The 60948-nt window shown below is 40.6% G+C and overlaps 2 protein-coding genes across 6 annotated transcripts; both read left to right on the forward strand.

Annotated features, from left to right (window-relative positions):
• The first annotated feature begins 16078 nt into the window (after nt 1-16078).
• LOC108700252 (zinc finger CCCH domain-containing protein 4) lies at nt 16079-39276 on the forward strand. 5 transcript variants are annotated; one of them, XM_018233283.2, is made up of 16 exons: nt 16079-16920; nt 17027-17077; nt 24185-24398; nt 25888-25998; nt 27120-27345; nt 27737-27885; nt 28450-28543; nt 28812-28933; nt 29373-29474; nt 31176-31287; nt 31637-31746; nt 32621-33471; nt 33556-33788; nt 34053-34112; nt 36956-37195; nt 37705-39276. In XM_018233283.2, exons 1-16 carry the CDS (start codon nt 16829-16831, stop codon nt 39102-39104), a joined length of 4167 nt encoding a protein of 1388 aa, XP_018088772.1. In that variant the 5' UTR covers nt 16079-16828; the 3' UTR covers nt 39105-39276. The 5 variants fall into 5 exon arrangements, with proteins under 5 accessions (XP_018088772.1, XP_018088777.1, XP_018088775.1 ...); XM_018233288.2 differs by lacking the exon at nt 34053-34112 and having other exon boundaries at nt 16081-16920; XM_018233286.2 differs by lacking the exon at nt 17027-17077 and having other exon boundaries at nt 16081-16920.
• A 9832-nt stretch (nt 39277-49108) lies between these two features.
• XB5822256.S (provisional ortholog of CDC42 effector protein 2 S homeolog) lies at nt 49109-59653 on the forward strand. Its single transcript, NM_001092066.1, is given in 2 exon segments — nt 49109-49196; nt 58728-59653. A coding segment is annotated over 1 exon segment (705 nt). The 5' UTR covers nt 49109-49196; nt 58728-58857; the 3' UTR covers nt 59563-59653.
• Nucleotides 59654-60948: the final 1295 nt, after the last annotated feature.

Below are 60948 nucleotides of genomic sequence, written 5' to 3' on the forward strand. Positions count from 1 at the left end.
TATCCTTTTAATGGGGAAGAACATACATTTCCTTGTAGAATATCTGTAAAATAGCAATCTCTTTATAGGACCTAATTAGAGCGATAGCATAGCCAGATTTTTTTTTTATTATAAGAAAATGATTATATGGCCAATTTTAGTGGGTGCCTACTTTTCCTTCTACTGCTTTCTTGGATAAAGACCCCTTACGGGTCAGAGCATGTATTATGGGTGCCCTTTAATGCTCTTCATTCCTGCAGTATTTCACTTTTTAGCATCTCCCCTCTTCTGAAAGGGGCTGGATCATTTAACGCACACGTTCTCAGGCCTCTGAGTGGAAGAAGCGAGGGGAGGGCTGCAATGCTGTGCACTTTTACTACGTGGTAAAATATTCCCAATAATAAATGTCATTTAAAGCTTGATGTCCCTTCTGGCACTAAAGTGAACAAAATGTTTCCTAGCCGTTTTTTTTTTTTTTTTTTTTTTTTTATGAATCCTTGGAAGAAGAAAAGATTTCTCTATCTATTGGATATCTATCGTATCCAAAATCCGCAAAACTGTCATTTTTGTTAATACAGGTATGGGATCCGTTATCCAGAAAGCTCCGAATTACGGAAAGCCCGTCTCCCATTTTATCCAAATAATCAATTTTTCAAATTGAATTCCTTTTTCTCTGTAATAATAAAACAGTAGCTTGTACTTGATCCCAACCAAGATATAATTAATCCTTATTGGAAGCAGAACCAGCCTATTGGGTTTATTTAATGTTTACATGATTCTCTAGTAGGCATGAAGATCCAAATTACAGAAAGATCCATTATCCGGAAAACCTCAGGTCCCGAGCATTCTGGATAACAGGTCCCATACCTGTAAAAGAAAATAAATGTTTTGATACAGCAATTCTGGTTTAAACCATTTGGCCCCAAATTACCCTCAATAAAGGTTTAAATGATATAAGGTGCTTATATCATCTGATTGGTTGCCATGGGTTACTGCCCAGGAGCAAATTTGCCCAGTGCATATAAATGAGCTGCACTGGCTTTCAAAGGATTGTTACATTTGTGGATCAGCAACTGCTTCATGAGCCATAACCGGTCTACCTGGCACCCTCCAATGTTGTGGGCACAAGCAGGTATTTTCTACTACAGAGATGTAGGCAAGGGTTCAATATTAGTATAATATTAATAATTAATAATGCTTCTCACTTGAAGGTCATTTATACCTCTGCAGAGAAGTTTCGAGAAGAGAAGCGGGCTCTCTGAGATTCAGTGTGTAAATACTGTACATCTGTGTAATGTAGGCATCTGAATTTTTTTCTGTACATTTGTGATCACGTTCTTTTTGTACATGGATTTTGTATTTCTTTTCAATAAAAAATTGGATTCAAGCTTATCTTTGCGTTGCTCTTCTGTTTTTCACTTTCAGTTTGTTTTTTTTCCTGAAGATATGTCGTGGTACGCTCTACCGGTAAGGGATTTCTTATCCAGAAACCCATTATCCAGAAAGTTTTGAATCCTGGAACGGCTATCTCCAATAAAACCTTGGGTCCCAAGCATTCTATATAATGTACTTAAAGGGATTCTATCATGATTTTATGATGTCGTTTTTATTTCTAAATTACACTGTTTACACTGCAAATAATTCACTCTACAATATAAAATTTCATTCCTGAACCAGCAAGTGTATTTTTTAGTTATATATTTGGTGTGTAGGCGCCACCTCAGATCATTTTGCCTAGTCATGTGCTTTCAGAAAGAGCCAGCACTTTAGGATGGAACTGCTTTCTGGCAGGCTGTTGTTTCTCCTACTCAATGTAACTGATTGTGTCTCCGTGGGACCTGGATTTTACTATTGAGTGCTGTTCTTAGATCTACCAGGCAGCTGTTATCTTGTGTTAGGGAGCTGCTTGTTGTGTTGTTAGGCTGCTGGGGGGGGGGGTGATATCACTCCAACTTGCAGTACAGCAGTAAAGAGTGACTGAAGTTTATCAGAGCACAAGTCACATGACTGGCGACAGCTGGGAAATTGACAATATGTCTAGCCCCATGTCAGATGTCGGATTTCAAAATTAAATATAAAAAAATTTGTTCTTTTGAAAAATGGATTCAGTGCAGAATTCTGCTGGAGCAGCACTATTAACTGATGCATTTTGAAAAAACTTTTTCCCATGACAGTATCCCTTTAAAAAAATAAATAAATAAAATCATTCATTTATAAAAATGTTCCTATCGGTGACTTGGGTACCAGAGGTGATAACTGATGCTTTTTGACGCTGTGGACCATTTGATCCTAACGTGGGCACTATCTGGAAAAGATTGTTTATGTGGATTTCCTCCAGATACTCCAGTTTTCTCCCACACCCTAAAACTCTGATACATGCTAATATTCTCTATACATGCAGGAGATTACGAATGTTTTGTGTCAGCAAATGACACTGCCTTGCAAAGCACAGCCAGTGCAAGTAATCATGTGCCAAATGGTTCAGATGCCATATTTGATGATTGGAAAGTAGTGATGGGCGAATCTGTGGCATTTCGCGAATTTACAGTGAAACGGAGAAAAATTAGCGAAGTACATTGGTCAATGAGTGTCAAAATAATTTTGATGCATGTCCATTTTGACATGTGCGTCAATTTTGACGCGTTCAATTTTTTTTTGGACCCGGTTGATTTTTTGCCGGTGATTTGTCACCTCAGTTTCGCGCATTAATATACTTGCGGCAAAATATGTAAATTCGCTGCAAATTCATGTCTGGTGAATTTGTTCGCCCATCACTATTGGAAAGGTGGTTCAGGGCTCATATAATCCACCAAATAATGATGCAGCTAAAAAGCTATTGCTATCTGACAGACAGGCATGGGCCTTAAGGTGGCCATAGACACAAAGATCCTATCGTACGAATCAAGGATTCATACGATTTTCTGATCGTGTGTGGAGCGTGCCGACATTTTTAGTCCGGCGGAGATCGGTCGTTTGGTCGATCGGACAGGTTTGATTTTGACCCGACCGATGCTCGTTAATGGCATAGTGGCGATGTCGCCAAACGAGCGGATCTTTGCGTCTATGGCCACCTTAAAGGGAAGGTTGGATGTCCCCATCAGACCCTATTCTGTAACATGTAAAACAGACAAGATCCTGTACTGTAGAGCGTGTGGGGGTAATGAGGTTCTGTAATGTAAGGTATAGGGAGAGATCAGACTATGGGGCAGATTCACTAAGCGCCAAATTTGCGCTAGCGTCCACTTCGCAACACTTCGCCAGGCGTAGATTTGCCAGGACAACTCTAATTCACTAAAATCCGAAAGCTTTTTCACTTTGCCGAAAAATTTGTGAAACCCATTGAAGCCAATGAAAGTCAAGATAATCTTGACGCGAGCGAGCATTTTTATACATGTGACTATTTTTTCCAAATGCATTAAAGTCAATGGGGTCCGAATCATTTTTCACGCAACAATTTTTATGCTCCCAACAATTTTGACGCGCGAAAAAATTTGCCCATCACTAAACAATGCCTCTGATTCATAGTGCAACTGAAAAAATACACTGATTGGAGTAGCAGATTCCCTACTTTTTAGTCTGCACTGGTTTGGTGATTGTGGTGCAACACTGCAGGTTATTTTCTAGCCTGGACATAGCCCCATAGTGGGACCTTTACTCACGTCAGTAAAATGCACTCAGCACTGTGTTTATCATAATTAAGTTGGTGCAGCTGTCCTGTGAATCCCACTGGATATATATGTACTGAGATGCCCTCTTCTTTCCAACTCCCTATTGTTTCTTTCATTACTGCACATTATATAACATAACGCCTTATTCCCACACTCCGGTCAGACTTCTGATGTCCTCACTGACCCAGGAAGTCACATTTAGATGTGCTGTGACCTAGTTGAATGTTCTCCAATTCTTAAAGGGGCTGTATGGTCAAAATTTTTAATCCCCCTTTGGTTTTGGGGAGTGTATATAAGGATTTTTCAAATTGCAAATAATTTTTTTTTTGCCGTTTTTTAGTTTCTCGCATTGCAATCATATCCCCCACATACCTGCTCATGCTTCGGCAGCGCGCAAAACCTTCACAGTCTGTGATGTCTCTTCTTCTTGGACCCCTGCCTCTTCTGCTAGTCCCGCCTGCCTATCAATGAAAAACGAGTAGGCAGTCTTGTTTGCAGATGCCTGCTAGATGTGCCTCGCCGTCACAGCCTACTCGTTTTTCATTGGTAGGTGGGACTAGCAGAAGAGGCAGGCCCGGATTTGTGGCAAGGCCACAAAGGCCAGGGCCTAGGGTGGCAGAAAATTAGGGGCGGCATGACGCCCAACCTCTTTTTGGGAAGCTGTGCGTCCCCATTCTGCCGGCTCTTACATGCATGTGATAGTGCGCACCTGCACGCGCGGGCCTAGTGGCGCCCGCCCCAAAAGTCCGGCCCTGAGAAGAGGCAGGCAGCCAAGAAGAAGAAACAGCCACGGGTTGTAAAGGTTTTGCACGCTGCCGAAGCATGAGCAGGTATGTGGGGGATATGATTGCAAAGCGAGAAACTAAAAAACAGCAAAAAAGAAAATAATTGTTTGCAATTTGAAAAATCCTTTTATACACTCCCTAAAGCCAAAGGGGTATTAAACGATACAAGATTAAAAAAAATATATACAATTTATATATCTGTGACCTAAAACATCATCTGATGTCCTAAAATTAGGAAACCAGGTTAAACAAATTATCTTAATTGGACATGTACTGTATTTATGGTTGCAATTACATTGGATTTATGGGGGAAATGCCAAATTCTAACTAAAAACAGAGCAACTTGCATCCAAAATATGTCCAAGGAGCTGCTTCTTGTGGTGGAGAAGCTTTTGTGTTCGTGAGATCCCAAAAGTGAAGCCATCTGCATCTTAGGTTTTGGTAAGGCTGCCCAGGATGGTAAAACAAGAGTAAACTTCCAGACAAAGAATGATCCAGCATCCTCGGCAGTGGCACAGGTGAAAGGTAAGGAAGGCCGCAGGAGAGTAGGGTCTCCAGTAATCTTGGTTCTAGTTTCTAGATCAGTGACTGGTTGTGCACCAGCCTCCACACGTTAAGCAGAGATATTGCCCCTACGCTCAAGGGATGGGGTGAATCTAATAAATGAGCAAAAGGCAATCAACGAGCAATGGACAGATCAATTTCATAAACAATGAAGGCACCACTAAACCAGAAGTTAATGGTTACCATCATGGTATTGTGGAAACTGGAATTTTGGCCGGAGGACAGGTACATGGTAATTTTTGAGTTGAAAAAGGACAAATGTCCATCACGTTCAACCCCTCCAAATGACCCCAGGCAGACATATTGTACACACACTCACACCAACCCTCCTGCTTCTATAAAATTGAAAATACGGCACCTCCTCTCCTTTACTATGTTATTCCTGGTGGTGCAGAACTCCCTAAACGGTCGGCACACGTCATACACAGAGAACGTTGGAAGAGAGTCACACGAACACCATGTTATTTTGCAGGTGGGGAGCTTACCCCTTTTATTTTTCACCACCCGTGCACCCTCCTGCTCAGTGTCGGACTGGGACACCAGGGGCCCACCAAAAACCCTTAGACTAGGGGCCCACCCAAAAGCCTTTAAACCAGGGGCCCACTCAAAGTATTATTTTCTTGCTTTCCTTACTCAACCTCTATTCTCCTAGTTTGTTTTCTTTACATACTATAATCTATTATTCCATCTATTTAGCCTCTTCTCATAGAAATAGGGAATGACCATGAAATAGGCCAAATGTTTAGAAGCAGGAGGTTCCACTGACACCTGGGCCCACCGGGAGTTTTCCTGGTATCCTGGTGGGCCAGTCCGACACTGCTCCTGCTTCTAAACATTTGACCTATTTAATGGCCATTCCCTATTTCTATGAGAACAAAGAGGCTAAATAGATGGAATAATAGATTATAGTATGTAAAGAAAAAAGGACTAGGAGAATAGAGGTTAAGTGAGAAGAGGTGGTCCTAGGGTTGCCACCTTCTCTGGAAAAAAATACCGGCCTTCCTATATATTTATCTTTTTTCCCTATTAATAACATTGGGATCGACCATCATTTTTACCGGCCAGGCCAGGAAAATGCTGGCCAGGTGGAAACCCCAGGTGGTCCCCTGGTGTCCCAGTCCGACACTAGGTACATGTACAGGTTTGAGGAACCAGATCCAAACCGTAACAAAGCCTCTTCTGTTTGGAATTCGGTTACTAACAATTGTAGTCTTTATATAAGAGTCATTTGGTAGTAAGATGGACACGTTTATAAGCTTAATGTGGCTGTGCAACATTTACCTGTGGGGGTTCCCCATGCAAGTTTTTTTTTTAGTTTACATTTTTTTCTTTAAAGGGATACTGTCATGGGAAAACATTTTTTTTTTTAAATAAATCAGTTAATAGTGCTGCTCCAGCAGAATTCTGCACTGAAATCCATTTTTCAAAAGATCAAACAGATTTTTTTTATTTAATCTTAAAATCTCACATGGGGCTATACATATTGTCAGTTTCCCAGCTGCCCCCAGTCATGTGACTTGTGCTCTGATAAACCTCAATCACTTTTTAGTGCTGTACTGCAAGTTGGAGTGATATAACCTCCTCCCTGCTCCCTAACACAAGATAACAGCTGCTTGGTAGATCTAAGAACAGCACTCAATTGTAAACATTAATGTCCCACAGAGACACATTCATTTACATTGAGTAGGAGAAACAACAGCCTGCCAGAAAGCAGTTCCATCCTAAAGTGCTGGCTCTTTCTGAAAGCACATGACCAGGCAAAATTACCTGAGATGGCGCCTACACACCAATATTAAAACTAAAAAAAAATACACTAGCTGGATCAGAAATTACATTTTATATTGTAGAGTGAATTAACTGCAGTCTAAACAGTGTAATTTAGAAATAAAAACTATACCATATATACTTTCATCCTACAGGAATAAGTAAATAGAATCTTTCTGAATATGTTAACACACATGACTTTGTAAGTAACATTGTTTGTTTCTTTATTGTTTTTTTGTGAAAACAAAGTTTCTTTTTTCTTTGAAAATGGTTACCGGTATATATCTGTAATGGAACACAACACTGACACCCAGTGGCACAAAAAAGGAAAAACACTTGTTGCTTTAATGGAAGAAAACACTTTTTTACATTAACAGAAGGGTGGATAACAAGTATCTCATTATTTTTAGATTGACCAGTTGAAGGGAGTTATTTAAAACAGGTTTTATATATGCACACAGAAAAAAAAAGTAATTTAAAGGGATTCTGTCATGATTACTTGCGCCAATCTTAATGTTATTCTATGGAAAGCCATTTTCAAGGAGCTGATTGAATGATAAATCTCCATGTTTGCCATTACTGTAATGCAATTGCCTATTATATCTGCTGCACCAGATGTTTTCAGCGTGTTTTCCCATAGGCTATAATGAAAAGTCACCTGCGCTAAAGCACACAATGCGTTTTCCATAGTCGCCCGAAGTTGCCGGGCGAATATGTAAAACATATTGCCGCGTGTGCTTTAACGCTATGTCTTTTAAAGGAAAACTATACCCCTATAATGAATACTTAAGCAACAGATAATTTACATCAATGTAAGTGGCATATTAATAAATCTTACCAAACTGATACTATATATATATATATATATAGTTAGGTTAGCTGGACTTGGATTTTTTCTATTGAGTGCTGTTATCTACCACTAGGTGGGGCATGGGAGCATTTTTCATATGTCTGGCAGCTCTTACCTTTCCATTGTTCTGTTGGCTGCTGGGGGGATGAAGGGAGGGAGAAGATTTCATTCCACCTTGCAGTGTAGCAGTAACAAGTGACTGAAGTTCATCAGTGCACAGGTCACATGGCTGAGGGAACCTCAGACATATGACAGAATCCATGTAAAGGAAAAGTAACACCAAAGAATACAAATATTTAATAAAGTAGTTGCAATATAATGTACGTTGCCCTGCACTAGTAAATGTTCTGTATGTCCTTCAAAAAAGAATTTGATTTTCAATATCATACTCTGTGCCTATAATAACTCAAATTTGACTATTTGCCACCTAAAACCTGACCAATTGCTGTTTTAGTCAATGGGAGATGTCCAGGGATCAATTTGGAGTTGTTTGCACCCTTCCTGACATTCGAGTTTTTAAAATTTAAAACGAATTCGATTTGAGTTCTCGGGTTCTTCCTATTCACCCGAGTTTTACAAATTCTATTTTTTTAATAAATTTTGATTGGTTGAATTTCGAGTTTCGAGTTTTTAAAATCTCGCATGAATTCGAAATTCGACCTTTGATAAATGTGCCTCTGAAATTTTAGGGAAAAAATGCTGCATTATGAGAAAAACACGGCAAATGCACTCAAAATGACACTAGGGGTAGTTCATCTTTAAGTTAATTTGTAATAATGTATAGTAAAATTTCATAGTTTTAGTCACCTTTTGTTTGGTCTTTATCGTCTATAGTTATAAAGTGCCTTCATCTTCTGCTTCTTTCCAGCTTTTAATTTGGAATCATTAACCCTGGCAGCCTAGAAACGATTGCAAAGCTAAAATGTTATTATTGTTGTTACTTGTATTACTTATACAGTTTATCTACAGTTTATGGTAATCTAGACCCTAGCAAGCAGATAGCTGATCAAATTCCAAACGAGTACAGAAATTGCTGAAGAAGATTTGAAGTGTGCACAACGTCGGACTGGGCCAGCGGGATACCGGGAAAAAACCCAGTGGGCCCCAGCCCTCACGGGCCCCGCCAGCCCAGACAGCATGGCAAGACATAGCCGGCGCTCCTGACCTCCCCCACCCGATCGCGTAAGGAAGGTGCGATATGCGAATCAGGTTCACGCTCCGGGGAGGGGGAAAGAGGGAGCCCAGCGACTGGGAGAGGGGATCGACGTGGGCCCCACTACGGGGACGGCGGTGGCCCTGATGTGTCAGTCCCGGTGGGCCAAGTGTTTGGTATCAGTATTATTCCTTGAGAAAAATGTTATAAAATATCTGCTAAATATCATATCAATCTTGAAAATAGATGATACAGATGATTCTTAAGAAATGCATATTACCATAAACTGATGGGTACATCTGTTTGAATTTTTGCGATGTTATACAGCGTTGTGTATTATTTTCTTTTGATGTACACAATCTGCAAAACAAATTTTTTATGTTTAGGGAAAACTCAATAAAAATTATTGAAACAAAAAAAATATAATAATAATAAAGAGCTATGGAGGAAATAGATTTCCAGATGCTGTTTAAAGCACAGGCAATTTTACAGTCGACACCAGAAGCATCACCGAGTGATAAAGACTTATAATGTTCTCTCTAGAGAGGTAATTGGGAAAGGCAGTACTGCCTGGGGTAATAAAGTAGAGGCTCTTGGGAATAAGCTAATTGTGTTAGCAATTAACTGTAAAGTGAACTGAGTAACTTAGGTAATATGGTGCAGGACCTGTTCTAATAGAAGTCTGGGTCTACATCCACCAGAGAGAACATTCAAGGAAAAGGAAACATAGATTACAAGCTCCACTTATAATAAGATGTTATATTGATAGCCTCTAAGGTGCCCATAAGATTTTTAAAAGACATTTTCGCTGTCGTAAGACCAAGCTTATCCTGAAACTTTTTAAATCATGTACATGGTAATTAGGGGTTGTGGCCATAAAACCAAAAAATCGTTACATGAGCGACTCTTTCGGTGCCAACCAGGCACGTTTCAGGGGCTTCTGCCTGAGGCAGCAGCCCCAATGCCGTGGGTGGAGGAGGGGCCGCATCGCTAGTGCAGGGAGTGCTATTGCGATCCCTGCACTAGAAGAGCCAAATTTCTGTTTTAAAAAACGGAAATTCATCTCTTAAAGTTACCAGAGGCGGCTCTTTGCTGCCCTTGGTAACCGGACGTTCCGTGCCGCCTGCGGCAAGATTCCCTGGTGCCCACTAACCTCATGATAATTTGATGGATTTGTCGGATAACACTAAACTTGGTCGTTAGGGAGAGACATATTTTATTTATGGTCACCTTAAGAACCTAATTAACATCCCTCTAAACATATAATTGCCATTTGCAATTTAGACAGGACTTCCAGTTAAAGGAAAACTATACCCCCCAAACAATGTAGGTCTCTATTAAAAGACACTGAGTAAAACAGCTCATGTGTAAAACCCTGCTTCATGTAAATGAACCATTATCATAATAATATACTTTTTTAGTAGTATGTGCCATTGGTTAATCATAAATAGAAAATTGCCATTTTAAAAAATAAGGGCAGCCCCCTGAGATCGTAAGATTCACTGTGTACACATACAAACCACATGTAAGGTCACATGAGCCAATTAACAGACAGAGTTCTGCCTTTTGCTTCCTCACTTCTTCCTGTTACAGTTATTGTTGTAGTATTTCTGGTCAGGTGATCTCTGAGGCAGCACAGATAGAGTCACGAAATGGTGGTTCAAGGCAAGAGATGTAAAAGGGCAATATTTATGTAAATATATATTCCAGTTTGGTAAGATTGTTTAATATGTCATTCAATTTTATATAAACTATCTGTTGCTTAAGTATTCATTTTGGGGGTATAGTTTTCCTTTAAGAAGGTTCGCACATGGAAACTTTGGGTGAATTCGAAAAGCAAAAGCACCAGCAAGTCACATTATTAAAGAGGTGGTTCACCTTTAAAGGAGAAGTAAACCCTGTAGAAAGAAACCCCATACCCCCCACCCCACTTAGACCCCCCAGGCTAACTGCCCCCCCCCGGGGAATGCAACATACTTTATACTTACCCTCGTCGCAGATTCTGGTAGCGGACTTCACGGCATCCATCTTCAGGGTCCTCGGTAAGCTGACTGGGAGATGGGCAATCTCCATCAATTTCGGCTCATGCACAGTTGTCGAAAACCGACATACCGATCTCCCAGTCAGCTTACCGAGGACCTGTGAAGTCCGCTGCCAGAATCTGCGATGAGGGGTAAGTATAACGTATTTTGCATTTCCATGGGGGGGGGGAGTTAGACCTGGGGGAGGGGGGTCAACGTGGGGTGGGGGTTACAGGTTTTTTTTCTACAGGGTTTCCTTTAAGGTAACTGTTAGTATGTTATAGAATGGCCAATTCTAAGCAACTTTCCAGTTGTTTTCATTATTTTTTTTCAAGTTATTTGCCTTTTACTTTGGACTCTGCAGCTTTCAAAGGGGCATCACTGACCCTTCTGCAAGGCTACAAATGTATTGTTATTGCTTACTTGGTATTCCTCATCTTTCTATTCAGGTCCTCTCCTATTTATATTCCAATCATTTATTCAAATCAAGGCATGGTTGCACCCTGCTTAAAATGCAAATTGAAGAGCTGCTGAATAAAAAGTTAAATAACTCACAAACCTTAAGTAATAAAAAATGAAAACCAACTGCACATTGTCTCTCTAGATCATACTAAATGTTATCTCAAAGGTGAACAACCCCTTTATTAGTTAGAAAGCATTTGGAGGAATTTAGTTGCCACAGAAGAGGTGATTTATTAAGGGTCACTATTTGCTGCGTTGTCTGCCGGTGACATAACTACTCTGCGTATTGACCATCAGTCCGGGTACATTTTGTATGTAAATTGCTTTTTCCGCTTGGCTTTTTTCACAAAAGTTTAACAAAACACCTCCGAGTGGAATTGTGGGGAACAAGAAAAAAACAGAAATGCATATTGGGAAAAGAAAACTATAGGCTGAAAAACGCACATTATCATGCACATGTGGTTTCATTGGCGTATTTATGCTTGACTGTGCATTTTTAAAAACGCCCTGTGTGACCTCGCCCTAAGGGGTCTATTTATCATGCTGTGTAAAAATTACCAGTGATATTTATCTAGTATAGGTCAATCTAAAAACAACTGGACTTGCTGAGTAATCAATGAAGACGTTTCACTACTCATCCGAGCAGCTTCTTCAGTTGGACTGAAGAAGCTGCTCGGATGAGTAGTGAAACGTCTTCATTGATTACTTAGCAAGTCCAGTTGTTTTTAGATTTACCTATACTAGACATACCATGACCTGGATGAATGAAAATCTTCATAGTCATACCAGTGATATTGCTCATAGCAACCAATGATATCTTTGCTTTTTTTTCTAACTGTTTTTATAATATATTTTTAATTCAGCCCTGCCAAGTGTCCCCTTGAGACATGTCAACCTAGCACATCCATAATTCTGGTGCAACTTAGCCATGTAATAATGATGTGCAGGTCGGGATTTCCCCGACCCGCACCCGCTGCCACCCGAGCTCACACCACCAGAGCCAGACTTCCGGGTTCCTTTTATGGACCCTCCAATGACGTCACAAAAGGTGTGGGGCAAGCAGGTGCAGCGTCTATGAATGAAGAACCCGGAATTTGATGGTGGTGGGTGAGGAGAGCAGGAGAAGAGCTCAACCCGCACCCGCCTGCCATCTGCAGAGAAGAGTGCGAGGTAGGCCCCGGGTATCGGGCCAACCTGCACATCACTACCACGTAACTCACCACGCTCCGGTTCTGCCCAACGCTGCATGTCTTCTGAGGTAATCGAGGTTAATCGTCCTTCTGATGCAACTGACGAGGACCAAGTGACTGGGCTGTTGTTGTGGGTGAACAGGTGAAGGAATAAGACAATGTGACAAAGAGCTGACATGCTCTCATATATGGCAGTCACACATAAGCAAGTAGTTTCCTGATCAATATTTCCTTTATCCTCTACTCCACCCCCACACTTCCCAACTGTCCCGTTTTCTGTAGGACAGTCCCGATTTTGACAGCTCAGCCCGCAGTCCTGGGTTTCTTACGGAAATGTCTGGAGTTTTTCTTTGATCTCCTGCACTGATGCCAGAAAAAGATACACAATTTCTGAAACTTAATTAAATTAAGAGGCTTTTTGGCAGAGAACCCAGAACACGGAGCTACTGAACTTTAAAACATTTGTAACAATTTAAGATAAGCAGAGAAACAGTTGTTTCTATTTAAAATAAGCAGGTCTCTTGGGGAAACTGCGACTTACAGCTTAAAGGTCAATTTCAGCTTCATTAGCAAAACTATTATAAAACAAAAAAAAAACATGTGTTGAAACTAATTAGGGGTTGTGGCCATTAAATGCTGGGAAGTATGCGCTACGTGAGCCTGATGTTTTGGTCCCTCTTTAGTTTTCAAATGTTGGGAGGTATGTAACACCTAAAACATTGCCCTAAAATCCCTAGCAATGTGTTCAACTTTCATAACCTGACAAATTTTGTAAAATGTACATGGTAATTAGGGGGTGTGGCCATAAAATGCACTACACACAGCAGATGTTTTTGTCCCTCTTTACATTTTTCAAATGCTGGGAAGTATGCAACTAGTTCCTGTACTTTTTTGGCATGCTCAGCTAAAGTGGTAGGGGTATAATCAGCCTGAGAACACAACCATCCCGTGGCATGAGGGAGATAATGATCAATTCTGGGCCTTTTTGAGACTTTATTTCATATTAGCATTTATTAACCATGTGTATGGTTGCTCCATAGCCAGTTTTTAGGCGGCCTGACCGGTAAAATAACTTAAGTTTTTCAAAAAAGACAAAGCATTTTATGGTTCAGGCCTCCTAAAAATTGTTTAGGTGGCAACCATACACATGGTTAGTGCGGGGCTAACTACATCGGCCCCACCGGTTGCGCATGTACAGAAGTGCGCAAGCGGCGAGATCGTGAGTGTGCATGTACGAAAAAGCGGCGAGGCTGCGCCAGTGCACATGGGCGAAACAGTGCAAGTGATGAGGAAGTGCGAGTGTGCCGAAGAACACACACTCGCATGAACTGCTGCCACTGCTTCTGGACAAAACGATCCAAACTAGGGTAAGGCCTTAGAAGAGGTACGTGCCTGGCGCCCCTCTGCCTTAGCACCCTAGGCATGTGCCTCTTCTGCCTAACCCTAATTCCTACTATAAATACTCATTTAAAGCCCAGGCGGGTTTTGAAAGTACAAACTAGACAAGTTACGGATTTGGGCTACTTTTTGGGACTTTGGCTTGTTTGTACATTGGAAACCAGCCAAAGTTTTTTCTTGCCCTAATATGCCAAGCCTGCATCTCCCAATGCATGTTGGCTAATGTCGTTTTTGTTTAGCAACTTGGCAAGTTTAGTGTAAGATTACAATACCCAGCATGCAATGGGACTAGGGTTGGCCTTTCTATATATTTATCTTTTTCCCCAATTAATAACATTGGGATCAACCATAATTTTTACCGGCCAGGTGGCAACCCTACATGGGACTTACCAGATTTTGGGCTCTGTACCCCAGTCTCCCATCACTCTTAAGCATTCTCACATTTCCCAGTGATGTTCTTCAATTTCAGACAATTTTGGGTCAGAAATCTGTTGGCCTCCAAAATGGCTAGAGGTTGAGCTGTTTTACCAATATTTATTGAGATTGTATATGTATTAGGGTCTTATGGGGCCTCTATACCTTCTGTGCCCCTTTCTGTACTTACACTTCTGGTGACGGGTGAAACGGTTCCATTTTGCTTCATGGAAAAAATTTCGAAACAGTGAAAAGTTGAAAAAGGAATCATTTCACATATATTTAAGACTTTTTTCACTCCACATATTGTGTTATTTGTGCACTACTTTTAAAGTGCCTCTTGGCTAGTTTTGGACTGGTTTTGTAGCCAACTTGGGCTGGTTTTGAAAATTAGACCTGGCAACCCTGGCCCTAGGGTTGCCATCTGGCCGGTATTTTACCAGCCTGGCCGGTAAAAATGACGGTTGACCCCAATGTTATTAATAGGGGGAAAAAAAGAAAAATATATAGGAAGGCCAGATTTTTTTTCCAGAAAAGGTGGTACCCTTACATGGACCTATCATTTCAAGTGCACAGTCAGGTGAAACAGCCCCCCATGTCCCATTAAATTAGAGCTGAAGCCTTTTCTGGAAAAAAATACTGGCCTTCCTATATATTTATTTGTTTTCCCTATTAATAACATTGGAATCAACTATGATTGCCACCTTTCCTGGAAAAAAATACCGGCCTTTCTTTATATTTATCTTTTTTCCCTATTAATAACATTGGGATCAACCATCATTTTTAAAAGCCAGGCTGGTAAAATACCGGCCAGGTGGCAACCCTAGGATCAACCATAATTTTTACCAGCCAGATGGCAACCCTAGTTGCCACCTTTTCTGGAAAAAAATACCGGCCTTCCTATTAGGGTTGCCACCCGGCCGGTAAAACACCTGCCAAGGCCCGGGGCCGGTATTACAAATTTACCTGGAATGCAGTTGCCGGTAATTTGTAATACCCTTTAAAAAAAAGCCCTCGGTTTGCCCCCAATTCATGAAGAATTTACCTTTTTTGCAGTGTTCTTGACATCGCTGCGATGTTGTTCCATCCCCTTTTGCGGCACACTGTGCAGCCCGCCCCTTTTTGCGTCATGGACCTCCCAGCGGCCGGTAATTTTTTTCAGTAAAGGTGGCAACCCTACTTGCTATACAGGGTCGGACTGGGGGGCCTAGGGCCGACAGGGACTAATGCCCAGGGCCCCCTCCGATTCCGTATATGAGGCGCCGAGCGTGCATGGATGAAGGCGCCGCAGCGCTCCAAAATCAATAGGTGCTTCGCGCATGACTAGATGGCGCTACGCGGCACCTGAAAAAACTTTCCCCCCCAAAATCTGATTGGGAGAGGGGACTGACCCTGCGGGGGCCCATTAAGGGTCGGCGCCCACAGGGTTTTTTCCTGGTGTCCCGACGGCCAGTCCGACATTTAAGAAGGCCCTTATAGACACTGTTCCTATAAATTTATCTAAATTCCATATCAACAACATTGGGATCAACCATAATTTTTCCAGACCAGGTGGCAACCCTATTAAATGGCTACTGTTGCATTTGGCAAAATCTAATTTCCAGACCATCCCAATCCAAATGCGTCTTTAGAGCGACCACCTCAACTATTTTTAGGGACAACAAATCCTCCCCGCCCCCACTCCGACAAGCAAAGATTCCTCCGCACATAACAATTCTAATACAAATAATAAATGATCAAACTACAATAACATACTTTAACGTTTAACCTTCCATTACGGATTTATTTTGTCCTCATTCAGAACACGAGGATTAAGGAACTCAAAATGGCGCCAATAGCGTTGCCGTGGAAGGAGACACGTGCTCGCAAAACTACCCTGAACTACAAGATCCAGAATGCAATGCGGTCCAAGCTGTACACGTGTCGCACAAGTTGCTCCTATTGACTGAAAGCTTCGGCTTGGCCTTCCTCCTATCCTGTCCTTCCCGAAGGCGTGGTCGGCCTAATTCAAAAGTTTTCTAATCCGCCGCCCACGCTTTCCGTAAATTGCCGAAGATTGCATCATCTTCGGGGGAGAAAAAAAAAAGCAATTAAATTGGCTGGTTTCGTGACGTCGAAGTGAATGGCACCTCCCTCTAGTCCTGCGCGGTCGCCATTTTGAGTTTGTATCCAGTATCTGCGCCACGATAAACGGAATCACCTTCTCCCAGGGACTAGCACCCCCAAATCCCCTCTTCTTATACCCCAAGCCCTCCTGGCTCCATATCAACAACACTCCCTTCCTACCCACTACCCCCCAACCACCTCCTGTTCGTTCTATCCAGCTTTAGCACAAAACCCCAAAAAGGGGCTTTTTTTTCAGAGCACCCCCCAAATCCCCTTCTCTCATGCAACCTGCCTGAAGTTGTACTGTGAAAACAACACGTGGATTGGTAAAGGAGCGCAAAACAACAAAACATTCCCCCTTTCATTTTGTAGATGGGCTTCAGATGGCGGAGGGCGCTTCATGTTTAAAGGGACCACCACTAAAAGCATCAAAACTCACATTGTCACCCCCAAGTACAGATAATTAATGATAGTATGGCCGTCGAAGGCACCAGTGTCCATGAATCCTCCTCCCCAACATCAAACCATGAAAATGAACACAACCTCCTCTTCCTCCCCGCCGAAAGGTCGAGTAACCCGAATGATCTCTTCTCTATCTCTTCTTTATTTCATGTTCACTGCTGAGGAATGAACCATTCCATAACCCTTTATTCCTTTCTGTCCTGCCAACAGGTCTGCAGGGGGCTGGGAGCAAAACTTCATTTGTCTGGGGGTACAGGGCAGGTAAATGGGGGGAGTCATTATTGTTATTTAGTAAAATGTTCTTTTTTTTTAAGATTATCTACAGATAATGGCAGAATATATGTAAAGCATTACCATACATTTATTATTTCCCTCCATAAAAGGGGCATTCGACTTTAGTCCTAATGTTCTGTCTTCGATAAGGTTAAGAAACCAGAGTAATTGTATTTTTTCATTAACATGCAATAAGGAAAGTGTTTTTTTTTTATTCTGCCATCCCTTTTAAATGCTAAATTAATCTGACAACACTAAACTGTGGTCTTCCAGTACTTGTTCAACTATTGTCCCCCAGTATTTTAATGACAACAGCTCAGATGTCCCTGGACTGCACCGCTGAATCAGTTTATTGTTTTGTTTCTGCTAAAATCATAATGGAAATGTAATAGAACTGTAAGCAATTGGATGTATGCTGCTGCAAAATATAATTTTTTTGCTGTGGTATAATGGTAGCTGTTTGATATAAAACAACAGAAAAAAATTGATCTTTATGGCAGTCTACTTGGATAGGAAAATGGATGATTGGTGGGCCTCATAGTGCGTGACATGACAATCTATGCAGAAAGTGAATGCTTATACTGAAGGGAATACAGCTTTTTTTTTAATTGACTGAAAACCCTTGTGTTCTTATGTGTAATCAGCCTAGCACACGCTAAGATTCGGGGATATTTATGGTTAGGGCACACGCTGCTATTTCGGGAGATTAGTCGCCCAGCAACAAATCGCTTCTTCTTCTGGGCGATAATCTCCCTGAACTGCCTTCCCGTCGGCGGGATGGTAGTCGGATCGTTTCCGGCTTTCCGAAGTCGCCTGACGTTTCCTCACGGGGCAACTTCGAAAAACAAAGCACTCCGAGTGCCATCCCGCCGGTGATTTAGATTCTAGCTCGCGTGAAGGCTTTTCAGGGAGAGTAGTCACCCGAAGAAGAGGCTATTTGTCGCCAGGCGACTAAATCTCCCCGAATCTTAGCATGTGCTTTTACCCTAATGTGTAGAAAAAGCGATCCTCCACCCAAAAACTGTTTGTGTATGAAAAGAAATTCTAAGCAACTTCCTAATAAACATCAAACATTTCCAGTAGTTTTAAATCTATTTGCAAATGTAATATATAGTATATTATATTATTTATTATATTATTATATATTATTATTATAGTATCTGGTATAGAAATCTGTATCTGCCTGTTTATATTCTCTGCACTTCTGATTCTGACTCCTGACAAAATGTAGCAGAATCCAGTTTATTAGCAGACCTATTGGAGAACTGACGTCTACCGCATTGTTTCAAAAGATTAAAACAGGCTTCTTTCAGTTGCAGTTACATTTACAGATAACGTTAAAATCACTGATAAATGTACAATGAAAAGTTAATTAGAATTATATTTGTATTTATCATGCACAAAAACAGTTTTTAGTTGAAGGAACCCTTAAATTTGGACAGATAAAGTTAATTATACCCCAGGAGGTGAACATGTTTTTCACCTTTTCAGAACTTTTTTTTTTTCCTTTTAACAATGTTGCTACAAAGTTTAAAATTTACTGGCTACACCCAGGGCAGGTGGAAGACCTTCAAGGGAATTGCCTGTAGTTACTGAAACATACTGGTGGTCATTTATAAACACTGGGCAAATTTGCACCTGGGCAGTTATCCATAGCAACCAATCAGATGTTTGCTTTCATTGTTTTCCTTGCAGCTGCCTGATAAAAGCTACCCACTGATTGGTTGATATGGGTTATTGCCCAGGTGCAAATCTGCCCAGTGTTTATAAATGAGCCCCACTGGCTTTTGGGGGACTTCATGTGATACAGAATATGTTCACATGATTCATTCTGGTGGAATGTAACACAGATCCGCTAATGAATATTTGTACGGTGTAAAATAGTAATTGGAAATATCGAAAGTAAATTATTCAGCAGCCCATAGTATGCAGTTGGGGGGTATGTAACTATTAGATTAGCTGGATTTATCTCCCTATATTGACTGATAGTACTATATACTGTGTATAGTGGGCAGATTTATATTAATAGGGGACTATTGAGGCCATGAGCAGACTGAGAGTTGTGGAGACTTTAGCAGAGGGCCGCATCTATCCCTTAGCTTTATGGTGTATTATTGGTTCTTTACATAGAGGTTTGTGTTAGTTACATTCTTTAATAAGGGCACAAGAGGATAACCCCTAAAGGAAAACGAGTCCTTGTGGAGAAGAGACAAGCATGCTTTCCATCTGTTTTTAACTCCTCTAACAAATTAACTTTCAGTGATGCAGAATATTGATAAAACTAGCTCCCAAGCTTTACCGTGCTTGATTATTTCTACTTGGCCTCTGAGCTGCAACAGATGGCTCATGGCTTCCAAAGAGCGACTCTGTGATCCGTTAAGGGCGTGCTTTAACTGTTCTGAACTTAAAGGGGTTGTTCACCTTCGAATTACTTTTTAGTTTGATGTAGAGAGTGATATTCTGAGTCAGTTTGCAATTGGTTTTCGTTTTTTTATTACTTGTGATTTTTGAGTTATTTAAATTTTTATTCAACAGCTCTCTAGTTTGCACTTTGAGCAATCTGGTTGCTAGGGTCCAAATTACCCTAGCAACCATGCATTGATTTGAGGAAGAGACTGAAATATAAATAGGAGAGGCCTAAATAGAAAGGTGAGTAATAAAAAGTAGTAATGACGATAGATGTGTAGCCTTACAGAGCATTTGTTTTTAGATGACCTTCATTAGAGTCAGAAGAGAGAGGCAAATAATTCAAAAACTATAAAAAATAAATAATGAAAACCAATTGGAAAGTTGTTTAGAATTGGTCATTCTATAATAAAGTTAATGTGGTGTCGGAATAGTTTTGGGAAGTACCTGTAGTTTTGCTGCCTTGGTGTACGTTTATTCATTTTCAGAGGCTATCATATGGAAGAAAATACATTTTTAACCCTCTCCCTTATCAAGTTCTTTCAAATCTGAAATCCAGAGGAAAAATGTATACGCTTGTTATATAGTTTTTTTTTTTTTTTAAAAGCAAGAAGTCAGCTACAGCCTCCTGGTACGATGTGAGAAAGCATGCTGGGAAGAGCATGCAGTAATGCTGACATTGTATAATGACTTGCAAAAGTAAATCCGTTTGTACTGGTTCTGTTATTATATAAATCATAGACTTGTACTAATAGTTGTTGAAGAGATGCTCATTTGTTGTTTATTGAGAAGCCATGTTAAATATATAGTGTTTAAAAGATTGATGGAGAAAATAGCAAATACTTTCCCTGTCACTTCTCTTGTATCAGCTATTTGTTCAGTTATAGTTCAAGCCCTCGCTAATACCAACCCAGAAATCACCCTCCATTTTCTATTTATATTGCTGAAGCCTCGCCTGTACTCTGGGTGACCTTTAAACTTCTCTTTTATTCTCTAGTTCCTCCCTCCTTTCCGCTTAAGCTCCTTTTTTTTTTTTTCTCCCTCCACGTCCCTTAGGGTCTGACCACACGGGCAGATTCGGGGAGATTAGTCGCCAGACGACAAATCTCCTCCTCTTTGCGGCGACTAATCTCCCCAATCTCTGCCTTCCGCCGGCTAAAATGTAAATCGCTTGGGGGCAGGCACGCAGGGCGCTTCGTTTTCCGAAGTCGCCCGTAATTGCCTCACGAGGAAACTTCGCGACGTGTGGCCAGACCCTTAAAAACCAGCTTTGTCATACAACTATATTGCAAGGCTCAGCTTTAGTTTGTGTATATATAAATATTTATACAGCATGTTTGAATCTCTCTCTCTCTCTCTCTCTCTCTCTTTCTCTCTATAGCTTTTTGAAAAAATTTATAGTCCACTAAAGCCTTTTTACCAGTGTAAATGTTATTTCTTTTGCTTGTTAAAGGGGTTGTTGACCATCCTAACACCTTTTTCAATTCAGATGTTTTCAGATTGTTCACCATTAACACCAATTGCTTTCCATCTGTCTGTTTCTGTGATCCAGGAGCATCTGCACTGTTACAATTTCCTACATCTAGTTGATCCATTTCTCAGCAGTATCTGTGGAATATTAGCAACTATTGTATCAATTCTAACAGCTGCCTGTAATGAAACTCAGGGATTCTGCTCAGCAGAGTCAAAGATAAGAAATGTATCAACTAAGTGTATCCATTTAAAACAGTCAGCTACCCCCTCCCAGAGCTGCTTAGAAGGTGAAAAATGAAAATGTAAACTTTAATATTAGAAAAACGGTCACAAGTAGAAAGTCATTGGAAAAAGTCTTTATTTCTGGTGACCAATCTGAAACCAACTGAACTGAAAAAAAAGTGTTTGAAAGTGAACAACCCATTTAGCAGTGTCACGGCCTGCATTTTATGCAACAATTATACTTATTTTCTTTGGGCTTTTCTTAATTTAGCCAAGGTTAATATATGGTCAATCCCTTTCTTTTCCTTCCTTAAGTTGTTTGCCTTAAAATAGTTTACCCGATTTATCTTGCAATGATACTCATTCTTTACAGTAACTGTGTCATTCTATGTTTCAGTCTCTACTATGGTTTCTCCTGCTGATTGTCCTTGTGTTGTTTTTGTTAGGTCGTGTGGCAGGCCCGGACTGTCAATCTGTGGGTTCTGGCAAATGCCAGAGGGGCTGCTATAAGGTCCCATAGAAAGTCAGTATTTAGTGGGCTGGTGGGGGCTGTTTGGGCCTCTGTGTGGGCTGATTGGGCCTCTGTGTACCTGAAATGCCAGGGCCTATTTTAATTCTCAGTCCGGACCTGTTGTGTGGTTCTTTCAGTAATAATATTTCTATTCCTTCTTTTCATGTATTTTTTTCTCCACTGGCGTATATACTTCAGTAGAAAAAAAAGCCAATCCGCTACCTTCCAATCTCTGAATGTATGTGCACTGACAGGCCCACAGGATCAGCCTCAGTGTGTTTCGATGTATTACTGTATTGTTTCCACTCTGAAATTGTCTCTGTGTGCATGCACATTAAAGGAACAGTAATATCAGAAAATGAAATAGTTTTTAAGTGATACACATATAATACAGTGTTGCCCTGCACTGGTAAAACTGGTGTGTTTGCTTCAGAAACACTACTATTGTTTATATAAATAAGCTGCTGTGTAGCAATGGGGACAGCCATTCAAAGGAAAAAAGGCTCAGGTTACACAGCATAAGCTCTGTAGAACATAATGGTGTTATATGTTACCCACTATATAACCTGTGCCATATAGACTTTTCAATAACTGACATTCAATTAACTCACAATCTGACTTTTGCCTACAGAGAGGTTAACAGGAGAGACAGGAGTTTCTATTGATTATATTTAGAAAGTTTTTTACTTCCATTTGCTTAAAAGGATCCTGTCATTGGAAAACATGTTTTTTTCAAAACGCATCAGTTAATTCTGCACTGAAATACATTTCTCAAAAGAGCAAAGAGATTTTTTTCTATTCAATTTTGAAATCTGACATGGGGCTAGACATATTGTCAATTTCCCAGCTGCCCCAGGTCATGTGACTTGTGCCTGCACTTTAGGAGAGAAATGCTTTCTGGCAGGCTGCTGTTTTTCCTTCTCAATGTAACTGAAGGAGTCTCAATGGGACATGGGTTTTTACTATTGAGTGTTGTTCTTAGATCTACCAGGCTGCTGTTATCTTGTGTTAGGGAGCTGCTATCTGGTTACCTTCCCATTGTTCTTTTGTTTGGCTGCTGGGGGGGGGGGGGGAGGGAGGGGGTGATATCACTCCAACTTGCAGTACAGCGGTAAAGAGTGATTGAAGTTTATCAGACCATTAGTCACATGACTTGGGGCAGCTGGGGAATTGACAATATGTCTAGCCCCATGTCAGATTTCAAAATTGAATAAAAAAAAAAAATCTGTTTGCTCTTTTGAGAAATAGATTTCAGTGCAGAATTCTGCTGGAGCAGCACTATTAACTGATTGCTTTTGAAAAATTTTCATTTGGAAATGCATATGCATAAATTGCTAATCTTTTTTTATACGCTCAATCAAAACAGAGATTTAAGGAGCATTATATTGAGTAGCTACTCTACCTGCATCTAAAGTGAGCAGGTGAGAAGTAATCTGTATGGCCAGCATTTATCATTGTATGTAATTGCTTGCATTCAACAAGGTGCATATTTACTGTGCTTATTCTGCTTTTTTCCTCTACACTTTCAACTTGGCTTTATCATACTAAAAGGGATATGGCAACAATTGTATCTTTTGTCTCCACCATGCAGTCCTCCAGTTAACTAGTTCAGGTGCTTTAATAATTAAATCATTAAAATTCAACTTTTATTTGACTTGCTTAAAAAAGCAGACCATGCTGCCTAATACACATAACTCAATGCTGAAAATCCATTTCAGTGAAGCTGGACCATGTCCATAAAAATACACACAATTTAAAAACAAAGGATGGACGAGTGGGGATATCACACAGTGGTAATTAACCAGCTACACACCATAATAGTGTTCAAGATAAATTAACTACAAGCCAACTCGCTTCAAACTTCAGATTAACCTGTTTTTAGCCATTCTTGTGGCAAAGTATCAAACAGATCACCCACACCGCCCTTCCGTATTTTCTCCAGAATTGACTGCCTGGCTTCGTTGGGAGCATGTAGGAGCTGAGCTGGTCCCCTACCGTCCACCTATGCCTCCCGGCGCGTTTCACCGGCAAACCGGCTTCTTCAGGGGCATAAGTTGCCGGGTTGCCGGTGAAACGCATCGTTGAGTTATGTGTATTAGGCAGCGTGGTCTGCTTTTTAAGCAAGTCAAATAAAAGTTGAATTTTAATGATTTAATTATTTAAGCACCTGAACTAGTTAACTGGAGGACTGCATGGTGGAGACAAAATATACAATTGTTTCCACTGGGCAACTCCTCAAATGCTACATGTATAGATACATTTATGGTTATTTAACTTGCGGGTGTGTGGATACTTAGCAATACTTTTCTGTTACTCTATAAGCAATTGTTAAAAGGGATATGGCACAGAGTTCTTGCTTTCAACTCTAAAGCGAGTCTACAGTCTGCAACAGGGATGGCATTTCTAAAAGATTGGATGATGTCTAATTGGATGTTTTCAGGTTGTAATGTGGTTGCTCTCTGACTTCTCTGTATTTTATCCAGCAGGGAGGATGGTGAATTGGAAGAAGGAGAGCTTGAGGATGATGGGGGAGAGGATGGAGCTCGTGATCTCTCAGAGGCCCAGGCTCCACAAGAGAAGAGCGAGAAGCATTACAGTGACTCTGATGAAGAGAAGGCACATCGCAAGATGAAGAGGAAACGACGAAAGGAAAAAGAGAAAAGGCGATCTAAGAAAAAAAGGAAATCCAAGCATAAGGTATTATAAACATACACAAGAATTTCAAACATAAAGGGTATTTTTCAGACAACACGTGAATAGCACTTAGGTAAAACTCCTGTCAACAGGAACAGAACACTGAATCAAAACCATTGACTCCACCTTTTGGCATTACCTGTCCAGCCAATAACCACTTTCCATAGTCCTGTTGCAGTGCTTTTTGGATGTTTGTTGCATGATTTTGTATTGTTGTACCTTTGGTTTTCACCATTCTTACTGGGTGCTAACTTTCTCAGTTCACACAAGGTATATATGGTGGACCTTAACCATGTCCCCTCTTTTGCCTCCTTATGAAAAGATCATGGGCAGTCTTTCTTAAAGCCAGTTAATTGATGGCAAACTTGCATGGAGATAGACAGGGTCTTTCATGTTATCATTCGTAAAATCATAAAAAACTTAGTTCTGATATATGAGGAAAAGTAAGGCATGCCAATACACATCTATGTTACTTGTATGCTTGAGTCAGCTGGATTCCTCAATCAGAAAGCAATATCAGGTGCACGTACCATCAGTGGTCCATCCTCCACCATTGATCCAAAGAAGAAATTTTCGTACAGCACCCATCAATTTGAAATGCCTTTATTGGTACATTTTATGGCAAACAGCCTGGTCTGCGACGTTTCAGGCCTACCGGCCTTTTTTCAAGCTCTAAAATCACCCTCTAGAACCACCCCTTTTATACAGAGGAAATTTTCGCCATCTACTGGTTATACAGCGGTATTCGCAACAAAATGCATACACATTGTTATAATAGTAACAAAATTGTGTCACATAAGCGCCACCTATTGGTTACATTTAAGTATCAAAAGAGTATATTGCATACATACTGTTACTAAGTACTTCAAATCATTAAGTTTCGTAGTAATCTCTTTGTCGGTCACAGACCAATCAGTATATGCAAATTGTCTGAAAAACAAAACAAATTAAAAACTGATTAAAATATATTTAAAAACAAGGTCAGCGAAAAATAGCTTGTAGATCGTATTCCCTGTTCAGTCCCTGTGGGGACAGTGTCCCAAGTCTCCTAATCCATTGAGCTTCCTTTTTAAGTAGAAGTTTTATACGATCACCCCCTCGTCTGAGTATGGGTATATGATCCAATACCTGAAATTTTAGTTGATGTATCCCATGTCCCGCCTCTATGAAATGTGCAGCAACTGCTTGTTCCACTTTTTTCGTTCTGATTGCTGATTTGTGTTCCCTAATTCTTTCACGAATAGGGCGTGATGTTTGACCAACATATGATAAGCCACAAGGGCATTTAATGCTGTATACTACAAAACTTGTAGCGCATGTATAATAACCCCGTATTTAGAATAATACACATCTATGTATCAAATTAATAAAGCTGATTATGTAAAAAAAAATATATATATATTATTTTAAAAAGGAAAGACCGTTTAAATCATCCAGATTTGCAGATCAGTTTTCTATTGCATTATATCTTGTTTTTGTTGCCTTTCTTTAGCGTCATGCTTCCTCTAGCGAAGACTTTTCAGACTATAGCAATGAATCTGACTTCAGCCCAAGTGAAAAGGGCCACAGGAAGTATCGTGAATATAGCCCCTCTTACCCTCCGGTGAGTTTGATGTATTCTAGTATTTCTGTAAACATGACCCTTGCCAGTACAGTTGATGCAAGTACTTACATTTACATTCCTAGAAAAAATCATGCATACATTGTTTGTCATGGTCATGTTTCTATAGTGAAGCAATGACAACATTCAATAGTATCTAACTATGCTGCTTATGCCCATCTCCATATACAGATTTGTAGTTGCCTAAAACATATACATACATATTTATCGTTAAATTTGTTTCTAAATCAGTTATATGTTTACTAAAAATCATATTCTATCGACACCCTTATTTGTTCTGATATGACTATATGGCAGGTCCAAACAGTTTGAAAAACAAGTTTATAAATATGTTCTGGTAATGCTGCAGGGCACAATGATTGTTTCTGAAACTGTGAGGCAGGCCTCGGGTTAATCTGTTGAGGCCCATGTGGACTTAACTGCGCATATATGGCAGAAGGTGTGCAGTTTCATCATGAAGTTATAGAATGTGCCAACAGAATGGTTTTCAATTGGTTTTATGCTTGTTTTCCTTTGAAAACTTTTTTTAATATTCTCAGAAGGGATATTTTAGATGAGTAAGATGCGAGCGAGAAAGAGATTAAGAATTGCTACTCTTAAGAACTTGATATAATGATTAAACAACAACTACAGATATCATTCTTTCACTTCTAACCTTCCTTTTTCACTGATCACACTTTAATAAACCAGTTGTAGGTTAACTCAGTCTTCCAGCTGTCAAAAAAATGAAAATGCTGCATGGCTAGCTATATATATATCTAGCCATGCAGCATTTTCATTTTGATATATGATGCCACAGATTTAACGTTCTTTTAATTATTGCAATTACTACTGGATCAGTTGTTTAGAAATGTCTTATTGTAGAGAGAGCTATTGTAGAGCTATTGCGGCTTTATACCTTTGAAGTATCATTTATTATAGTTGGATCTTAAATATTGCCTTACACAACTTTATTTTCTTTTATACATTACATAACATTGTAATATATAGACCCAAGCATTAATAAGACATTCATTCCCTGTTTTGTTTTTACTATGGTCCTGCTATCCATTCAGTGTATTATTTGTTCATATTGTCCTGTTTGGTGTTTTGTATTCTTTCAGGCTCACCAGCAATACCCTCCGCCCCCACAGCACAACGCCCCACCCCCTAAGAAATACCCTAAAATGGATAACAAAGGCTATGGAATGTATGATGATTATGAAAATGACCATTATGGCGAGTACGAGGCAGATGAGGGGGAAGATATGGGCCAGGAAGACTATGATGACTTTGCCAAGGAGCTAAACCAGTACAGAAGGGCCAAAGAAGGAAGTCATCGTGGCAGAGGTGGGACACAAGATGTACAGATTTAGCTAGTGATAAGCACTGAACATGCAGGTCACAAAATATTAATCACCAAAAAGCTGTCCATGCACCATGAAGGAATATGCAGTATTAGCTAGGACTGTTCAAGTGAGGTAGAATCATGAAAGCAATTTCCTTTACTTTTAATGTTTATTTAATGCTCAATATGAAATGGCAAAGGTAGAAAATGTTGGATCAGAGACTTAATCCAGCCTACACACATACTGCATTCAGACTTTCCCAAAAAATATTTTAAAATGGTTTGCTGAGGTGTATTGCAGTGATGCATAATCTTTAAAATTTAATGCAGTGATGTATTTTTTTTTTTTACCAAGCTATTGAGTTCTCTCTCATATACTTGCTTATTCCATAGGCTTTAGAGGTAGAGGGAGAATTATGAGAGGCAGAGGAGTACGCGGGATGATGCGTGGAAGAGGTTTCAGGGGTAGAGGTGGGCGAGGAAGAGGATTTCCAGGAGACGATCATCCTGAAGAAGATGAGATGTATGATGAAGAAATGGAGGTAATAATATTGTATACTGTTACCTAGTTAATGTATGCCCCCTTATATCTTATTTTTATATAGTACTAGTATATTTTGCAGGACTTTACAGCGTTTATACATCACGTTTATACATCACTCACATCACTTGGATGGAACCTAGGGCCTCAGCATTGCAAAACTTAAAACCTGCACACTCTGAACCCGCACACTCTGAACATAAAAAATGTCATGAGTTTTAACTGTTTCCAAGGCTTCATTCTTTCTAGATTAGCTGTTAGATTAACCCGTACACTCTGAACCCGCGCACACGATGAACATAAAATTTTGTCATGAACCCAAACTGTTTCCAAGGCTTCATTCTTTTTCTAGATTAGCTGATACATTAGCCTGCACACTCTGAACCCGCACACTGAACATAAAAATTGTCATGAGCCCAAACTGTTTCCAAGGCTTCATTCTTTTTCTAGATTAACAGTATTACTTATATTAGACAATTTTGGAAGCTCTGTTGAATAAAAACTCCATATACATGGAGTGTATAGACCTACATTTTGATTACTTGGGGTGTGTGTTGTATTGCAGTACTGTGAAGAGGAAGCAATGGAAGATGAAGAGTATGATGAGTACTCCAAGGAACTTAACCAGTATCGGAAGTCAAAAGATGGTCGAGGTCGAGGTGAGCTCTTCATAAATTACTCAGTGTTAGTTGAGTTCTGAGTGTTTTAAAAGCTTTATGTAAATAGATATGCATTGCACTGCTTTCTTGAAGCTTCTGATTGCACAACACTGCAGATTAAGTTTTTTCAATAATATAGAAAATATTTCTATTCAACAGGTAGACCATTAAACCTATTGTGTATATCCCTATATCATTTCCAGAATGACCGTATTGCTTAGACATAAAGTTTTATCGAATATTTTAAACTTTTATCCTTGTTTTACAGGGTTTTATAGAGGCAGAGGTCGGGGCCCACGTGGAAGGGGTTACAAAATCATGGGAAGAGGAAGAGGTCGTGGCAGAGGAATGAAAGGAAATGATGAGGATGAATACTATGAGGAAGAGGGTGTAAGTTCTGTAGTATTGCAAGACATAAATCATAAAATTGATTAAGTTAAGTGTTACACATTTTTTATAAATGTATCCATATGATGCCAGTGAGTGGTTGCTGTTCTATTGATGTGAACTTTGTAACAATATCACAACAGTGAATAGATGTTAAAATGCCGTCAAGTTGGTGGCTGTCCTCATTTGCTTAGAATTGAGTGTCGGTTCAATGAAATGAGGTGAGATCAACAAAGGTGTTGCTGAGCTTGTGTGTTAATAATATAAGAATACTTGGTAGATTCTTCATGATTGGTAGTATAGTTCATGAATCAAACTCTGTAAGCTTGCAAACTCCCAGTGGCATTAAATGCTTCTAAACTGTATTTTGTTTCTTTTCAGCATTATTTTTTTTATCTGTGTAAAATGCACATTTCTGATTCTTTTTTTTTTCTTTTTCCAGGATGGAGGAATGTATAGAAATGATTATGAGAAACCGTATCATCGGGCTGATAAAAAAGGGAAAGTTGTCTGCAAGTATTTTGTGGAAGGCCGCTGCACCTGGGTAAATATTCTATTTACAGGCCTGATAAACGTATATAGTAACACAGTAGTTTAGCTACCTCGTCTATAGTTTGGGCATGTCAGCTCTTTTTGATCATGCATGATCTTTTAACATGATACTTTTTTATATGACTAATGAATACAATGCACTTACATATGATTAACCAGTGCTAGGCTAAGGGGCTTGAAGCAGATCCCACTGCCTTCAATTGCCCACCAGGGCAGGGGTTCCATCCCCCCCACCCGCTTGTCACTAGTGCAGTGTGATAATTGCATTGCTTCCTCAGAATTACAGTCCGCTACCATTATGGAAGGGTTGAATCTAGTTGAATGCAGGCAGAAGGGGTAGGTGCCCAGCACCCTCACATCTTTCACCCTAGACATGTGCCTCTTCTGCCGAAGCATCGTGGAAAGGGTGAGAGGTGCGGTACAGAACCTCTTCTGCCTACCCCTATTTTCAACCTTGTGTCTAACAATTTAATAACAGTTTTTGAAAAAGCAACCTTAAAAAGTTTAGTACCTGCATTTTTTCTTTCTGTGCTGGACTGTGTGGCATGGATCCAACTCTCATGTTCTATGTATACACCAAACTGAGAGCTCAAAGACTGCCTCAAAGGGCAGTGGTGGGAACAAGTGATGGTACAGGGGGTGTTTAGTGCCCAAAACGTATTTTTAAAATGTAGTATCATAGGTTACAGGTAAAATCTAGTACAGAGCATGGACGTCTTAGATGTCTGAGACTAGTAGCTCTGAAGGGAAAAATGCACCACCCAGTGATACCATGTATTGAATATTAGTAATCTGTGAAGCGCTGACATACTGTGCTTTATAGAGATTATACATTTACATCAGTCTATGTCTCCGAAGAGTTTACAATCTGAGGTCCCTATTGCGTTTAAGCATCAGATCTTTTACAAATAGAAAGGTTTAGAATTTTGGAGTCCATATTAAAGTTTAATGTACCCTGCATTTTAGTAAGATAGTATTTCATTTAGTGTTTTATTACTTCTGATCTGTTCTGGTAATTGGATGCATTCAGGGTTAAACTGTAGTTATTAAAAGTATTAATTTGCCATATAATCTTATTAAAGATGGATTTTCACTAAGCTTGTGTGCAACCACCTCAGCTTCTTCAGCTTTGGCAAGAATGTTGCAGCTGATCCACAACAATAGCCAAAGTTGCTCTAACCATATAAATGTGAAAGCTTTAAGAAATAATTGTTAACGTATGTACAACTGTAGTCAGGTAATGCCTATTGCACCTATTTTGTATTATTAGATGCTCCATCTTGCCTTTAACATAGAATACATTCATTTTTACTGTGCCTGCCATGATCAGAGGTTAAGATGTAGCCATTCAGCACTGATGACATTATTTCAAGCAATTGATGTACTTCTGCAAGCAAAAATCATCTGAGCTGTAGTCATACCTTAAAACTTGTGGGCAACATGTCTTGGTTACCATTTAGACCATGCATCTCTCACATAGAGATGTTAAAACTCAATGAGGACAACAGCCAAAAGTGTGCACTCCATTAAACAAGGTTACATGTCTGGGTGCAGGAGTCTGTAGATTATAAAACATCATATAACACTGCACTCACAGGTCTTTGGTGATGAAGAAAAAAAATACAAGTGTGTGTCCCTGTTTTATGCTTTGAAAGATGTATTTTCACATCCTTGCCTTTCTGTTTATTTTTAGGGAGAGCACTGCAATTTTAGCCATGATGTGGATGTTCCCCGTCGCCGTGGACTCTGCAAGTTTTATGTCAGTGGCTACTGTGCTAGAGCAGAAAACTGTCCATTCATGCACAATATCCTTTCTACAGAAAGAAGGAATAAAGTTCGAAGGGTTGAATGAACTTTATTAAGTAGAAAATAATATTATAAATTATTAAAATGAGGTTACATTTTAAATAACTCCGCATCCTTGTGCTATAAACATAATCGAGGCTCCCACTGCTGTTTTGTATTTTTTGTGAATCTGAGTGGAGTAAATAGTTACACTTTACTTTGGCGGTTTTTTCCTTTATATTTAAAGTACCAATAACGTCAAAAAATGTTTTTAAAAAATAAGTTTCATAGGATATATATTTCTGTGTATCTGTTTTTGTGTTCATCTGTTTACCATATTCAGGTATTCGTTTCCTTGACTGTGCTCACATGATTTCCCTTGTAAGCTGTATCATACCACAGGCAATTGCATTAATGGTGACGACTGTATGTTTTCCCATGAGCCCCTGACAGATGAGACCCAACAATTTCTGAATAAGGTATAATATGCACAAATTGATGTGTGAATATTCACATTTATGCAGTTGTATACATTTTCAGTTATAGATTAAAGCTGGCCATAGATTTTTAAAAGATCCGATCGTCATCGTGAGACCACGATTATCTCGGAACGATCGTACAGTCGTACGAATTGACCATCAATTAAAAAGACCAATTTGCCAGGAAAACAAAGGGGAGCTGCCTGCTTGTCCCTGCAAACATAGATAGATTGCACAGGGACCGACAAAGATTTTTTGACCTGGCCGATCAATTTCCTGACAGATGTCGGCCGAAAAATCGTAAGATGTACGATCGTTCGAATCCCACTAACCGCACGATAATTTCGAAGTATTGGTCGGGCTTCCCTAAAATCGGTCTTTCGGCAAGAGAAATCTTTGCGTCTATGGGAGCTTAATTGTATGGTTTCTTTTGTATACCAAAGTCTTTCTTTATTTAGAAATAACTTACCGAGTCCCTGCTTGAGCTCCTCTTCAGAAAAGACGACTGGGCGGAGATCCATCGTGCGGCGCCTAATTTCTCCTCCCTGGCTATCTCCTATAAGGGAGGCAGGCAGGAGAAATCGAGCACCGCACGATGGATCAGCCGATCACCTTTTCTGAAGAGGAGCGCAAGCGGAGATTCAGTAAGTTATTTCTAAATAAAGACATTGCGATTTTAACGTTTAATATGTGTTGGTGGGCTTTTTTTTCGTAGTATACAAACAAATTTTTTTTAAAAAACATTTTGATGTTACTGATCCTTTTATGTGTTTTAGGTGTCCAGTAGCCTTGATTGCTACTTCATAAGTCGTTCTGAAAGCTATACATGGATAATATATTGATAACATATACACTGTATACTTATTGGTTTCAGATATTGGCTGAGGATGCTGAAGCTGGAGCAGAAGATGAAAAGGATGTTGAAGAGCTAAAAAAGCAAGGTATCAACCCTCTACCAAAGCCACCTCCAGGAGTAGGACTTTTGCCTACACCTTCCAACTCTCATGGTGCTCAAAGTTCAACAGGGCCAGCTGCTCCATCCTCTCCCACTGGTGATCAATCTGACCCAGGTGTGTCAGTGTCTGGAGTTGATCCGGTCTCTGATGATCCTATATCTGGGGGTCCTATCCCAAGTGGAGCAGTGCCTGAAGCACCTTTGGTGGGAGCACCACCACCACCTAGTGGACCATTGCCTGCAGGCCCCATTTCAGGTGGCACAGTGCAAGACGATCCAGTTTCAGATCTGCACATGCCTGTAGGTCCAGTATCAGGTGGCCCAGTTCCTGGAGGTTCTGTTGGACCATTTCTGGGGATTCCAATGTCAGTAGGTATTTTATCAGGTTCCACACCAGAAGAATGTATGCCTGCTGGACAAATTGCAGCAGGACCATTACCAGAGGGACCAGTGCCCCCTATGCATTGTGGCCCTGGAGATCCTATGCAAGCATGTGTCCCAATGCCACCCATGCAGCCAAACCCAGAAGGTCTGATGATACCAGTGGAAGTAGGGCTTGGAGGTCCAATGCCAGGAAGCCCGGGATCTATAGGTCTTGCGGCAGGTGATCTAATGCCAGGTAGCCCTTTGTCTGGAGGACCTCCACCAGGATCAATGCCACCTGGTCATCAGCAGCCTATAGATCCCCAGATGTGCCAGAGGAAAATACCTTCTCTCTTTGAAATTGTAGTACGGCCCACTGCACATTTGGCTCATAAGCTAGGAGTGAGGTAAGATATACAGTGCATGTATTTGACTTTTGATAAAATGTAAACAAGTGTGAGAGGGATTCTAAATTGTCATTGTTTATGCAGGCCACCTGGACCTCCTGGAGGTCCTCCGGGACCACCACCTCCTAGATTTCCTGGACCCCCAGGCCCTATCCATCATGACATAGAGATGGGCATGGATGAGAATATGCCCATAATGCCATATGGACCAGATGATGGGCCTGAAATGATGAATGATGGACCACCTGGACAGGTTTTCTATGATGACTACTACCAGCACCCCACCATCGAGATGGAACAAGAGATAAGAGATACAGGTACTGCTACTGTTGCTGCATTGTCCATCAGTCACTCTTGACTTGTTTGTAAAAGGCACGTAAACAGGAAAAATAATACCTTGAATCCAGGGGATGACAATCTGGTTTGACAGCACAATTAAATAATAATATGAACTCCCAGTATAACAAAATGTTTTTCCATTATAACAACATTGAAGATGAACTACAACACATACAAGTTTAGAGATCTTAGTATAATAACTAACTATGTTCACATAGTTTTTTAAAATTTCTTTTGCCTAGATTGGGGACACAGGCATCATGGGGATGAAAATCCTACAGCTGGAGAATGGACACTAAATAGTTAAGTGACTCCTCTTCCCACTCTGGGCTTCATCCCTTGCCTACTTCCTGCTCTCCTCCATTTTGTTTTTGTCCTCAGAAGAAGAATGGAACACTGGTGCCTCCTTAGTAGTGGTCAGACTAAATTCCAATTACCATGCCCCATAGGTTCTCCTTCTAGAGCCCCTCCAGCTTGGAGGGACAAGATTTGTTCCCTACCAATTTATTGCCCATTGCCTTTCGGCTCTACGGAGGTCTGCAGTGATACTGAGCCTTGGGGACCTGTTACCACTCCTTGGAGGCTGCACTCCATCAAGTTCAACCCCTCTAAATGAAACCCTGCATCTCTACATACACGTACACACGCACTGACCCCTCTACACTCACATAAACTATATATACCCCTAACTATAGATTTTAGTTTCACAGTAGCCTTGAATATTATGCTTGTCCAATAAATCACTTGTAAGAGCATTAACAGAATCAGCATCATAACATCATTCGGCAGTGCATTCCACAACTTCACTGTGAAAAACCACCTACGCTGCTTCAAATGAACGTTCTTTTCTCCTAGTCTGAAGGATGGCCTCTGGTGTGGTGATCCTCTTTATGGGTAAAAAGGTCCCCTGCGATTTGTCTATAATGTCCTCTAATGTACTTGTAAAGTGTAATCATGTCCCCTCGCAAGTGCCATTTTTTCCAGAGAAAACAACCTCAACCTTGACAGTCTCCCCTCATAATTTAAGTCTTCCATCCCTCTAACCAGTTTAGTTGCACTTAGTCTCTGCACTCTCTCCAGCTCATTTATATCCCTCTCAAGGACTGGAGCCCAAAACGGCACTGTAAACTCCAAGTGAGGCCTTACCAGGGACCTATAAAGATAAATTATGTTTTCATCCCTTGAGTTTATGCCTTTTTTTATGCAAGACAGAACTTTATTTGCTTTAGTAGCCACAGAATGACACTGCCCAGAATTAGATAACTTGTTATTCACAAAAACACCTATATCCTTCTCAGTGGTGCTCCACTAACAACACTGGTCCAATTAGAAAATGTTTCATTTACCACCACCATACTATGTTCCAGGCCAATATTCCTTAATTTAACCAGTAACCTTCTGTGTGGCACTACCTTCTGTGTGGCACTGTATTAAATGGTTTAGCAAAGTCTAAGTAAATAACATCCACTGCCATCCCAGAATCTAGGTCCCTGCTCACCTTCTCATAAAAAGAAATTAAATTAGTCTGGCAAGATCTATTACACATACAACCATGCTAGCATACACTCACAGTATTATGATGTGCAGTATCTTATCCCTTAATACCCCTTTGAAAAGCTTTCCTACCACTGATGTCAGATTAACTGGCCTATAGTTTTGAGGCTGCGAACGAGATCCCTTTTTGAATAGCGGGACCACATTAGCAATACGCCAGTCTCTCAGCACCGTGCCAGACCTCAATGAATCCTAAAAAATTAACTAATGCTGTTTGGCAATCACAGAGCTAAGCTCTCTAAGTACCCTGGGAATGAATACCATCCGGTCCCGGACCTTAGTTTATCTTAACATGTTCTCGTCTCTTTTGAATTTCCTCATGCATGATCTATAAAACATAAGTTGTATTACTAGGATTGGGACTATTAAGAAGGAAACTATGATAAACTGGTTGCTGATTTGTGTAGATAAAAATAAGAGTTCAGAATGTCTTTTTCTCTGTTCTCATCAACAGCTTTGATATTAAGGGTCCCACACCTTCCTGCTCCATTTTTTTTTACTATTTACATATTTTTTCTTTTTTTAAATTATTATTTTTTCTGCTTGCTGCAATACTATTTGCCATCTCAATTTTAGCATGTTTGCATGATTTATTGGCCTCATTGTACCTGATAAATGTCTCGTCTGTCCCAGCTAACTTGAATGCCCTAAAAGCACATCTTTTCTTACCCACCTCAACACCAACACTTCTATTGAACCAAAAAGGTTTTACTTTGCAACGACGTTCCTTGCTTACAAGAGGAATATACTGACATGTATATTTATTAAGCAGCATTTTAAAAACGTCCCATTTTTGTTCTGTGTTTAACCCGATATATTATAGTTGTTGAGGCAACAATTTGAGCTTTTGGGGAGAGAATTAAAAAATTTGCATGATTTCAAATTGACACACAATTTTGTTGCAACTTTTTCCTGCACCTTTTTTTTTCCAAGAAGTTTTATTGGTAAATTAAGGCGATTCGGGTTTTTTATTTTTAAAGGGGGGGGGGTTCACCTTTAGGTTAACTTTTAGTATGTTAAAGCATGACCAATTCTAAGCAATTTTACAACTGATCTTCATTGTTAAATTTTTATAGTTTTTTAATTATTAGTCTTTTTCTTCTGACTCCTTCCAGCCTTCAAATGGGGGCCTAAAAAAACAACTGCTCTCTAAAGCTACAAATTTATTTTTATTGTTACTTTTTATTACTCTTTCTTTTCAGGTTCTCCCCTATTCATATTCCATTAATTTGTGCAAATCAGTGCAAGGTTGCTAAAGTAATTTGGGCCCTATCATTTGCTGAGATTGCAAACTGGAGAGCTGCTGAATAAAAAGCTAAATAACTCAAAACCCACAAATAATAAAAAATGAAAACCCAATTGTCTTAGAATATCACTCTCTACATCATACTAAAAGTTAACTCAGAGGCGAGCAACCCCTTTAATAAGTGAGAAAAAGTCGAGTTTCATTAAATACCCCCCTTAGTGTTAGAGTATTAATGTTAATGTAGTATAAATGCCATAACCATAAAATCAATTGATTCACACCTTTTTACATGCTTTACCAGCCCTCCACTGACTTCTAAAATAAAATGATTTGCTTTGCAAACAGGTGACTATGATGGCTATAGTGAGATGCAGGAAGATTCAGGAGCCCACAGATACCAGGAACCTCCTCCAGACCATGATCCAGGGCTTGACATGGGGAATTTCAACAAAGGGAATATACCAGATTTTTTGCCAACTGCCCAACGTGCTCTGTATCTGCGCATCCAGCAAAAGCAGCAGGAAGATGAAGAACGAGCCAGACGACTTGCAGGTTCCAATCAGCAGGAAAGAGAAAATGAAGAAGGTGAGAATCGACAAAAGAAATTGACCTACTCACGATTTAGTACAAAATAGTCCTAAAGTGCTCTGATGCAAGAATTAACAAATTAAATACATATATAAATCTGCTGAGAGGCCTTTGTGGGGAAAAAAAAGTAAATAAAATAGGCTGTGTTATGCATTCGGGCCTATATATTTTGGTGAGTTTAGTATAACAATAGCAGAGCATGAACCTCCAAGAACTATTATCAAGGTCAATTTTCCTCTATCTGCAAATCCCAAATATTTTGACATACCTATATACATAGAACATTAATATAGTTAATATAGCATTCATAAAATTATGTAAATGCTTCAGATGTTTAAAGCTGGATCTTTTGTGCAAAAGAAATGTGACAAATTGTGTGGCGTTTTTAAAAACACCTGAATGGTATATTCTAAGCCCAGTCCTTTAGCAAGACTAGAGGATGAACTGCAACAAGAACAGGTGTAAATAAACGATTTGACTATTCTGTTATGTTTTGATTATCACAGGTGACACAGGGAACTGGTACTCCAGTGATGAAGAAGGGGGTAGCAGCGTGACTTCCATCCTGAAGACGTTGAGACAACAGTCTTCTAGCAGGCCCTCAGCACAAGCTCCACCTAGAGATAGCAGCACAGGTGGACAGCTTGACCCACGCTTACAAAAGGGCCAGGTTACTACTAGCAGCCGTCCCACTGATCCTCGTGTCTCCCGTGACCCACGACTTTCCCGGAACACAGAGCCTAACCCATCAGAGACAGGACCCAGTGATCCTAGGTTAGCTCGACATGCTTCTCAACCCATGCAAGACTTACAAGTTAATAAAGCTGCTGCAGAAGAGGAAGAAGCTGAAAGAGTCTTGCGGGATAAACCAGTCACCATACCACTGGAAACTCTGCCAGGGCAGATGCTGAGGGACCCACGATCTCAGTTGCAGCAGTTCAGCCACATAAAGAAAGATGTCAATCTGAACAAGCCAAGCTTTGCCAAGACAATCTTGTGGAGTCCCGAAGATCTAATTCCACTGCCTGTCCCAAAGCAAGAGTTAATTCCTATGCCAGCGGCCCTGCAGTCCATGCCAACCGTAGACCCACGTCTTAACCGACAAACTGCCTCAGCACCTCATGATCCACGGCAACGCGTGCCTCCATCTGAACAACAAACCGATAATGCGAACCTACCCGATTTTGAACTTCTATCGAGAATCTTAAAGACAGTCAATGCTGCCTCGGTTACAGCTGCTTCTCCATCGACCCCCCCTGAAAAACCCAGTGACCCACGAACACGCAAGCTTCCCACTGACCCTCGACTGCAGAAAGCTGCGGAACCTTCACTGCCTTCAAGACCTGCAGAAGTCAGCCCTCCTCTCTCTGTGTCTCCACTTGCTGAGAACACAATCACCACTGCCCCATATGATCCCCGACTGCTGACCGCTGGCGGAGTAAGTAAAACAAGTACCCAGAGCAGTGTTCTCAGTGGAATTAGTCTTTATGATCCCAGGACTGGGAACAAAACATCTGAAGCCTCATCTAATGAGGCATCCTCCAAAGGACTGGATAACAAAAGTTCAAACAAGCCAAAGGAGCCACTGTTTGTTCGTAAGTCTGCCCTTGATCAGCCAGATACTGATAAACAAACCCCTGAGACTACAGACAGGTACAACAGTTACAATCGACCACGTACAAAAACATCAGCTGCTCCTAGTTTACCTGTACCTGAAAGCAATCAGTCTGCAGTCCACAATCTCCCTGTGCCTTCTGTATATGGTTTAGTTAAGCAACCTACTAAACCTGGCAGTGGCAGCCCCTTTGCTGGAAACAGCCCCACACAAAACAGTGAACAGGACGCTGCTTCCCTAAAAGATGTTTTTAAAGGCTTTGACCCTACAGCATCCCCATTTTGCCAGTAGCATTCAGTCTGACAATTTGCATCGCATATCGTATTTAAAGGATTCTCATACAGTGTTGTTCACAACGTCTATTTTTTTTTTTTATATATATATACTATTCATTGTGCTGTTGTGCTTTTGTACATAAATCCACAACTGTGTAAAGCCTCAAAGATCTGTTTTTAACAAATAATCAGTGTCTTGTCTAATGAATGACTCCTGTTTTTGTACAATATTTTGTTTCCTTTATAAAAAGTATGTATATGTCTAAATGATATATACGTATATACACCCTTGTATAACATGCACAGATATAAATATATATATATATATGTGTGTGTGTGTGTGTGTATATATATATAATACACAAAAGCCATGAATATCCTGTAAATTATATCCTTATAAACGGTGAGTTCTGATGTCATCAGTTATAAACGGTGAGTTCTGATGTCATTTCTGTCACATGACTCATTGAAATTTGTGTATTATAATAAATAAAGTACCCCCAGTTGTAAAATATGAGGATATTAGAAGTTACCTCGGAGTTCCATGACCTGTATAAAAACACTCGGCCTTCGGCCTCGTGTTTTTATATGGTCACGAAACTCCTCGGTAACTTATAATATCCCTATATTTTACAAAAGGGGGTACTTTATTCACTATATATATATATATATATATGATCAGCACACTTCTGTTTCAATAGTGAAAGAATGCTTTTATCTTTGCATTTTTTCAAAATAAATAAAAATAAAAACGTTCTTTCACTATTGAAAAAGGAGTGTGCTGATTCCTCATATTTTGCAACAAGGGGTACTTTGTTTATTATAATACACAATTTTCAGTCAGGTGAAGAAATGACGTCACTAAGCTCCGATTAGCACTGATGACATCACTAAGCACCATTTATAAGGATATAATTTACAGGCTATTCATGACTCTTGTGTATTGTATACATATATATATATATATATATATATATATATATATATATATATATATATATATATATATATATATATATATATATATATATATATATTGAATAAAGTAACCCCTCTTGTAAATTATAAGGATATTATAAGTTACAGAGGAGTTGCATGACCATATAAAAACACGAGGCCAAAGGCCAAGTGCTTTTATACAGGTCATGGAACTCAGAGGTTACTTCTAATATCCTCATATTTTCCAACAAGGGGTATTTTATTTATTATAATACACAAGTTTTAGTGAGTCATGTGACAGAAATCACTACTCACCGTTTATAAGGATATAATTTACAAGATATTCATGGCTTTTGTGTATTATATATATATATATATATATGCGTATATATATTTGTGTGTGCATTTTTTTGAAACTATAGATAAGGTGCAAACAAAAATCACAACGGACAACTTATTTTTGGTATATTTTTATCTATATGTTCAGTCTTGTGGGTGCATGTCTTTCACAGGCTCAGAGGCAGCTTATCACTAATTTATTGTACAGATCGTTTATACTTTCTAATGCTCTTTACCATCTCCACTATACACATATTTATAAGACATTTAGAATGGTTCCTAAGTGAATAACACCTTGTAAAAAAAAAAAAAAAACCCTCCTTAAGTTATCTCCCCCCAAAATAGTTACTGCATAGTGAAAGAAACTGTTATACTAAGAAACTTTCCAATACACCCAAATGTTAATGTTGTTTAAGTTGCATTTTTGAAAGCAGTATTTGATTCAAGTAACGTATATTGGAAATTTATTTGGAATTTCACTTGTCATGCAAATCACCTGGCGGACATGTTTCGGACAAGGTCATTACTGTATGTGAAACATTTCATTTGAAACCAATTTTTGCAACACTTGCGGGGATAACGTTAACAGGAGTATTTGTGTTCAGCGCTGCAGATATCGCCAGTCAAGTGTTAAGCAAAGTAAAAGGTAAAACAGCAGAGGCTTTATTCATTGTGTAAGACTTAAAGAAGCTTGATATACTTTCTGCAAAGTTTTTGTATGAAACCCGCACACACATTTGTCTACACTTATACAAATAGTTTTTCACTATAAGTGTCCAGACCAATATATGTGACTATCCAAGGTATTTGTTATGCTCTATTGTGGGTTTGGTGTCATTCACAACCCATTTTAATTGAATTCACATTTTTATTCATAATCTATAGTATTACAATTCTGAGAGATCAAAAAAACAATTATATATAAGTATAACCAGAAATATCCACTTCACAAATACTTTTTCTACTAACAGTTGTTAATAATTCAGTTATTATAATACAGCAGAGACTGGTGTAAATATGAAGGAAAGGAAGCAGAGAATAAATTGACTTTTTTCATAGAGAGTTTGTCTCCATCTTTTCTCTTAATCTCCTGGAGATGGAAAGCTCATTTTATTCAGGTCTAAAAATGTCCTTGCATAATATGACCTAAAGTGCAAATCCTATGTTGATCATACAGTAGTTGATTGATACCAAACCTAGTTTTTCTCTGGGGGTTTTAATAAGTAATAGCCCAGGTGATTAAAGGAAATTATGCCACTTTTTAGACAGGAGTCTACACTTTCTTGAATAGTAGTGTGGATTATTGGGAGGAGTTTGCGTCGTCCAGTAACCATAGCAACCAGCTAGAAATTCACTTTAACGGGGTTGTTCACCTTTGAGTTAACTTTTAGTATCATGTAGAAAGTGATCTTTTCAGGCTATTTGCAATTGGTTTTTATTATTTGTGGTTTTTGAGTTATTTAGCTTTTTATTCAGCAGCTCTCCAGTTTGTAAAATCTGGTTGCTAGCGTCCAAATTCCCCTAGCAACCATGCACTGATTTGAATAAGGGACTGGAATTTGAATCGGAGAGGCCTGAATAGAATGAGAAGAGTAATAAAAAGTAGGGAGGCCCCGAATCCAGGATTCTGCCTTTTTCTGCAGGATTCGGCCGAATCCTTCTGCCCGGCCGAACCGAATCCTAATTTGCATATTCAAAGTAGGGGCAGGAAAGAAAATCGTGTGACTTTTTGTCACAAAACAAGGAAGTAAAACGTTTCCTCTTCCCACCCTAATTTGCAAATTAGCAGGCCCGCATTTGGGGAAAGGCCACATACAGTACAGAAGCACTAGGGATTCACAGGAGTTGCAATAGTTTTTAAAATTTCCTGTGCACCAATCCCCAGTACTCTGAACCTGATGCTGAAAATTTGTGCATGTGCACAAAGGAAGGGGATGGGACAGGGCGATGAGCAGCAGTGGGCCCAGGGATGCCTGCTATGTAAATCCGGCCCTGCAAATTAGGATTTGGTATTCAGCCAAATATTTCATAAAGGATTCGGGGGTTGGGCCGAATCCAAAATAGTCAATTCGGTGCATCCCTAATAAAAAGCAATAACTAGAGTCCTGCGCGGGTCCTTTTTTTTGGAACCCGAACCCAACCCATTCCTGCAACCGCATTCATACCCGCTTGGACCCGCTACCCGACCCGCAAGTACCTTATCCGCGACCCGCTGACCATCAGGAAGTGCTATCGTAAACCGGAAGTGGCATCTTTGGAAGTAGGCGTGATCAGAAAAAAGGAGTAAAAATCAATATTGAGAAGACCCATGCCCTGACCCGCATCTATACCCACACCCAGAACTTCTACCACAGGTTTTTGCGGGTAACCTGACCCGCTGCAGGACTCTAGCAATAACTATACATTTGAAGCCTTACAGAGCATTTGTTTTCTAGATTAAGAAGAAGGCAAATTATTTTATATATATTATCATACTATGGTGTTGGGCCTATTTATCACATACCAGGGATACTGGATGGGGCAGATTTATCAAAGGTCGAGGTGAATTTTCAAATTCAAAAATTTCTAATTTTGAGCTATTTTTTGTTTACTTTGACTAGGGAATAGTACAAATTCGATTTGAATTTGAAAAAAATTCGAAAATTTGAATATCGAAATTTATCATGTACTGTCTCTTTGACCATTTGCCATCTAATACCTGCCGAATTGCTGTTTTAGCCTATGGGGGACCTTCTAGAACCTATTTGGAGTCAATTGGTGGACTTTGAAAAATCAAAGTTTTTTGGGGGAAAAATTTGATTCAAATTCGATCGAATGCAGGTGACTAAATCTGCCAGGTGTGCCCTTACCCTGATATTCCTTTTTCTTCACTTTCTGTAAAAGAATAACACTAATTTGATCAATTTGATTTGGAATAGAATGTGCAGTGTTCCCAATGCATTTGCACGTATGGAAATAAAAGCTATTATAAGGATTATTCCCTTTTTTTAGACACACATGGACAAGTGATACAAAGAGTACTGCAATAATACCTGCTCTTTTTATTGTACATGTATCTGATATGATATGGCCAAACATGCCTTATATTAAAACTACCCATAAATCTTCCCTCTCTGCCCCTTTTCATGTTGTCTTGGGTTGTCTTAAAGGAGAACGAAACCCCCTGGGCGCAAAACCCCTCCCCCTCCCCTGTTTTGCATGCCTCCCTCCTCCACCCTGGCCTACCTGTCCCCCTGGGCAAACGCCCCTAACTTGTTACTCACCCCTCTGCACAGGTCCTGTCCACGGAGTTCACAGTCGCCATCTTCTCCCACACGCGTCTTCTTCCTGCTTTGACCAGCGTCTTCTGGCGCATGCGCAGTAGGAACATTTACCGGTACGGATCTACTGCGCATGAGCCGAATGTCACTGAAATCGGAAAAGTTTGTGACATTAGGTGCATGCGCAGTAGATCCGTACCGGTAAATGTTCCTACTGCGCATGCCCGAGAAGATGGCGACCATGAACTCCGTGGACAGGACCTGCGCAGAGGGGTGAGTAACAAGTTAGGGGGACAGGTAGGCCAGGGGGGAGGAGGGAGGGGTTTTGCGCCCAGGGGGTTTCCTTCTCCTTTAAGGTCTATACATAGCTTAGCTACTCAATATTTAGGGTATCATTTTATTTTAAGAATACCATGGCAAACTTTCATTATTGTAAGTGACTGCCTAAAGTCAATCCCATTCGTGGCATTCATTATCCTCTTAGTCTTTAAATAGAAGAATAAGCCACAGGATTACTTGAGTGAAAACAAAGCTTTTTCGAATGATATAAAAAAATATGAGGTATATTATTCTGCATGCTGTAACAAATTTACAAAGACATTTCAGGCAAAGGAAACTGGACAGTATCAGCTGAATTAAATATGTTACAATTTGTGCAGGGCAGGTTATGAGGAAAACACAGATCTATTATTTTTTCCCTATTGGGAAATGACTACGACATTTTGATGGTGATATTATACAGGCAAACATGAAAGCAATTCACCTGAGATGTCCAATCCAAACAGTTGGATATTATGTGACTGATTTGCATGTCTATGCAAGTAACCAAATGGCGTTTTTTTGGCGTATGCACATCCATGACCAACTAAATCATTGGTAATATAATAAAATAGTCCTGGTGTGACCACGTCATTTACTGTTCTGCCCCATAAACTGAATTGCCACCTGATCAGATACATATTAAAGGAACAGGAACACAAAAAATGTGTATACAAGTAATTACAATATAATGTACTTTTGCCCTGCACTGGTAAAAGTTCTGTGTTTGCTTCAGAAACGTAATATAGTTTATATAAACAAGCCACTGTATAGCCGTGGGGGCAGCCATTCAAGCTGGAACAAAGGCACAGGTCACATAGCAGATAACAGATAAGAATACAATCTCTTATATGCTGTGTGTCCTGTGCCTTTTCCCCCTTTTTCAACTTAAATGGCTGCCCCCATGGCTACACAGCAGCTTGTTTATATAAACTATAGTAGTACTTATCTGTTATCTACTGTGTGTCCTGTGCTTGAATGGCTGCCCCCATGGCTACACAGCAGCTTGTTTATATAAACTATAGTAGTACATATCTGTTATCTACTGTGTATCCTGTGCTTGAATTGCTGCCCCCATGGCTACACAGCAGCTTGTTTATATAAACTATAGTAGTACTTATCTGTTATCTACTGTGTATCCTGTGCTTGAATGGCTGCCCCCATAGCTACACAGCAGCTTGTTTATATAAGCTATAGTAGTACTTATGTTATCTACTGTGTATCCTGTGCTTGAATGGCTGCCCCCATGGCTACACAGCAGCTTGTTTATATAAACTATAGTAGTACTTATCTGTTATCTACTGTGTATCCCGTGCTTGAATGGCTGCCCCCATGGCTACACAGCAGCTTGTTTATATAAACTATAGTAGTACTTATCTGTTATCTACTGTGTATCCTGTGCTTGAATGGCTGCCCCCATGGCTACACAGCAGCTTGTTTATATAAACTATAGTAGTACTTATCTGTTATCTACTGTGTATCCTGTGCTTGAATGGCTGCCCCCATGGCTACACAGCAGCTTGTTTATATAAACTATAGTAGTACTTATCTGTTATATACTGTGTATCCTGTGCTTGAATGGCTGCCCCCATGGCTACACAGCAGCTTGTTTATATAAACTATAGTAGTACTTATCTGTTATCTACTGTGTATCCTGTGCTTGAATGGCTGCCCCCATGGCTACACAGCAGCTTGTTTATATAAACTATAGTAGTACTTATCTGTTATCTACTGTGTATCCTGTGCTTGAATGGCTGCCCCCATGGCTACACAGCAGCTTGTTTATATAAGCGAAAGTGGTGTTTCTGAAGCAAGCCCAGATGGTTTACCAGCACAGGGCAACTGTACATTATATTTTAATTACTTTGATACACTTTTATTTTTTGGTGTTACTGTTCCGTTAACTTCAGTACCATTGAGCAGAAGCCATGCCCCTCTGGTCTCCCCCAATGTTTGTCAGATGCTGTGTCTCACATGGTGATGGTAAGATTTTGTATATACAGAAGGGGATCCTTCACAAGCAAGTATCACAGATGGGTGTGGGTTTTTTCTCTGTCTGGAAATGATTAGATGAATAGTATGTGCGTTTGTATGTGTTGAGAAATAATTTAGAAAAGGGCTTTATGGATTTCCCCAGGGAAGTATAAATAACGACTGGGAATTCCAAAATGATAACTGTGATCATTACAAAATGTTTGAACAGAGGAAAAACATCTACTGTATGTTACAATTAGGGAAAATTCAGCAGAGCTTTTACCGTTAAGGCTCAGGTTATGAACGAATGAGATTTTCTAGAATAAGAATTATTTTAGGTTTCTAGAATTGCTTTTGTGCTTTTTGTGTGTATAATAGGGAGCTGCAAATCCTTTTCCAAATATCAAAGTCAGCAGAATTTCTGCATTGTATAAAAAATCTGCAATGAAAGGTCTTATCTATGAAACTTGTGATTTATGTTTCTTTCGTTTAGGGGCAGATTTATCAAAGGTCGAGGTGAATTTTCAAATGAAATAAATTCGAATTTCGAGCTATTTTTTGTGTACTTCAACTAGGGATTAGTCCAAATTCGAATCAAATTTGAAAAAAATTAAAAAATTCGAATATCGAAATTTATCATGTACTGTCTTTTTAAAATTTCTACTTCGACCGTTCGCCATCTAAAACCTGCCAAATCGCTGTTTTAGCCTATGGGGGACCTTCTAGAACCTATTTGGAGTCAATTGGTGGACTTTGAAAAATCAAAGTTTTTTGGGGGGAAAATTTGATTCAAATTCGATCGAATGCAGGTGACTAAATCTCCCCGAATTGCCAGGTGTGCCCTTACCCAGGAATAACACTAATTTGATAAATTTGATTTGGAATAGAATGTGCAGTGTTCCCAATGCAAAAATCTACGTTTTTTTGGGGAAAAACTTCAAATTGATTTCCTTTGATTCGTACAATGCGAATTCGTCCGAACAAGGACCTATTCGATCGAAAACGGACCTATTCGAAGTTTTTTTCAATTTGAAATTCGACCCTTAAGTTAACTGATTTTTTTTCAGAGGAAAAAAAAAAACCTCCCTGATGCGGCTAAAAGGCCAAATACAAAAGTACTCCTCTCATGAGGACATGTTGAAGTCAATTGCAGATGTCCCGTTTACAATCATGATCTGAGCTGGGTTTCGTACATTAATCCGAATATTTTGTGGTTTTTGAGCAATAATCTAAAAAAGTCGCCCGAAGAAGAGATTTGTCACTGGGCGACTAATATCCCCTGAATCTTCACGTGTGCCACAACTAGGGTTGCCACTTTTTCAGGAAAAAAAATACTGGCCTTTCTATATGTTTATCTTTTTTCCCTATTAATAACATTGGGATCAGCCATCATTTTTACGGGCCAGGTGGCAACCCTAGGCACCACCCTTAGCCAGAAGCCATTACTATCTCAGCCTGTCTTTGCAATCTGCAATCAAAGCAGCATATCTGGCTCCCATCTAATCTGCAAACTAAGCACTGTATGAGACTGACCCTCCAAACCCTCATATCTCTAAACTAGTGGTCAAAAAAAAGGTTGCTAGGGACTCACCCTCATCGAAAATTATGGAGAGATCTGGGATTCAATAATAACTTATGTTCTTGGATAAACAAGTACTGGAGCCGTGGGTTTGACTCTGACTTGAATATTATCTGCTATTGGTCTGTATGTTCTTCCCTTGTGTGTATGAGTATGATAAAGAACTTAGTATATAAACTCCACTGGTGTCAGTCATTAACAATGTGCTGTGTAAATTCATGAAAGTATCAGTCTTATGTAAATAAAGGACAATAAGATATAACAATTCATTTATGGAGATAGAATGAAGTAAGCTGTGGACGTTCCCACACAACCCTGATAGGGACAGGGATTTAGGAATGGGGATAACTATAGGAGAATCAGACCAGGGGTGTAACTAGAGGAAGCAGACCCTGCGGCTGCAGCGTGGTCCAGGAGGTATAGGGGGCCCCATGAGGCTCTAATTCATATACAATTTCAATAAATATTGGTAAACCAGGACAACCTGTGTATATGTTGGGGGGCCCTAAAATTAATTTGCTGTGGGGCCCAGTAACAGGGTCGGACTGGGGCCCACCGGGACTACTGTCCGGGGCCCCCTCTGACCCACCGCCCCCCTACGTGATGCACCGAGCATGCTCCTGCTTGAAAGGCGCCGCTCGACTCTGCACGCATGCGCACATGGCGCTGCGCGGCACGCCTAAGGAAACATTTTTTTGTGTATAATTTATCGAGAGAGTGGTCTAGCCCGGCGGGGGTCCATTAATGGTCAGGGCCACCGTTTTTTTTCTCCGTATCCCGCCAGGCCAGTCCGACACTGCCCAGTAACATCTACTTACTCCACTGAATCAGACCCTGTGGTTGCTAGGGGTAAGGGGGGGCAGGAGGTATAGGGTACTCAGTGGGGCACTAACTGATAAACAACGTCAATCTAAGGGTAAGGGCACATGGGCAGATTCAGGGCTACACTCTCCTCAAACTGCCTTCCCGTCAGCTATAATGAAAAATCCCTGCGGTATGGCACTCGCGGCGCTTTGTTTTCCGAAGTCGCGCAAAGTTGCCTCACAAGGAAACTTCGGGCGACTCCGTAAAACGAAGCACTGCGAGTGTGGCGATTATAGCCGTCGGGAAGGCAGTTGGAAGAGATTGTCGTCCTGAAGAAGAGGCGATTTGTTGCCGGGGCGACTAATGTCCCCAAATCTGCCCGTGTGCCCTTACCCTAAGTGTGTAGAAAATGTCTGTTTCAAAAATGTAGGGACTATTAAACTGTGTGAATTCTATTTACTTTTAGGAGTAAGAGCCTTAGATTGCAGCTCCACTGGGACAGCCAGGCCCGGGTGTATATTATCTCTATGCGCAGCACTTTATACAGGATATATATTAAATAATAATTAGGATATTTTTCCTCCCTCTTTATAGGGGAACGTCAGCAAATGTTTTTTCCTGGGAATGAGGAGCAGACAGGATCCCCCCTGCATTAAATAATCCACCTGTCCTCCTCATAAGGCACATTCACCTCACAGAGGTCTCATTCTCTTTCCAGAGAAGCCAAAAGCCCTTGAGCGTGAGGAGACGGGGAAGGTGAAACTCAGAGCAGTGTTGGCTCCTCCCACAGTGTGAGTTGTAGTAAGTGTGAGCGACGCTGCGGCTCCCTGTCAGTCCTGAGGCTGCTAAGCGGCTCGCTCCTCTCGGGGCTGCCATTTCAGAAGTACCGCACCAGGTGAGTCGGAAACGTCTTTTCCCAGGTCCTCCATTGTTTTGTCAGTATCAACCATAATGGCTGGGCTCAGCTGCATCTCTGGCGGCTCACTTGTAATCATTCCTTCCAGTCCTTTCCCCCCTGGCTTTGCCTTCTCTCCAGATATGGGCACGAGCTGGCGAGGGATTATTGCATGTCACGTGCTCTCACGGAAAGGAATAGGAGGCAGTAATTGCCGGGAGTTGCTGGATATAACGCGGCGCGTTACGTACATTGGATAGGAAAGGAGCGTATGTGCATAATATTAATAATGGAGCTGCGCCTGTCTGAGCTACTTGGGCTCTACTCTGCCCTGCTTCTAGCGCACCCCATATATATACACTGGGGCTCATTTACAAACACTGGGCAAATTTGCACCCGGGCAATAACCCATAGCAACCAATCAGATCATTGCTTTCAGCGTTTATCCTGCAGCTGGCTGATAAAAGCTAATGATTGATTGGTTGCTATGGGTTACTGCCCAGGTGCAAATTTGCCCAGTGTTTGTAAATGAGCCCCACTACTGTCTCCAATATGCTATATTCCGCACTGATTTATAATCCCACATCCCACCCAGGGCCGTAAAAATGTAATTCTTAACCTAACGTGTATTTTTTTTTAGTTGTAATATTGGTGTGTGGGCAGCCATCTCAGGTCATTTTGTCTGGACATGTGCTTTCAGAAAGAGCCAGCACTTTAGGTAGGGTAAAACACCTGCCAAGATTGGGGCCGGTATTACAAATTTAGTTGTAGTTGCCGGTAAATTTGTAATACCCTTAACAATAGCCCTTGGACCACTGCCAATCTACTCGAAACGTAACTTTTCTCTGCCAGGATGGCTCCTCAACCCACCTTCTAGCCCAGGGGTCCCCAACCTTTTTCACCCGTGAGCAACATTCAGATGTAAAAAGAGTTGGTGAGCAGCACTAGCATGAAACAAGTTCCTGGGGTACCAAATAAGGGCTGTGATTGGTTATTTGGTAGCAGCACTGTTGTGCATTTTGAAATAACATGTTTTCTCATGACCGTATCCCTTTAATGCTTTTCCTCATACACACTTCCACTGCTCTGTCATGATAAGAATACCAGACCAGATCATGTGCTAAAATCGGGTTACGTATAAAATAGTCAGCTTCATCGATTGCATTTGCTTTCAATAGGGGATCAGAGCAGCCTAGCAACTTGCATTTATAAGAAGTATCCCTCATCTGGTATCCCTTCCCTGGTCCTGCTTTTATTCAACAACAGTTTGCGATTGCCCATTTACAGATGCTTTTCTCAGGTTCTAAGGCCATCTGATACTGGTCATAAAGATGTCAATAGGAGATGACACACAGCAGGTAGTATGGTTACAAGTAGCAGAAACAAAATCTCTGCCATGTGTTAGTCGGCAGAGAAAAAGTAGCCAGGGACCCCCCTCCCTCCTCCCCCCAGGCTACATGGGGTGGGGGTACAGGGTTTTTTTCTACAGGGTTTCCTTCTACTTTAAGAGGCAGTGTACATCTAATAACCAAATACTTAAAGGAGAAGGAAAGGAAAAAATCAATACTTATCTCCCTGTATTGTACTCCCCAAGACGTTCAAATTCGCTATGGTAGAAAGTCACTTAGGCCATTCTAATCGGGTAGAATCCATCTCCTTGTTCGGATTGCTTATTTAGTTTGGCAGGCGCCATCTTAGTAATGTAGCGAACACTTCCTTCACTCGCCAAAAAATAAAAATAGTTGACCCTAGGAGTGCTGACGTAGCGCTCAGTAGTGGTAGTGTCAGTGGTGGTAGTCATTAGTGGTAGTGGTAGCGGACCGCAAGCGCTAGATGCAGAGTGTTTGCTGTTCTAACTATAATTAAATCGTACAGCTCATGCGTCTCCTTAGTTACTGGAGACTGTAAGGGTAGGAGGCGTGTGCTTTAGGGTCGCATGATGACACGCTCATATCCAGATTTGAATGCGCACCTCCTGCAGGACTTGCGCCCTTGATCTAAATTATGCTGTGACATCACTGAGTCAGACGCTGCAGTCTTCCTATGAGCGGAACTGCTTCTAGATGAGACCAGGGAGAAAATTTAGAAAACGCTAAGTAATTTCTACGCCCACAAGACTTTGCATTGAAGCCTATTTATGGTTTGCCTTTCCTTCTCCTTTAAACCTCACTGTAGAGTCCTGCAGCGAGTCAGGTACCCGTGGCTTACCCACAAAAAAAAGGGTAACCTGCAGGTTGTGGGTAGAACGTTCGGGTGCTGGTATAGACGTGGTTCTGCGGGGTCACGGGTTGGGTTGTGGGTCTTCTCAATAGCAAGTTTTACTGATGATGCCTACTTCTAATGATACTGCACGATAGTGGAGTGCTCTACCTGACTGGTAAACACTGGTTGAAGGTGCCGGGTGTATTTACCGGAAGACCCTTCCCTTGTACAGGGTCAGAGATACTTGTAGTCAAAAATCCAGCAGCACACCGTGTAAATTGCTTTTTGAAATCCGTGTTTATTAAAGCCCATGTGTATCCGCAAAAAAGGGCAAAGTTTCGGGCCCTTTATCAAGCCTACTTCTAATGATGTCACTTCCGGTTAACAATGACGGTACTTCCTGTTTCTTGATGGTCACGGATCAGGTTGCGGATAAAGCACTTGCGGGTTGGGTCAGGTAGCGGGTCCAAGCGGGTCACGGGTCCGATGCAGGTCAGGGTTCGGGTTTCAAAAATTGTTTCCGCGCTGGGCCTCACTGGATGTGAATATGCTAACCAACAAGCATGCTATATATTGCATGGCTTTGTGTGTGTTCGTAGTGATACACTTGTTTTATGTGTTCAAAATCACAACATAATATACCTAATGCCTAGGTGAATGCAGAGTAAATACTTCCCTTTTACTGTAATGTAGTCTTCTGTTGCGAGTAAAGAACTGTTCCCAAATTTAGTATTTTTTTTTTTTTTAATTTTGTCCCTGGACCTCCAAGGATATTGCAAGTTCTACTAGCTTTTTATTGGCCCATGTCCTGTTTTTGGAATTCCGGAGCACTTGGAATGGAGCAATGAATCATTCCAAGCATTTATCCTATCATAGCCACTGGTAGAACCAGATAGATACCAATACTATGTATCCTGCAGTTTCCTGCAACCCTTTCATCTGAGGGTGGATTCTTCTGGGCCAGTCCCCACTATCAGCCCATCCTTGCTACAAGAAGGTTAAGTCACATATTTTGTTACTCCAGAAAATCTCCTGTCCAGATATCCTTGCCAAGAATGTGTCTGAACCAGAGGAGCGGCTTCCCCATCTGTTTTTCACCCTTGTGTTAGTCAGTACATCTTAGCATTTTGGCAACATAGTCATACTCTAATGCAATCAGACTGTAGACATTTGCATCCATTACCAGCAGCAATTTCATTGTCATTTATGTTAATCATAAAAAGTCAAAGATAGGGTTATACCAGGCCTGCCAGCCAAGATTGCTTCCGTTATTCGACGCCCCATCTACTTAAATTACCTGTTAGTATGATGTAGAGAAGGATATTATGAAACAATTTGCAATTGGTTTTCATTTTTTATGGTTTGTGTTTTTTTGAGTCATTTAGCTTTTTATTCAGCAGCTCTCCAGTTTGCAATTTCAGCAATCTGGTCACGAAGGTCTGTATTACCCTAGCAGCCGTGTATTAATTTGAATAAGAGACTGGAATATGAACAGGAGAGGCCTGAATAGAAAGATGAGTAATATAAAGTAGCAATGACAAAAATGTATAGCCTTGCAGAGCATTTGTTTTTTTTAGATGGGGTCAGTGACCCCCATTTTAATGCTGGAAAGAATCAGAAAAAGAAGGCAAATAATTAAAAACCTATAAATAATATATATAATACATAATGAAGACCAATTGAAAAGTATCTTAAAATTAGCCATTCTATAACATACTAAATGTAAACTTAAAGGTGAACCACCCCTTTAATGGGCTAATTTACCCTAATATTAACTTATAACAGGGCTGGACTGTAGCAAGTTCTGTTTTTCATTTTGATAAATATACCTTCGCATTCTTGTGGCATTGGCTCGAGATTGTGAAAGATAGCGATAAGGCCTTCCAGATTTCTGTTTCTGTGTACTGTTTTTATAATGTTGTTTGTCAGGTCCCTGCTGCATTAATATATTATGTGTATAACTGAAGTGTTATAATATTGTACACAAACAAATTCTGAATCCAGCAAGGCCCCCCAGGCCACATTCAGGGGGGTAAAGGTCACCATATTCTCACATCAGTTCCTCTTGTTTTGCCTTCCTGTTAACTCCTTCAGTGCCAGTTTCCATGTGTTTACGTTTGAGAACGGGGAAGCCTTGCAGGCTTATGAAGGAGGTTTAACTTCGTGATGTCTCAGGGTTTATCAGTTAGCTGTGACCTGCTGAGATTTTAATGGAAAAATATCTCCCCCTGTCATTCCCAATGTAGGCTTCTCTTAAGGTGGCCATACACGTTTAGACCAATTTGACAGCTTATCTGCCCGTGTATGGTGGCTTTCTTCGGGTCTTCACGATCGATATCTGGCCACAATATCGATCGGGAAGGTTTGATTTATACCCGACCGACCCGTCTGATGCCCCTTGGCGTATCGTAATCCAATCGTTCGACCGTACGGCCGAACGTTCGGATTACCTCCAATATAGCCATGCCGTTAGTGGCATATCGGGGAAAGAACTGCTCGTTTGGCGATGTCGCTAAACGATCGGATCTTTGAGTCTGCTTTTAATTTGTCTCTCCAAGTTCATAGAACAACACTGCAATACTTTTTAACTTTACAGTGTGTAGTGTGCCATAGTCCTTTTTTTTTTTTTAATCATCTTTTGCATAGGAAACCAATCTATGAATTGGCGTGCCGAATTTGGCAATACATTTAGCCAGTTCCATGAAATGTAATAAATATGGTACTTACTCTGTACTCTTTCTATACTCTGGGCTCTAGGGAAAGGGACTATAATGGGGTTAAGGGTGGCTATGAAGACCTACCATTTACCTCAGTGTGGATCTAATTTTGGCATCCCACCCATCGATCAAGAATCACTGGGCTAAAGGGACACACCACAGGGTATAACAAACAAGGGAAAGTTGTGCTCATCACTGATTTTTAAAACCGTTAGGTGGGGGTGCAATGAGGCTGTGACCACAAAATACTTATAGACAAATACAAGAGTCCTCTGCACTCAACCCATTATCAATATATTTAAGACAGAGACATTTTGTGCATACTGCTACTGAAAAATGCCTTACCCTTTAAACAAAACAGGGATTGTTTGTCCATATATTGCAATATATTTAAGCTGGCCAACTACGTCAAAGTCATCCCATATCTGTTGCAGATAAAACTTAGTCCCTGTGTAAAATGTATAATGAAGCAATATAATTCTGAATGAGTCAGATGAAAGTTGAGCGTAGGACTGGCCAGATATGGGATGACTTTGACGTAGTTGGCCATCTTAAATATATTGCAATATATGGACAAACAATCCCTGTTTTGTTTAAAGGGTAAGGCATTTTTCAGTAGCAGTATGCACAAAACACCACAGGGTAGGGGTTCTGTGGCCAATTCTCTTCTTGCTGTACATGCTTTGTGATAAACGTGTATGTGGGAGATTGTGAGACACGGTTCTGTTATGTTCCACATATTTGTTTTGTATATGTGGAAGTCTAAGGGCGTTGTGAGCCAGATCCAAATAAAAAGTTTATAAAAATGGCATTTCAGAAAGGAACTTGCCAATTGCCAACACTTGTATTGTTCGTAAGATGTATCAACTATTATTACTCTGTTTTTACCCACAATATAGTCAATACATGTTTATTGGGAAAGATAGCCCAATATGTAATACAGGGCACTACATTTACCCAGGTGTAGTAACCCATAGCAACCAATGAGCTGTTATACAGGTGACCAGCATTTGCTACCTGCTGATTGGGTGACTACCTGCCAACTTGTCTCTCTCTCTCTCTCTTACAAAGCAAAGGTCACTGAAGATTTTCTTTTATTACTATATTTATTCACCTTAAGGGTGGTGGCACACGGTAAGATTCCGGGGAGATTAGTCGTCCAACAACAAATTTCCTCTTCTTCAGACGATGTGTTTTAAAGGAACAGCAGCAACAAAAAATGAATGTTTCAAAGTAATGAAAATATATAGTTTTTTGCTGCACTGGTAAAACTGGTGTCTTTGTTTCAGAAACTCTACTATAGTTTATATAAACAAGCTGCTGTGTAGCCATGGGGGCAGCCATTCAAAGCTGAAAAAGGAGAAAAGGCACAGGATGCATAATAGATCAGCTCTGTAGTGTACAATGGGATTCTTCAGAATGTATCTGTTATCTACTGTGTATCCTGTGCTTGAATGGCTGCCTCCATAGCTACACAGCAGCTTGTTTATATAAACTATAGTAGTACTTATCTGTTATCTACTGTGTATCCTGTGCTTGAATGGCTGCCTCCATAGCTACACAGCAGCTTGTTTATATAAACTATAGTAGAACTTATCTGTTATCTACTGTGTATCCTGTGCTTGAATGGCTGCCCCATGGCTACACAGCAGCTTGTTTATATAAAATGTAGTTGTTTCTGAAGCATGATTTACTAGTGCAGTACAACAGTACATTATATTGTCATTCTTTTAAAACACTTTCATTTTTGGTGATACTTTTCCTTTAGACACATTCAGTTACATTGAGAATGAAAAACAGCAGCCTGCCAGAAAGCATTTCTCTCCTAAAGTGTAGGCACAAGTCACATGACCAGGGGCAGCTGGGAAATTGACAAAATGTCTAGCCCCATGTCAGATTTCAAAATTGAATATAAAAAAATCTGTTTGCTCTTTTGAGAAATGGATTTCAGTGCAGAATTCTGCTGGAGTAGCACTATTAACTGATGCGTTTTGAAAAAAACATGTTTTCCGATGACAGGATCCCTTTAAACTAGACTGCCTCTTACTCTGTACAGTAGAGGACCTACTCTGCTGCACTGTACAATACAGTGTTTGTTCTCCCCCACACATTGTGCATTACAGCATCAGATCTCCCACACACTATACAGTACAACATATGTTCAAATCTTGCCCCCCCTTACAGAACATTCTTTTTTCTACAATCTCCCCCATACTTTACATAGTTGACATACTTTACATAAAGATAGATAGATCATCTGTAGTCACTCATGTCAGAACATTTAAAGGAAAACTATACCCCCAAAATAAATACTTGAGCAACATATAGTTTATATCAAATTAAGTGGCATGTTAAAGAATCTTACCAAACTGGAATATATATTTAAGTAAATCTTGCCCTTTTACATCTCTTGCCTTGAACCACCATTTTGTGATGGTCTGTGTGCTGCCTCAGAGATCACCTGACCAGAAATACTACAGTTTTAACTGTAACAGGAAAAAGTGTGGGAGCAAAAGACAGAACTCTGTCTGTTAATTGGCTCATGTGACCTAACAAGTATAGTTTGTTTGGTATGTCCGTCACTCCCCCCTCCCACCTGACGTCCTCTCCTATGTTGCTCTCCCCTCTTTCCTTCCCTCTCCTCCATTGATCTCCCCTCCCTCCTGTCACCCTCTCCTTCACCATTCTCCCCTCTTTCCTGCCCCTCCCCTCTCCTGTCGCTCTCCCATCCCCCCTGTCACCCGTCCCTCTCCTCTAATACTCACCCCTCCCTCCTTTCCCTCCATCACTTACCACCCTCCCCTCTGTCGCTCTCCTCTTCCTCCTGTCACCCTCCCCTCCGTCACTTTCCCCTCCCTCCCCTCCGTCGCTCTCCCCTTCCTCCTGTCACCTTCCCTTCTGTTGCTCTCTCCCCTCCCTCCTGTCACCCTCCCCTCCATCATTCTCACCTCTCCTCCATTGCTCTCCCCTCCCTCTCCTCCGTCAATCTCCCCTCCCTCCATCGATTTCCCCTCTCCTCTGTCGCTCACCCCTCCCTCCTTCCCCTCTCCTCTGTCACTCACCCCTTCCCCTCTCCTCCGTCGCTCACCCCTCCCTCCTTTCTCTCCCCTCCCTCCTGTCAACCTCCTCTCTGTTGCTCACCCCTCCCTCCTTCTCCTCTCCTCTATCGCTCACCCCTCCCTCCTTCCCCTCCCTCCTGTCACCCTCCCCTCTGTCGCTCACCCCTCCCTCCTTCCCCTCTCCTCCATCGCTCTCCCCTACCTCCTTCCCCTCCCTCTCCTCCGTCGCTCTCCCCTACCTCCTCCTCTCTCCTCTGTCGCTCTCCCTCCTTCCCCTCTCCTCCATCGCTCTCCTCTCCCTCCTTCCCCTCCCCTCTCCTCTGTCGCTCTCCCCTCCCATGGGGGGACACTGGTTCCACCCCATTTTATACAATACAGGGCCTAATTTGCCCTCACACAGCACAATATACGGTCTGTACCTCTAATCATAGTACAATACCGGATATTTCCCCCACTGTGCAATGCATGCCATTTCCCCCTCTATAATACAATTATAGAGTATTTGCAATTAAATGCAATGTTTCTATTTTTGGAACTTGGAGGCACTTAAATTGATTGAAACCTTTGTGAAAGAGTGCCAGCAGTGGCCTTTAAAATAAATATGTGATAAGTGGCTATTATTTGCCGTGTGTCTGATTTTTATCTGGACGTAAGGCTGGGAGGATCATCCATCCTGTTTGGATAAAGGGAAGGAAGCTAATCCTATATGTACTTTTCCGCCTAGAAAGCTATTTGTAGTACTCTTGCTACCTTTATGTTGTACATAGTAAATTAATAATGTTATTTTTAACATAGTCCTGAAATGCCAACGCTTATTAAGATAAAAAGCGAGCTGTAGAGGACCAGTGTCTGCCCATTTAGTCACTAAGGCCTTGCTCTGATAAATATCAGGGGGTTTATTTATCAAAGAGTGAAGTTAATAGTGAAGTTCCGCCACTAGAGTGAAATTCCGCCACTTCCCATTCATTTCTATGGGTTTTTAAAGGCGTATTTATCAAAGGGGGAAATTTCACTTTCACCCATTCTGTGGCGTAACTAGTTGTTACTGGGCCCCATAGCAAATTCAATTTAGGGCCCCAAAATATTTATAAGTTAGCCTATTTTACCAAGATATATTAAAATTGCTAATTAATTAGGGTCTCACTGGGCCCCCTACACTCCTGGGCCCCCTGCAACTGCAGGGTCTGCTTCCTCTATATTTACGCCCCTGCACCCATTGATAAATACACCTTTCAAAATCCCATAGAAATGAATGGAGAGTTGCGGAACTTCACTCTTTGATAAATTTACCCCCAGGTGTCTTATGAAATTACTGTTGTATACTTTGTTATACATAACCAGCATTCAGACACATTTGAAAGTAACAGTGACTGCCATGTATAAGAACAAGGTGCCTGGAGCATTGACCTAATTTACAAGCCAGAACTGCTTTATTGACTTGTGTTTTAGTTATTTTACATATAACAAGTGGATGATTGGGGTTCAGAATAAAATGTAAAACAAATACATGCAATCTGCAATTTTAATGCATTTTTGGTTATATTTTATTTCAGATCAATTCAAGACAATTCAAATATCAACCTAGGGCAGCTATAAGAAAATATTAGATTTCTGCTCATACTGTGATCTTTTGACAATATTCCCTAAATTAATCATTGGTGTCCAGTCAAAAGACCAGTAGAGATGCCGGCAAAAACTCCCATCTATCTTAAAACTTCCACTCCCAAGCGAGGTAAAAAGCCAAAACTTCGAGATGTACTTTCAAGGGAGATGATCAGCCCTCCTCTGGGAGATTTTAGGCACAGTGCTCACATAGGGCTGGATGGAGAAGGAGACATGTTTGGGGAGCTGTCCTTTTTGCAGGGAAAGTATGACCTGATTCCAAACATGGGTCAAAAGTTTACCATTCTTAGTACTGACACCAGCCTCGATGAAGAGTTTCATAGTGATGCCATTTCTGCAAGTTACCGGCCATTCCTGAAAAACGCAGTGTCTCTTCCCGCCTTCAGTGCTCCCAATAGTAAAGACAGAGCCCCACCAAAGCCTCCTAGGTTACACTTGGAAGAGACTCCAGGTCTACGTTCTGTGTCCATCAGCTATGGTGAGAGATGCTTTTCAAGAGATGAGAATGTTTCATTTGCATCTATCCCTCTGGACCAAGAGAGCAGTAATCTTGTGCCTTATGACAGTTTATCTGAGGGGTCAATCAATGAAGATGGTGCCCAGAGCTTTTGTTCCACTTCTGACCGAATGCAGGAAAACAAAGACAACCAACTCACCCAGGAACAAGGTATTCCAAAATCTGAGTCACTCTCTGGGCTTCAATTAGACCTGGGACCTTCCATCTTGGAGGATGTTTTAAGGATAATGGATGATTATAAACTTTAAGACTGCAAGGAAACGGATTATTAAAAACTCATTGATTAACGAAAACAAAGATGTTGTATAAAGATACATAAATACTATTTATTTACTTGGATTGCTTTAATGAGGAACACGTTTCTTAATTGTTTAATAAACCAGCAATTGTTTGCAAGGCAAACAATGGGTTAGAACCCACAATACTGTCTTACAGTAGATGTGTATATATAGACTTTACGCACTCCGTATAAATTTATCAAAATATTGTTCATTCCAATAGTGGTCTCCACCAGCTTAAAAATGGGTTCAACAATTATTATTATACAGAGGATGAAGCAGCACTGGGATATTTTGCATTAAGCTGTGAGTAAGCCTTGAATAACATGTCCTGGCATAGTCGGAGGATGCAGACAACCCAACATAAAATTGCCATTCCCCTAACCATCAAGAGATGTTGTGTTCACTTGAAATTCAGACTGTTATGTTGCTTAACCCTTGACCAGCTGATGATTTAAGTTTCCTGGCAATGATGGTAGACCATGCATGACAGTTATGGAGTCTTAGTGGATTAGTGAGAGGAAAGGTCTGCTGTTAGAATGTATCATATGTTTGACGCTAAAGGAACAGTTGAGTGTAAAAATAAAAACTGGCTAAATAGATAGGCTGTGCAAAATAATAACATGTTTCTCATATAGTTAGTTAGCCAAAAATGTAATGTATAAAGGCTGGAGTGAATGGATCTGTAACATAATAGCCAGAACACTACTTCCTGCTTTTCAGCTCTCTAACTCTGAGTTAGTCAGTGACTTGAAGGGGGGCCAAATGGGACATAACTGTTCAGTGAGTTTGCAATTGATCCTCAACATTCAGCTCAGATTCAAAAGCAACAGTTATGACCCATGTGACCTTCCCTCAAGTCACTGAGTGGTTACTGACTGGTAACCAATCAGTGGAATCCAAGAGAGCTGAAAAGGAGGAAGTCGTGTTCTGGCTGTTATGTTAGACATCCAGTTACTCCAGCCTTTATACATTACATTTTTGGCTAACTAGCTATATTAGGAACATTTTTTAATACACACATTTTCTAATGCACAGCCTATGTATTTATTTACCCAGTTTTTTTTATGCTGAGCAGTTCCTTCAAAATCCAGTATTTTGGCACCAAGGTACAGCTACCAAGTAGGTTGCCAAATAGGGATGCACCAAATCCAGGATTTGGTTCGGGATTCGGCCAGGATTTGGGCTTTTTCAGCAGGCTTCGGCCAAATCCGAATCCTAATTTACATATGCAAATTAGGGGCAGGGAGGAAAATCGCATGACTTTTTGTCATTAAACAAGAAAGTAAACAAGTAAAAATGGTTTCCCCTTCCCACCCCTAATTTGCATATACAAATTCGGATTAGATGTCGGTG

This window comes from Xenopus laevis, chromosome 8S (assembly GCF_017654675.1).
Source record: "Xenopus laevis strain J_2021 chromosome 8S, Xenopus_laevis_v10.1, whole genome shotgun sequence".
Lineage (NCBI taxonomy): Eukaryota > Metazoa > Chordata > Amphibia > Anura > Pipidae > Xenopus > Xenopus laevis.

Coding starts and splice junctions, on each gene's coding strand:
- LOC108700252 (XM_018233283.2), top strand. CDS start 16,829: ATGGCCGTCGAAGGCACCAGTGTCCATGAATCCTCCTCCCCAACATCA. Junction 25,999..27,119: donor ATAGCCCCTCTTACCCTCCG/GTGAGTTTGATG, acceptor GTATTCTTTCAG/GCTCACCAGCAATACCCTCC. Junction 34,113..36,955: donor TGGAGAATGGACACTAAATA/GTTAAGTGACTC, acceptor CTTTGCAAACAG/GTGACTATGATGGCTATAGT.